The sequence below is a fragment of the Staurois parvus genome, unplaced genomic scaffold (genome assembly GCF_062004578.1).
Source record: "Staurois parvus isolate SC_StPar_1 unplaced genomic scaffold, SC_StPar_1.0 ptg000048l, whole genome shotgun sequence".
NCBI classification, from domain to species: domain Eukaryota; kingdom Metazoa; phylum Chordata; class Amphibia; order Anura; family Ranidae; genus Staurois; species Staurois parvus.
The window spans coordinates 588,765-660,853 of NW_028317844.1; the positions used below are offsets into that span (position 1 = coordinate 588,765).

General features: G+C 43.7%; 1 long non-coding RNA gene across 1 annotated transcript; it reads right to left on the reverse strand.

Annotated features, from left to right (window-relative positions):
* Positions 1 to 207: 207 nt before the first annotated feature.
* LOC149470283 (uncharacterized) lies at positions 208 to 10,309 on the reverse strand. The gene is made up of 2 exons (XR_016308855.1): positions 10,025 to 10,309; positions 208 to 4,179 (listed from the first exon to the last, which is right to left on the reverse strand). It is a non-coding gene; the product is annotated as an uncharacterized LOC149470283 (long non-coding RNA).
* Positions 10,310 to 72,089: the final 61,780 nt, after the last annotated feature.

Genomic DNA, 72,089 nt, shown 5'->3' on the forward strand with positions numbered 1-72,089 from the left:
GCTCCCTGATCGCATTTCTGAGTCCAAAGCAAGTTAAAATGAGTCCTTTCAGTTTTGTACTGCAGTGCGATTGCAAGCTGTTTAATTACTATGGGCATCAAGAAATGTTTTGTTAGCTCACTGTTTATAGATGAATCTCCTTAGTGATCAGTTATTGTTTCACTGATGATAATTACAACAAAAATTCCACCAATACTAGTGCACATATTGTTTTGCTGAAAATGTGCCTAAACAAAGCCATGCCTTTATTATATGAATGACAGTAATCTGTCATTGACACACAATGTGCTAAATTATTGGTTTTAAAAAAGCCTACAGTGCAATTTCTACTTTTAATGCAAGTGATCCGACAAAACAGATTCGGAATAGCTTGTGAGTCATCTTCAAATATAACAAGCATAGTATACATGAAAACTATTATTAACACTTAAGAATAATCTGTAAAAACAAGCGAGCGCTTATACAGAAATAAAGCTGCTAAACACCAAAAGGTACCATATAAAACCTCCAAATAAATAGTAAAAGCAGGGTGCAGTGCTATAAAACAATAAATAACGATACTTAAATAATAGAATCAAGTGACTGAATGGTGCAAAAACCGTGTCAATGGTAAATGCATGCATACATCATAAAAACACATGAAACCAGCTCATATAAATTGAAATAAAGTGCAGCATAAAGTGATAATCTTGTCACTGTTTAGTGACCAATCAAGTGCAAAGTGCAGGACTAGGAAATCAAACAATAGTCCACAATGAAAAGTGCACAGGAGATCCAGATGATCTTCAAAGTCCAGTGGTCTAGTCTGGTGCTATGGTGATAAGAATGATGAGATTGTGCACTCACCAGATACGCAATCCAAATGCGCATTAAGAAATATCAATTCCAGAATACTGGGGATCCCTCAATGGTCTGGTCTTGGTCAGGTGCCCCACACTGCCTGGTATCCACTGCCATATGTGATGCAGCCGCTCTGTGGGTATTAGTAGCTCACAAGGAGCTCCAAAAGAGGAGGTAGTGTGATATCTTCTAAACAGACGATGTTTATTCAAGTGAAGTACAAACAATGAGTATAGGCAAACAAAAAACACTGACCATCTGAAGATGGCCGCCGGGGCTCTCTTGGCGCCGCGGCGTGACGTCACAACTCCATAGCTCCCCGTTATTTGTTTTTTAGCACTATACCCTGCTTTTACTATTATTAACACTTACATTACACAGTGACAGCTACTGATTAAGGTCAATGATCTAGATATTATACACAAGATTTATCTCATATATTTGGATCACAAATGCTAAAAGCAGATTTAGTCAACCTTCAGCAGTTTATTCATTCAAAAATAATTTTTTGCTTCTCATACACAGAATAGACTATGAATCCTGATAAGGAAAAGTGCTGCCAAATAATGCTTTAAAGAAAACAATGATTCCTACCTTTATTGGAACATCTAATACAATTACAAGGCTTTAAAGGAAACCTGTATGGAAGAAAGTATATAGGTTGCCACTACTGACCTCATGTTCTCTAAAAATACTAGTTACCTGAATGTCATGCTAATGCTGGCATAGATGAGCTGAAATTCAACCGGTTCATCAGGGACCAGCCAAATGTCGTTCCATCTGCAGTCATCCCTATTTAACAGAAATTGATTGTTAGATCAACTTCTGTCTAACGGGAATGTTGGAAAACTTTTGTAGATCAATGGCTCTGGCTACTGGCCATCTAGGGCCAGCTTAAAGCTCCAATAATTTCCAACGTGCGTTCCAAACGACAGAAGTGACATCGCCAGAAGTTGCGTCATAAAACCTCAATGCGTTTCGACCAATAGATTGTCTTCAGGAAGTGCAAAATCCGCCATTTTGAAGATGGTAATTATACCCTTCAGTTACCAATCATTTGCTCAATCATAGTACAGCTGTGGCACTCATAGTTTTAACAATAACTGCAACATTGCTGAATAAAGTCAGCGCCCAATGGAATATGGTTAAGCCATTATATTGATGCTAATTACACATATTCAAAATCTATTTGAAAAGTTGGCACATAGTGGTGTTCTTAAGGGGGAAGGTTCCCTAATGCATGTCTATACACAGAAATAGGGTCAACGCATTTATAAAACGGCAGAATCAGTGGATAAATGAAAAAAAATTATCCCTGCAGTATGATTGAGCAATTGATTTGTGACTGAAGGGTATTAATACCATCTTCAAAATGGTGGATTTTGCACTTCCTAAAGACGATCTATTGGCCGAAACGCATCAAGGTTTGATGACGCAACTTCCGCCGACATCACTTCCGCCATTTGGAACGCACACTAGAACGCGGCGACCATTTTAACTTACATTCATATACAACAAGGCTGAATACACCTAGTGCCAGGAAAGTACTTTTTTTGTGAGTGGCATTTTTATTGTTTGACCCCATTATTAAAGCTCTTACGGTTTTACACTATGGGTTGTCTGATTTTGTTTTATTTTATGCTCATAATATGAATTACTGCCTGTGGAGGAGAGGAGCTTCTATTATTGATGCAGCCCTAGTGGAGGGTCACCGGTTACCACGGTTAAGAGTGTGAAGGAATACCGGCCAACGATATCATATTGCATACTGGGATAGTCCCAAAAGCGCATTTGACTAACCTAGAGATAGATGGTCATGGGATGATGGTGAATTTACATCCATGTGGGGCATCAGTGTGAGCACAGTGAAGCACTTGTTACCTCAGTACGGAGGTTCACCGTTAAGGATACAGCACTACTGCACTTAAATTCACATGTTGGGACTGAATACCAATATTTTATATGTTTTTGTCCATTGTTATCACTGTAATTTGTATATATGGTTACTTAGTTGATTGTATGACCTTAAGCGCGGTCTATATGAAATATATATGAAAATAAGGTCTTCACTTGTTGAATGCTTGTTTTGTATATTGGAAGCCACAGACAGTTAAGCAACTAGAATTTTCATAAGATCAGCCTACAAATATCTTTCAGTGTTTGTTTCCTTTGAACAACTCAAAGCTGATATTTCCTCCATTAATCCCAGATGCTTTGTAAATACTTAACATGCTGTCAAATTTGTTACTGTATCTGCAACTCCTACACACAAAGACCAAAAAATGTCCAACCCACAAAAACCCAACAAACCATTAATCACTAGATAAATAAAAAAAGACCTCTATGTATGTTTCTTACATACTGCGAATGTCTGGCTCAATATCACTCAACAAACTTACATAGTCAGTGCTACAAACTATAATAAAATAATATTGTGGACTGAAACAGAATTTATTTTAAAGCTGTTGCAAACCTCAGACGTGAAATATGAACAAAGCATATCCCTCTATAGTGTGTACTTTTCTCAATCCAAACCAGTGTCGTTCCTGTCTGCTGCTTTGTTCCTCTATCACTTCTGACAAGTTTTTCTGACTCGGGGGACAAAAATCCCCTGCGCTCAAGAGTGGTGCACTGGCAATAGATGGATCACAGGTCCTTAGCAATTCCAATACTGAAACAGGCTTTGCTGCCCCCTAAGGGTTGGGGGAGAACTCAGAAGATGCACTGTAAAACAAGGAAGAGAGGGCACATCAGCCTTGTGCATTACCTGAGTGGTAGTTTTATTGATTTAATAAAATAGATGTATACTCACAAACAACTTCAATGGCAAAAGCATATCAGGGTCCAAAGCAACCTAGTCACCAAGACCAGTCCCAAACGCAAGAGGACCCTCCAAATAAGGGACGCATTTCAAGGGGGCAATCCACCACTCTGAAGAAGAGTTAATGCAGAAGGCTAGTGCACCCTCTCTACCTTGTTTTACACTGCACTGGGTGTATGATAGGGTTTACAACCACTTTAAGTCAACAGGTTGGCACACTTGTATAGGAGGCCTTACAGTGAACTAAAGAAACTTGATAGATAATGCTGTATACCTGGTATAAGTTTGTTTTCTGTCATAGCTGCATTCTTCTCTAAAGCACAGTTTGATAAATCAGCCTTTTTTTTTAGTGACATCTGTAGACTCTGTGCATTGGCTTCCATCTTGTTTGGAATGAAGCAGTGGAGAGCATCCAATTGTGTCACTTATACAAAGACAGGTGTAAAAGGGACTTGGCTGAAAAGACTGTCCATTCTGATAAAGCACACCGTTGAGTTCACATCCAACAGCATATATATCTGTAAGTTCAAGGATAGAAGATATCAGGTATATTTATACTATGTGCTAATCAATACACGTCTTTGTTATAAGTTTGAATGTTCCATAGATCATATTTTTCCAAAAAAGGACACCATACTAAGCCATAAATTCACCTACTGTTGTATTACTGGCCATCAACATACTATGTTTAGCAAACGTTCACTTACAATCCTTCTACCTTGTACCTCATGGATATGATGCATTTTGTTACTGTCCCAAGTACTTATTATGATCGATAAACATACATTTATAAAAAAAAAGTGATAAGGCGTCCCCATGCCTTATACATGCACATGCCGTATATGACCAATTCCCCTCTTAATTATGGCATGCTGAAAATATTTTAACAACAAAAAAAAATTCAGGTCTCGGTGTGCTCAGGAGCTTAAAAGGGTAAGTAAACGTTCAGTAACAGTTGTTAGCTTTTTGCCCCCATCCCATTGAATTTTGACTGTGGAAGTCCACCACAATGTTTACATCTTTTCTGGTGGCTTCTTCATTCTGATGTCTGCACATGTACAGTAGAGGTCCATAAACTTCTATGGGCTGGGAGACAAACAGGCTTTGGTCTATATCTTGGTTCCATACAAGTCTATGGGGTTCAGTTGCTCATATGTGGACATCAGGATGAAGAAGCTGGGCCAATAGAATGTTAGCACTGTGGCAGGCCTAGTCATTCTAGACTCAGTAATTTAGCATGATTAGTCATTTAGCATGAGAGTTTTTGAGAAATGGTCACATGGAATAGTTTATGAAAAAGTAAAATGCTGAAGAAATGTTATTGACAAAAATTGCTGTGTAAAGTGTGAGATATATACAGTTGTGTTCAAAATAATAACAGTGTGTTGAAAAAAGTGAATAAAGCTCAAAATCCTAATAGCATTTATTTCCATACACACAAATGCATTGGGAACACTACACATTCTATTCCAAATCAAAACAAGAAGAAAAATATATCAAATTTGTGTTGTTCCTCTAAAAAAAATTGAAGAAAAGTGAATATTAGACTGTTCAAAAAAATAGCAGTGTTTGTATTCTTCTTTACAAACTCAAACATTCACTATATAAACTGAAAAATGTTTGAAGATTTTGCTTTCCTTTGAATCACTTAATGAATATTTAGTTGTATAAGCACTGTTTCTGAGAACTGCTGTACATCTGTGTTGCATGGAGTCAACCAACTTCTGGTACCTGTGAACAGGTATTCCAGCCCAGGACGATTGGACTACATTCCACAGTTCTTCTCTATTTCTTGGTTTTGCCTCAGAAACTGCATTTTTGATGTCACCCTACAAGTTTTCTATTGGATTAAGATCCGAGGATTGGGTTGGCCACTCCATAACGTCAATCTTGTTGGTCTGGAACCAAGATGTTGCACGTTTACTGGTGTGTTTGGGGTCATTGTCTTGTTGGAACACCCATTTCAAGGGCATTTCCTCTTCAGCATAAGGCAGCATGACCTCTTCAAGTATTCTGATGTATTCAAACTGATCCATGATCCCTGGTATGCGATAAATAGGCCCAACACCGTAGTATGAGAAACATCCCCATATCATGATGCTTGCGCAACCATGCTTCACTGTCTTCACAGTGTACTGTGGCTTGAATTCAGTGTTTGGGGGTCGTCTGACAAACTGTCTCCGACCACTAGACCCAAAAAGAACAATCTTACTTTCATCAGTCCACAAAATGTTGCGCCATTTCTCTTTAGGCCAGTCAATGTGCTCTTTGGCAAATAATAACCTCTTCAGTACATGTCTTATTTTCAACAGTGGGACTTTGCGGGGGCTTCTTGCAGATAGCTTGGCTTCACATAGGCGTCTTCTAATTGTAACAGTACTCACAGGTAACTTTAAACCTTCTTTGATCTTCCTGGAGCTGATTTTTGGCTGAGTCCTTGCCGTTTTGGCTATTCTTCTATCCATTCGAATGGTAGTTTTTCCCTTTCTTCCACGTCTTTCAGGTTTTGGTTGCCATTTTAAAGCATTTGCGATCACTTTAGCTGAGCAGCCTATCATTTTATGCACTTCTTTATATGTTTTCCCCTCTCCAATCAACTTTTTAATCAAGGTACGCTGTTCTTCTGAACAATGTCTGGAACAACCCATTTTCCTCAGAATTTCAGAGAGAAATGCACTGTAACCAGCATGTACAACATTTGCTGCCTTCCTTCCTTCAATAAGGGCAATAATTGCCACCTGTTTTTCAAAGAATGAATGACCTCACTAATAGAACTCCACACTGCTATTATTTTGAACATGCCCCTTTCAATTAGTGATTCAATTACACAGAATCAGGAGCATGCATGTCATGACTGTTGGGTCTGTTGGATTTCTATTACTCTATTACATTTGCTAGTAAATTACTTGCCATGTAAAAATATCATTTCTACCAAAAACAGTGATTGATCAGGTTAGTGATGTCTGACCGCTATTATTTTGAACACAACTGTATATACACAGCATATATACACACTATATTGCCCAAAGTATTGGATTCAGATGTTCCAATCACCTCCATGGGCACAGGTGTATAAAATCAAGCATCTAGGTATACAGACTGCTTCTACAAACATTTGTGAAAGAATAGGTTGCTCTCACAAGCTCAGTGAATTCAAGCGTGGCACTGCCACCTGTGGAAAAAGTCCATCCGTGAAATTTCCTTGCTACTAAATATTTCACGGTCAACTGTTTGGTATTATAACAAAGTGGAAGCAACTGGGAACAGCAGCAACTCAGCCATGTCGTGGTGGGCAACGTGACATGACAGAGTGGGAACAGCGCACAGAAGTCGCCAACTGTCTGCAGAGTCAATAGCTCCAAACTTAATTTGGCCTTCAGATTAGCACAACAGTGCATAGAGAGCTTCATGGAATGGGCTTCCATGGCCGAGCAGCTGCATCCAAGCCATCACCAAGTGCAATGCAAAGCGTCGGATGCAGTGGTGTAAAGCACGCCACCACTGGACTCTAGAGCAGTGGAGATGTGTTCTCTGGAGTGAAGAATCATGCCTTTCTGTCTGGCAATCCGATAGAAGTGTCTGAGTTTGGTGGTTACAAGGAGAACGGTACTTGCCTGACTGCATTGTGCCAAGTGTAAAGTTTGGTGAAAGGGGGGGGGGGGGAATTATGGTGTGGGATTGTTTTTCAGGGCTTGGGCTTGGCCCCTTAGTTCCAATGAAGGCATCAGCATACCAAGAAATTTTGGACAATTTCATACTCCCATCTTTGTGGGAACAGTTTGGGGATGGTCCTTTCCTGTTCCAACATGACTGCTCACTAGTGCACAAAGCAAGGTCTATAAAGACATGGATGATCAAAATTGGGGGGGGGGGGGTTTGAAGCTGTTATAGCTGCAAAGGGTGTGCAAACTCAGTATTGAACCCTACGGACTAATACTGAGATGCCATTAAAGTTCATGAGCATGTATGAGCAGGCGTCCAAATACTTCTGTCAATATAGTGTGTGTGTATATATATATATATATATATATATATATATATATATATATATATACACATATACATACATATATATATATATACATACATACACACACACACATATACATATATACACACATACAGTTGCAAGAAAAAGTATGTGAACCCCTTGGGATTACGTGGAGTTTTGCATGAATTGGGCATAAAATGTGCTCTGAACGTCATCCAAGTCACAACAATAGAAGAACACAGTCTGCTGAACATAATACTACACAATCATTGGATGTTGCCATGGTTTACTTGCACATAACATGTAAACATTCACAGTGCAGGGAGGAAAAAGTATGTGAACCTTTGGACTTAATAACTGGTTGACCCTCCTCTGGCAGCAATAACCTCAACCAAACAATTCCTGTAGTTGCAGATCAGACCTGCACAACGATCTGGAGTAATTTTGGAGCACTCCTCTTCACAAAATTGTTTCAGTGTAGCAATATTCTTGGGATGTCTGGTGTGAATCGCTCTCTTAAGGTCATGCCACAGCATTTCAATCAGGTTGAGGTCAGGACTCTGACTGGGCCACTCCAGAAGGCGTATTCTGTGCTGTTGCAGCCATTGTTTTGTTGAATTACTTGTATGCTTTGGTTCATTGTCCTGTTGCATCACCCATCCTCTGCGGAGCTTCAGTTGGCGGACAGATGGTTGTACGTTTTCCTGCAAAATGTCTTGATAAACTCTGGAATTCATTTTCCCATCACTGACAACAATCCGTCCAGGCCCTGAGGCAGCAAAGCAGCCCCAAACTATGATGCTCCCTCCGCCATGTTTTACAGCGGGGATGAGGTTTTGATGTTGGTGTGCTGTGCCTTTTTTTCTCCACACATAGTGTTGTGTGTTCTTCCCAAACAACTCAATCTTGGTTTCATCTGTCCACAGTATATTTTGCCAGTAGTGCTGTGGAACATCCAGGTGCTCTTTTGCAAACTTCAAACGTGCTGCAATATTCTTTATGGACAGCAATGGCTTCCTCCGTGGTGTCCTCCCATGTACTCCATTCTTGTTTAATGTTTTCCTTTTTGTAGATGTGTCAAGAAAAATGTTAGCATGTGCCAGAGATTTCTGTAGGTCTTTAGCTGACACTCGGGGATTCTTCCTTACCTCATGCAGCATTGTGCGCTGTGCTTTTGCAGTCATTTTTACAGGACGACCACGCCTAGGGAGAGTAGCAACAGTGCTAAACTTTCTCCATTTGTAGACAGTCTGTCTTACCGTGGACACATGAACATCAAGGGTTTTGGAGATACTTTTGTAACCCTTTCCAGCTTCATGCAAGTCAACAATTCTTGATCGTTGGTCTTCTGAGAGCTCTTTTCTGCGAGGCATGGTTCACATCAGACAGTGCTTCTTGAAACCAGTAAACCCAAAACAGGTGTGTGCTTTTTAAGGGCAGGACAGCTGTCAGCAACACATCCAATATCATCACACTGATTGGAGTCAAGGTTGGCTCACTCCTGGCTCCAATTAGCTCTGGGAGAAGTCATTAAGCTAGGACCTCACATACTTTTTCCTCCCTGCACTGTGAATGTTTACATGTTATGTGCAATTAAACCATGGCAACATCTAATGTTTGTGTAGTATTATGTTCAGCAGACTGTGTTCTTCTATTGTTGTGACTTAGATGACGTTCAGAGCACATTTTATGCCCAATTCATGCAAAACTCCACGTAATCCCAAGGGGTTCACATACTTTTTCTTGCAACTGTATATACACACACACACACAAAATGAATGCCTGCATTATGATTATAAAGATAAGATCATTCCACTGTTCACAGCATCATATTGCAAAATACAGCTGTCTCTGTATCATTCTGTTTGAAAGCCCAGAGCTTTAGATGCGTAAGTGATGCATGTGATGATCACAATCTCCTTGCTTCCAAGCCACATGATCTTGGTTGTCTGAATTCTGGCAAGACTTTAGAACCTCATCTGTATGCAGACTCAGGCCCCACAAATATGAGTGCTTAGAATTGCACTGCTTCTCAGGAAAACACAAAGGACTATCTGTAATACAGCAGCACTTGCAAATCGGTGTGGATAATATTTGAAGATGCTCTAAAATGTATATTTCATTGTGTTTTTTTAACTTTCTTGACAAACATAAAGCAGTAAATCAAATGCATAAGTAAAATTCATAGCATGGTAGTCACTGAACAATAATATTAAGTTCACCTTTACAAATCACCAAATGATGAAAGAACAGTTATCAAACCCCCAATACAGCCAACAATAAGAAAGCAAACTTACATTTACAAATCACCAAATGATGAAAGAACAGTTATCAAACCCCCAATACAGCCAACAATAAGAAAGCAAACTTACATTTACAAATCCCGACTTCAAACTTTGGGGCATCAGCTGAGTAGTCACAGTACAGACCTCTGTGGTGATCGCACACCTCTGCTTCATTGCAACTTTCCCCCAGTTGTTTAGCACAGATCCTACAGCATCCACAACCATCCCTCACCAGGCTTGTTCCCATGGGGCATGAACGTTTATTGGAGCATTTGCATGGCCAGTGACAAAACTCCTTTCGTTGGATGTTCTCTGAGTCTGTTGCTTTGTCCTTCGCCATCAAAGAGTTTACTTGCTCTTCTGCCCTGCAAAGAAACTATAGCAATGTGCACTTTATAAGTATGCCATCACTTTAGCAGAATATTTTCTTAGGTTGCAAGCCACGTGACCCTTTTCACTGATGCTAATAATGTAACATTAAAACATGAAAATGAACCCCCTTTCACTGCCGGAGCCTTACTTTTTAATTTTATGTGCTAGGAAGTATTAGAACTTGTTTGTTTTGGGTTTTTTTTACTCCTAAGTCCAGTGTGTCTGAAAATAGTTTTACCAGACAAGAAGTGAGGAAAAATCTGCACAGGGAGACAAACAACAATAAAAATCTGACAGAGGTTCTAGCCCTCTTCTATTCTACTAAAGAAAATGTTGGTATTTCTGTCTGTGTTGCTGTGTGGAGTAACCCTCATTTCCTGTCTAGTCAAACATTATCAGCAGGAAAAAGAAGTGAAGGTAAATCTTTCTAATGGAGACCTGGATAATTCTAACCATTCTCTGCTCAATCCAAAACTAAAAAAAAAAAGTTTGACTGTGCATACACTGTAAGAAAAATGACACATGACTCCAACTACAAATATGAAGAAAAAATGAAGCCCATTGAAGGGAAATGTATGTTTTTTAGGTCTGTCATTTTGTTTTCCCCACTCCATTTTGTACCAACATGTTGATTAATTGTTTTGTATTATAACCAGAATGAGTTAATGAAAATATGCTATGTCAGTTATGTATTACAGAACTATACTCACAAAATTTTTCTATCTTTTATCTTAGCTTAGCCTTGGTAGAGACGGTGATAGTATTCAATTATTTCTTTGTATTAACAAGCACCTGTTTCTGTTATGATACAATTAAATATCAAATATTTCTGTTCCATGAGAAAATAATTGTTTGTTACTTATAACTAATTACAAATGCCTGAGAAAGATCATGTTCACAGCCTTGAAAAGTATCTAGCGAGATTCTATTGTATGTAGCAGATAAGTTTTTATGAAATAGACATTCCTTATTCTTGGATAATTAAATTTTGCTTCTCATCATTATTCAGGATTGACGTAAATGTTTGTATTCTCACTTGCACGTTATATTGTACTATAAAAGAGAGCTTTCGTTGTGGAATAAATTAGAAGTTTTTGGTTACTGACAAGACGGTGTCATGTGTGATTACTTGTAACCAATGCTTCTCCAGGCCTGAGGAGACAGAACGAGTGACAGAGAATTTAGACCAGGGGTCTAAAGGGTCAACAGAACCAACAGTTTTGGGGGCTCGTCCGGGATATCGGTATCACCCGCTCAGTGACCATCCACTTGTCCGGTAAGTAGAATTATTTTCTATATAACCTGTACAAGTTGGATATAAGGAAACTGGGAGGCTCTGATTAGTCCGATATCCATTTAAGCCAAAATGTGTTCAGGGAACACAACACTCCGGGAGTGTTAGAAATAGTCTCAGGGAGACTAAGAAATCTCAGGGAGATTGCCAATAAAGTGTTCAGGGAACACAACACTCCGGGAGTGTTAGAAAAATAGTCTCAGGGAGACTAAACAATCTCAGGGAGATTGCCTATAGTCACTCATTCTGTGTCTAAAGTTTATTATTTTCCACATATAGAAGTATAAGATAATTTGTTTTGTATGAGTAATAAGTCTGAGGTGGTAAGTGTACAGACCGAAATCACTGAAGACCTATTGTCAGAAGGTGTAAGACGCACCACCCTCTCAGCTAGACCTTATTGGTTGTTGACCTGAGAAAGGTGAACGCATGGTGACACCAACTGGGAGGTCTATGTAATGACATGTACATTGTGTAAATGTGGGTTGCTGATACATTATAAAGGTCGTGATAGTAATAATCACGTTATTGTAGATGTTGTAAATAGACCTTATAATCAAGTTGAAGTATATACAAGAAGGGGTCATTTGTATAAAATTAATTGTCATATACCAGTGCCGCATATTTTTATAGGCCAAACGTTGGGACAATTAAGATACTTTGAAAGAAGGTATTATCTGTAAATGACTTGTAAATATTGTGTCTGTGGGGTGATTTTTCAGAAAGACAGTCAGGGAAAGGACTCTGATCTCATTTTGACAGTATCTCATAAGCCATTCGCAATTTTTAATTTCCCAACAGTAGATAAGTGTTTTAAAACAATTTAGAAACTCTACTTCTCATCACTTTTTGACGTCAATGTTGTTTTTTTTTGTATTCATCCAATCAATTACTGGCAACTCAGCTTTTTGATACTCTGTGCCCCCACCTTTCTTTTTTCTTTTATATTAATTTTCTTCCCACTAATAAACTTGAGAGATTGATTTTACCTATCACTGTGTGTATGTGTATGTCTGTTGTCTTTCTCTTCTGAGATGAAGTCAATCTCCCCGACGCGTCCTTACCTGAAACTGACTATAAAGACTGATAGCCAGGGGCTATGGACAACCTTTCATTGAGTCTCCGGGAGACTCAGATAAGGAAAGGTGATTTATGTAGACGGGGTCTACATTTGAAATACCTAGACAGGGTCTAGGTTAATTACAGAGTCTTAACTAGTCTGTTGGGGGTAATCAATTTTCTTTTCTTTGCTTCTACTATCAAATGTATAGAGTAATAAGATAATTTGTTTATGCAAATAAGTGAACCTGGTTGGTAAGTGAACGGGTCAAAGTAATTGAAATAGAGTCAATATTTAAGTTCTTATTGTCTATCTTTTGTTGAGAGTGATAAGTGGTTATGTGTTACTAGACCCGCTCTGTACTGTCAGCTCCGTACTGTCAGAATATATCCTTCCTTCTCCAAAGAGGATGTGAATTTTTCCTTGTAGCTATTGCAGCACAGCAGCAAATCCAATCCACAGCCTCATCCACTGTCCCAGTCCAGGACGCTGTGGAAGATCAATCTGAACCCCCACCCAAGGAATTCCTGATTCCACACAGGGAATTTTTTTTTTTCCTGCTGAAGGATTAAAAGAGATATCAGGGTCCCTATTAGTAGACTTGGCAAATAAAGCAGGAATAGATAAAATTTTCAGTCCTGGAAAGGCAGGTAGAACCAGATACAAGGTGGCGATATAAACCAAGCAATATCAATTTCTCACTGTAGGAGACACATTAATAATTAAATGTTTAGAAATAGAGGACATTGACTGTGTTATAAAACATTGTTCTGTTGGTGTTTGACATTCTTTTTTTTGCAGTCATACCGTCTGATGCTGAATGTTTTTCAATAATTGATTTAGCAAATGCATTTTTTAGCGTCCTTGTTGATGCAGAGACACAGCCCATTTTTGCTTTCTGTTTAATGCCTCAGGGTTTTTGTAGATTTTTCTGTAATCTACACAACTGTTCTCCAAGCCACTCTGAGGGAATGGACACCGGACTATGGGTCAGTCCTGCTGCAGTACGCAGATGTCATCTGCCTCTGCAGTCTCACTAAGGGGGCCGGCCTGAGGGATGGGGAGAGTTTGTTGAAATGTTTCTTTGAAAGTGAATAAGAAAAAAACTACAATGGTGTAAAATAAGTGTTGAATATCTGGGTTTTGTGTTTACAAAAGGAGGAAAGGAAAGTCAGTCCAAAGAGAGCTGTGGCTCTCCTGAAACTTGCCCGCCCACAAACCAAGAAAGACATGCTCACCTTTCTTGGAGCCATTGGTTACTGCCGCCAATGGATACCTGACTGTTCCTATTATGATAAGTCACAACCCAGCAAATGTCAGAAATTGTTAAGTGGTCAGATGACATGGTTGATGCATATGTGTATTTGAAAAATGCAATGGTAACTGCCCCAGGCCTTAGCCTTCCTGATTATGTAAAAAGGTTTCATGTGTATGCAAGGGACAATTGTAAGACCATGGCTGGTGTACTCGCCCAGGAGCATGGAGGCAGACTTTGCCCTGTAGTTTTTTTTTTCTCAAAAATGGTGCCAGTTCAGGTCCAAGGCATGCCTGCGTGTCTCAAGGTGTTGGCATTTTACATTATGACTGTGGAGATGTCTATGTCATTCACCTTAGGACACCCTATGATATTGCACACTACACATAATGTAGCTATTTTATTAAGAAATATACACACTCAGCACATGTCCTCCCAACAATTCAGCGGATATGAGGTTATTTTGATGAGCAACCCCATGTTGCATATCAAGTATAACAACTCAGGTCCAGCCATGATCCTAAATGCACTGTTGGGTCTCAAATTGTCAAACGATCTAGGACCCGAGGCTCATGACTTCCTCAAATCCATTAAGGCTAATATTTCATCCAGACTAGATTTATTAAAGATTCCAATCCCAAATGCTGATGTTGTTTTCATAGATGGCTCCTGCACTAGGCCAAATGACAAATCCCTTTTCAATCAGCCCAGGCTGCTGAATTGATTGTTTTCACTAAAGCATGTGAACTGTACAAAGATCAGTTTGTCACTATTTACATGGATTCTAATATGCCTATGGAACAGTATATGACCATGGTGTATTATGGTCTCTCAGAGGCTACATAGGAGCGGAAGGGAAAAAGATTGCCCATTCCCAACTATTAGCCAATTTGCTCAAGGTTCTCACACTTCCCAAGGAACTTGCTGTCATACACTGCAGAGCACATACCAAAGGGGACGATGATATAACAAAAGGTAACGCTCTAGCAGATTATGAAGCAAAAAAGGTAGCTCAGTAATAATTTGTTTTACTGCAGATACCCACTTTGTGCCCCATCCTCCCAGATGATTTTTAATTGATCACAACTTTGTAGCAGTCAGCTTTCACAAAGGAGTTCGAAGACTGGTGCTACCCTATTTTACAGAAGAATCCAAGGACTGGATTAATCTGCAAAGAGGGGAACCATGCATCCCACGGTGCACACCCTGATATACATTGCACACCCTGATATACATTGCACAATGCCATGGGATAGGACATATAGGATGGAAGATTTTTTATATCACAGAAGTGGTGGAGTTAGTACAAGATTTTGTGAAAAGATGCATCACATGTATCAGGAGTAACCCAAACAACCCAAATAAAGCCATGCATCAATACCTGCCTTACCCCACAACATTTTTTTACACATCTTCAAATTGACTTTACACACATACCCCAACAACAGGGAGGACAACAACCAGCTTGTATGGTCACAGATGTGTTTTCCCCGATGGCCAGAAATGTATTCCACAAAAAGAGAACGATATTATCCGCAAGTTTCCGTTTTTTTTACAGGAAAATACCTACACGTTCCAGGCCGGAGATCGTATTGTGGTGAAACAGCTGATGAGAAATAGCAGGATTTAGTCTATGGACCAGAAATTACAGTCGTAGCAGTAACTAGAACAGCAGTTCTCACTGAACATAGTTCCATCTGGATCCATGCTTCTAGAGCGAAGCTGGTCGAGAAAGGCCCAGGACCAGACCCAAGGAAAAAAGGAAAGGAGGTACTAACGGGGGCAGAAAGCCCTGACCTCGAACAGGACAATCAAGGAAAGAGGGTACTAACGGGGGTAGAAAACCCTGACCCTGAAGAAGATGAACTGCTTCCCCAATTTTGGACCATGGTTCTGCCACTTTCTCCTGATCATACTGATTTTGTTGGCATCTAGCCATGGTGAAGTGGTGATAATACAGGACTCAGGCCACACTATATTGTGGTATAATTCATCAAATACTGAGGTTGCTACCTTTATTATTGATTACTGTCAAAGTGTACAATGTCCCCATAACTCCCACTTACTCTGGTTGTGTAATATGTATCATACTGCACATGATGTTAGCCATGTATATATAGATGCCATAGTGGTACCAAGAGGGGTTCCAGACGAATTCAAGGCCAAAAAACCAAGCAGCAGCAGGATTTGAGTCTATATTTCTCATTGTCACCGTAAACAAGAATGTTGATTGGATAAATTATATATATTGCGATCAACGGAGGTTTGTCGACTGCACCGGGGATGCATTGAAGTGGATAGCGGAGCAGTTGCAGGCTGATTCCACCATGACATTTCAAAACCGCATGGCCCTAGACATGATTCTTGCTGAAAAGGGGGGTACATGTGTATACATTGGTAAAACCGAAGGATGTTGTACCTACATACCTGATAATACTGGGCCTAATGGGAAGATCACGTTGGCCATAAAAAGTTGGAGGACCTTTCTGAAGAGCTAAAAACAAACTCAGGCATTGATAACCCTTGGGACCAGTACTTTGGATGGTTTACTAGTTAGAAACAAGCATTAGTGCAATTTTTCATTATTATCGTTATTATCATGGTAATCATAGGTTTAGTTGTATGTTGTGTAATCCCTTGTTTCCGTAAAATGCTTAGCAAAGGCATTGAAAATGCCTCCATGCTCTCCATAAGTCTTGAACACACACGATTATTTGATAAAAAGCCCAATGACTATTCTGTTTATGTTGCGAAACACAAAGAGAGGAAGAAAGGTAGCCCAGTTATTTGACGGATGGGGGCGGCCCTTATGCCACCTGGGATTCCAAGGATGCTAGCATCGCCATACCCATTGTATGTAGCCAGAGAGTTGCCAAACCTCTGATGACGTCAAGGTAACTGTGGATTGAAGTAATAAAATCACCCAATTAGAAATAGTTGATTTTAAGAGGGGATTGAAGGGAAATGTATGTTTTTTAGGTCTGTCATTTTGTTTTCCCCACTCCATTTTGTACCAACATGTTGATTAATTGTTTTGTATTATAACCAGAATGAGTTAATGAAAATATGCTATGTCAGTTATGTATTACAGAACTATACTCACAAAATTTTTCTATCTTTTATCTTAGCTTAGCCTTGGTAGAGACGGTGATAGTATTCAATTATTTCTTTGTATTAACAAGCACCTGTTTCTGTTATGATACAATTAAATATCAAATATTTCTGTTCCATGAGAAAATAATTGTTTGTTACTTATAACTAATTACAAATGCCTGAGAAAGATCATGTTCACAGCCTTGAAAAGTATCTAGCGAGATTCTATTGTATGTAGCAGATAAGTTTTTATGAAATAGACATTCCTTATTCTTGGATAATTAAATTTTGCTTCTCATCATTATTCAGGATTGACGTAAATGTTTGTATTCTCACTTGCACGTTATATTGTACTATAAAAGAGAGCTTTCGTTGTGGAATAAATTAGAAGTTTTTGGTTACTGACAAGACGGTGTCATGTGTGATTACTTGTAACCAATGCTTCTCCAGGCCTGAGGAGACAGAACGAGTGACAGAGAATTTAGACCAGGGGTCTAAAGGGTCAACAGAACCAACACCCATTAAATGATGATAAAACAACAAAACCACCTATTGTTGTGTAGCACCCCTTACCCCTAGGTAGTAATGGAGGTAGCTCAGTGCACTAGCATTTCACCTCACTTCTCGACTCTTCATGGGGTGGAAGAAATTGGGTGTGAGTAACTTGAAGAAAGTTTACAGAGTTTATTAAATACCCAGTAAATTAAGGGAGAGAGGGGTTTCGGGACAGGACGCCCAAAAAGAACAAAGATAAAGACTCTGGATCTCCATCCACAGTCCAAACAAAAGAAGGCCCTTTAAGCCGGACTGTCACTCTGTATTCTCCGACTGTAAAGCAGCTGTAATGGAGCACCCATATCCCTAGAATGGGCCCCCAGAACTTTCTGCAATGTCTACAGCTTCTAGCCAGCACACCCAGGCATCGTTCAACTGACTAAGTTTTACCCTGGCACCCTGTTCCAGGCTTACACATTCCTACGCTTCCTCCCCCGGATATACCTTGCAGCAGGACACCAGGAAGCTTGAGGCTCCAGGCCTGGGAGACTATCTTGCACTGCACACCCTCACCAGGCAGCAGGCCTGGGAAGGAAAGGAAAGAGAGCAACAAAAACACACCTTGCAGGCCTGGAAGAGAAAAGCTCACACACATGCTTTGTATATTCTTATCCAGCACTGGCAATAAGCCTCCTAGTGGCTGGCTGTTGGGACATACACTACTCAAAAAAATGAAAGGAACCCTTTTTAATCATAGCATTACGTCATTTAAACTCCTAGGATATTGATCTGGTCAGTTAAGTAGCAGAGGGGGTTCTTAATCAGTTTCAGCTGCTTTTGGTGTTAATGAAATTAACAACAGGTGTACTAGAGGGACAACAATGAGAAGATCCCAAAAAAAAACTGGAATGGTTTTACAGTTGGAGGCCACTGACAATTTTTTCCCTAGTCATCTTTTCTGACTGTTTTTCACTAGGTTTGCATTTGGCTGGGGTCAGTGTCACTACTGGTAGCATGAGGAGATACCTGGACCCTACAGAGGTTGCACAGACAGTTCAACTCCTCCAGGATGGCAAATCAATACGTGCCATTGTCAGAAAGTTTGCTGTCTCTCCCAGCACAGTCTCAAGAGAATGGAGGAGATTCCAGGAGACAGGCAGTTATTCTAAGAGAGCTGGACAGGGTCATAGAAGGTCCTTAACCCATCAGCAGGACTGGTATCTGCTCCTTTTGTGCAAGGAGGAACAGGATGAGCACTGCCAGAGCCCTACAAAATGACCTCCAGCAGGCCACTGGTGTGAATGTCTCTGACCAAACAATCAGAAACAGACTTCACAAGGGTGGCCTGAGGGCCCGATATCCTCTAGTGGGCCCTGTGCCCATTGCCCGGCATCATAGAGCATTTGCCAATGAACACCAGAATTGACAGGTCTGCCACTGGCATCCTGTGCTTTTCACAGATGAGAGCAGGTTCACCCTGAGCACATGTGACAGACGTGAAAGGGTCCATTGAGGGACTCAAAGACCTCTACAGGCTAGACAATGGCACCCTGACTGCCATAAGGTATCTGGATGAAATCCTTGGACCCACTGTCAGACCCTATGCCAATGCAGTGGGTCTTGGTTTCCTCCTGGTGCATGACATTGCCCGGCCTGATGTGGTAAGAGTATGCAGGCAGTTCCTGGAGGATGAAGGAATTGATACCATTGAATGGCCCCCACGCTCGCCTGACCTAAATCCAATAGAACACCTTAGGGATATCATGTTTCGGTCCACCACCAGGTTGCACCTCAGACTTTCCAGGAGCTCAGTGATGCTCTGGTCCAGATCTGGGAGGAAATATCGTTGTCTCATTAGGAGCATGCCCCAATGTTGTCAGGCATGCATACAAGCATGTGGGGGTCATACAAACTACTGAGTACCTTTTTGAATTGCTGCAATGAAATTTCAGCAAGATGGACTAGCCTGCTGCATCATTTTTTCACTTTGATTTTCGGGGTGTCTTTGAATTCAGTCCTCTGTAGGTTGATAATGTTAATTTCCATCAAACGATGGGGCATCCTTACATTCCCAACACATTACTCAGTCCATATGAGTATAGATATCCAGCATGATATTTTTCCCCATTGAGATCTGATGTGTTTTCAAAGTATTCCTTTAATTTTTTTGAGCAGTGTATATATTCATCACTCAAATTGTTGTATTGTATCAACATTTTGCCAGGGACACTCCCCAACAGCAAGCAGAAGCAAACCATAACACTGAGCTTAGTGAAAACCTGAGAAAATCAAAACTGTCAATCCGTGCTCAGGCTGGCTATGGCCTAGCAGCACTATATTTAGTCTATGGAACTACTACCTAGGGCAGGGTATCTACAGTTGCAATGTTTAGCTTTGATCCAATGCTTTCCCCACAGTATTTTTTTTGCCACTAGATCCCTTATGACTAAACATAATTCAACCCACCTCATCTGAGCCCAGGTCATCCTGGACCCGCTACTCGTCAGCATATGAACTGATTGGCTTCACATGCTTCTTCCTTCCACACTTCACCTCTATTGTATGGCTGAAACTAGGTCAAAATCACGTACTTCCATATAAAATATGCATTTAACCACATGCCGCCCAGCCACTGTATAAATACGGTGGCAGGGCAGCACGGCTGGGCAAAACCACGTTTTAAAACGTGTGTTTTGTAAACAGGTAAGGGGCGCGCGCGAGGCACGCCGCTACCCTAACTGTCCCGCCGATCACAGCCGCAGATGTCAGTCGCCGGGTCACAGCCGGTCGTTACCAGCTATGTCCCGCGATCATCGCTGACAGAGAGCACAGCTGCAGTAGCTGTGCTTTATGTCAGTTCCCTGACAGCTCCAGGACAAGCTGATCGGGACAGAAGAGTTTCTCTCTCCCGATCAGCGGTGTCCCGTGCAGTACACATCCCCACCCCCTAGTAAAACACTCCCCTCACACAGTTAACCCTTTGCCTGAAAAATAAACTTAACCCCTTCCTCCCCAGTGCCATTAGTACAGTGTCAGTGTTTTTTTTTTTTGCACTGATCACTGTATTGGTGTCACTGTGGATGTCAGTGACCCCAAGTCAGTACCCCCCAATGTCAGAATGTCCGCGCAGTCCCGCCATAAGTCGCTGATTGCCGCCATTATTAGTATAAAAAAAAAAACTAAACATCCTAGTATCTTTCCCGCCATTTGTAAACGCTATAACTTTCATGTAAACCAATTAATTTACACGTATTGGGTTTTTTTTTTTAGCAAAGACATGTCGCAGAATGCATTTTGGCAGAAATTTATGACTAAATTTGATTTTTAAATTTTTTTTTACTGGACATGTTTTATAGCAAAAAGTCCAAAATATTGTTTTTTTCCTCAAAATTGTCAGCCTTTTTTTTATAGCGCAAAAAATAAAAACCGCACAGGTGATCAAATACCACCGAAAGAAAGCTCAATTTGTGGGGGAAAAAAAAGGATGATAAATTTCATTTATGTACCGTATTGCATGACCGCACAATTGTCCGTTAAACTAGCTCAGCGCTGTATAGCAAAAAAATGGCGTAAATTCCATTATCTATACCATAGTTTGTAGACGCTATAACTTTCACACAAAGCAATCAATATACACTTATTGGGATTTTTTTACCAAAAACATGTAGCAGAATACATTTTGGCCTAAATTTATAACCAACTTTGAGTTTACTATATATTTTTTATAGCTGAAAGTAAAAAATATTGTTTTTCTGCAAAATTTTGGGCCTTATTTTGTTTATAGCGTGAAAAATAAAAAGCGCACAGGTGATCAAATACCACTGAAAGAAAGCTCTATTTCTGTGAAAAAAGGACGTAAATTTCGTTTGGGTGCAGCATTGCATGACCACGTAATTATCAGTTGAATTACTGCAGCGCCGAGTTGCAAAAAGAGGCCTGGTCATTAAGGGGGGTAAATCCTCAGGAGGGCAAGTGGTTAATTATGTATTAATGGTGTCTCTTATATCCTCTTGGAGTACCGTCTTAAAGAAAACCAAACAGATGGATCGACTGATATTTACAAGTATCCACTAATCAGCTTGATCAAGGTCCACTCTTACCCTAGGTTCACATATGTGTGGGTGGTGCCGCTGCAGATCCGAACAAGAATCCATGCAGCCGCACCACCCGCACAGAGAATTGCGGACCCGCAGGCGGGTGCCATTAGTACTAATGGCACGCCGCCCGCACTAGAAAACACAACTGTACTGGGAACCAAAGTTCCCGTGCGGGCTGCATTTTCTAAAGAAGTGCAGGGACTTCTTCCCTGTGTGTCACGGGCATGGGAGTCCATTCAAAAGAATGGGCTCTCGTGCCCATGCAAAACGTGGCAAGCACAGCCGCAGAGATGAGAATTGGGGGGTTAATCCTAATATAATTGGGTCAAGATCCTGAGTAAAGTTAAATGATAGTGAAGCACAACCCGCCCTTTTTAGACTAACATGGGGTACACATGATAGTTTTTTTATCTTAACCCAATGGGCTCACCCGTTGTACTATCTAAGCGATATTAGTGTGGCAAAATCCCCCCCCCCCCCACCAGAACACACTGATCAGCGCTCACAGCCTTTTTTTTTGCAAGCACTGATAGATATGCTGGAAAACCAGCATCCTGTTTGATAAAAGCCGATGGTTAGACTGGCTTCTGTTGGACAGGCTGTTGTACACAATGGCTGAATGTCAGCCGGTTTCTGTTGAACCGGCCGATCTTTGGCCCGTGTGTACCAGTCATAAGGTGTACTGTGTCTTTTATAGGGGGAGTATAGTTAAATTCCTCTGAGCACCCAACATGTCTTTACTATTAACCCCTTCCTCCCCAGCGCCATTAGTACAGTGTCAGTGCTTTTTATTTGTACGGATTACTGTATTGGTGTCACTGGGGATGTCAGTGACACCAAGTCAGTTTCCCCCAGTGTCAGAATGTCCACCGCAACCCCGCTATAAGTCGCTGATTGCCGCCATTACTAGTAAAAAAAAAAATTCCAGTATCTATACCGCCATTTGTAAACGCTGTAACTTTCAAGTAAACTAATTAATTTACACGTATTGGAATTTTTTTTCAGCAAAGACATGTCACAGAATACATTTTGGCCTAAATTTATGATGAAATTAGATTTTTTACATTTTTTTACTGAACATGTTTAATAGCAAAAAGATATAGTTTTTTCTCAAAATGTTCATTTTTTTTGTTTATAGTGCTGAAAATAAAAACCGCGTAGGCAATCAACTACCACCAAAAGAAAGCTCTATTTGTGAGGAAAAAAGAACGTAAATTTAATTTGGGTGCAGTGTTGCATGACCACGCAATAGTCAGTTAAAGTAACACAGCGCCGTATGGCAAAATATGGCCTTGTCAGGAAGGGGTTAATATCAACTACCATAGACATAAGCACACAATCACAAACTGTTTTCTAGTTAATAAGCACATCATGATAATATTTCCATTGGTACAACAAGATAGAAATATTCATTCTGCCATAATTGTCCAACTTTGTACAGGCATGTCCAGTTTATACTGATTATTTGCTTGCATTGTTTATGTTTATGATTTGCTTTTCTTCTTTGTCCCTCTTCTTCTCCTCCCCCCCCCCCCAGGGGTTTCCCTCCTCCGGATGACCAGTTGACTCAGTATGATCCTTAGCATTGGAATGCCATGTGTGTTGTATTTCTACTGCTTGCCATAAGTTTGCCTGTTCTTATGTACCTTGCTTTGTTATACTTTTGTGCAATTTCAATAAACCAACTGTTAAAAAAAGAAATATTCATTCTGAGATAAATGTCAAAGCTATGTCCAGGTGCATTTGCAATAATATTTTGTGAACACAACTGGACACAATTTCAACATCTATTTCGGAATCTTTGTCTCTCTGCCACTGCCATGCAGTGCTTATGGTTACATTATACGAGATACTGAAGCTAATGATGGTCAAATGGATACAAAAAGTATATATATATATATATATATATATATATATATATATATATATATATATATATGTATTTTTCAATGTAAATCAAAGAAATACAGAGTGGTATTGTTGTAGGAAATGTATCCAAGAAAATAAATGTATTACTAGGCAAATATAAATTAAACAAAATAAATTCTTATTGTTGCAGTGGTTGCAGATGGCTGGTACGTGTAAATTAAAATGTCAAGTCATTGTGTAACAAATCTGCAGTATATAATAACGCATACCAGATGTGACAGTAACTTGTCTGAACCACTGTTGATACCACTGAGGAAGCAGAGCTAGACTCTTGTACTTTGCCACTTCAGATTTGCTTTAATTTAGGACAAAAACAATTGAGTAATGTTAATGATACATCTTTAATTTGCATTAACCCTTTGAGCACCAAGGGACGTATTTGTCCCATGTTTTTAATTGCGTGTATCATCTGATTAAGAACTTAAAACTCTTCTTTTTTTTTTTGGTTTGAGTCAAAATATTAGTTCTTATCAACAACAAATGGATCTAGCTTTTTGCCAATTATTTCATGAAATGGCTTAGTTACAGCAACTGAAGTGTACGAACTTTAAAAACAAAACAATTGATTCTTTTGGCGTTCCAAAATCTTACGATCCTCAAAGGGTTAACAGGCTAGGTACACACTAATGTGGTGTGGTACATCGCATGTGATTCACACAGGAACTGCACCACATTCCTCTGCAAATCACATGCGATTTGTGTACATTTTGTATGGCTCAAATCGCACCGCACCAGAAAGGTGCAGGACCCATGCAGGGGCGGACTGACCATTTGGAAACTCGGGCACTGCCCGAGGGCCCAGGGTCAGTAGGGGGCCCCATGAGATGCCCCTGGTACCTTTTTCATAGGCTTTTTTGAGTTTGGGCAAGGACACAGGGGCCCCATGATCCCCTATTGCCCGGGGGCCCCATGAGTTGTCAGTCCGCCCCTGGTCGCATGGGTAGTCACACCTATGCAATTCGATTCTGCACATCACACCACATTTTGCATATACATCCGCATCGGTTCGCATGAACAGGGTCCAATTCGGTGCATAATTTGCACAGAAAACGCTGAAATTCCTCACCGCATCAGTGTGAACCCAGGTTCAAACTTGAACACTGCTTGGACCTTGAAGAAAGGGGTAAACCCTGAAAGAGATGTTAGGGCAAATAAAAAAATTCACAGACAATACTTAATTGTTTCTGTTGCAAGTGCACTAATATGGCTATAATCATCTTTAACCTAGGAAGAAATAAAATATGTGTCATGTGATTTAATGTTTAGAGACACTACTGTCTATGGCAGAGAAATGATCATTTTAAAATCTATGCCGATAAAATAATGACAATAAATTGGTGCTAATTGCCTAAAAATCAGCTGAATAGAAACCGTGAATATATGATGAATCGTAAGTAAATCTTGGATAGTTCTACACAGTGTAAGTCAAAAATATACACAAAATCCTCCTGCGCTTAAGGAAGTGGCCTAAACAATAGCAGCCAACACTTTAAACTGATACCTCGACAGTGTAAAATAAATTTCTTAAAAGTAGCGCAGCGCTTAACCTAAATAAACCTCAAAATCAAAAAATGACAAACACACTGAATAAACATAAATATATATATAAAAGTGCATCAAGTGCCCAAACAAAAGTGACCAATGGTCACCCTCATGCCCTTTTAACAGTGAGCTATAATAATGAAATATATAAGTGAAATGTATTAACAAAATATGTGAAATCATTCATATAAATAAACAGCCTATAATATATCAAATGACCCCTATATACAGGGGATATAAAGAATGTGACAGATGTGACCACACAACAAATCACAATAATTGTCCATAAATAAGTGCTTCAAACAACACAAAAAACATGCAGCGTGAAGATAGTGATGGTATCGGTGAAAGTGTCAGCACACTTTTATCCTCAGTGGCTAGATTGCCTCCTCACCTCCTTTAGGCGACCCGATGGGCCATTTCACTTTCAGGATCACACCTGGATCCTATTCCAATCCTGGCAGGTAATTATTTGACCTGTAGTTCCTCTCCCAAGTATTCAGATACTCCAGGCCTCTCAGGAAGGGATGTGTCTGTCAAAAACGTTTCTCACCAATACAGCATGGAGAATTCCTATTCCATTTAGCATGAAATACGTCTTGCTGCAGTCCTGTTCCTGATCCCTAATCATGTGTTTGTCTGATGAGCACAGACAAACACATGACTAGGGACAAGGGTGGACTGACCATTTAGAAACTCGGGCACTGCCCGGGGTCAGTAGGGGGCCCCATGAGATGCCAGTGGTACTTTTTTCATAGACTTTATTGAGTTTGGGCAAGGACACAGGGGCCCCATGATCCCCTATTGCCGGGGGCCCCATGAGTTGTCAGTCCGCCCCTGATTAGAGATCAGGAACAGGACTGCAGCAAGAAGTATTTCAGTGTCCTTTCTGAAGTCTTTCACTACCTATACCCTTGAAAATGCTAAATGGAATAGGAATTCTCCATGCTGTATTGGTGAGAAACGTTTTTGACAGACACATCCCTTCCTGAGAGGCCTGGAGTATCTGACTGAATACTTGGGAGAGGAACTACAGGTCAAATAATTACCTGCCAGGATTGGAGTAGGATCCAGGTGTGATCCTGAAAGTGAAATGGCCCATTGAGTCGCCTAAAGGAGGTGAGGAGGCAATCTAGCCACTGAGGATAAAAGTGTGCTGACACTTTCACCGATACCATCACTATCTTCACGCTGCATGATTTTTGTGTTGTTTGAAGCACTTATTTATGGACAATTTTATATTTGTTTTGAGTTTTTTAAGTGATTTGTTGTGTGGTCACATCTGTCACATTCTTTATATCTCCTGTATATAGGGGTCATTTTGATATATTATAGGTTGTTTATTTATATGAGTGATTTCACATATTTCGTTAATACATTTCACTTATATATTTCATTATTATAGCTCACTGTTAATAGACCACGAGGGTGACCATTAGTCACTTTTGTTTGGGCACTTGATGCACTTTTATATATATATTTGTTTATTCAGTATGTTTGTCATTTTTTGATTTTGAGGTTTATTTAGGTTAAGCGCTGCGCTACTTTTAAGAAATTATTCTACACACTGTAACCTTTACAAACAGGCCAATGCCAAATCTTTCACCATTACCCATATGACAGCACATTTTCAATTTTATACACAACCAAAGATTTAAGGGATTAGCTCAACAGGAAATACTTTACTATCAAAAGCATGTACAGATTTGAGTGCCTGAGTTAAAGTGATCCTTTTATTTAGAAAGTAAAGCAGGGAGCTGGAATGCTCACAAGAGCAAAGGAGAGGACTGCGGCAGGCAAGCACAAGCTTAACCACTTCATGACCACATGTAGCATCAGCGTGTCTGACAGTAAGCTGCTCATAACACCAATAGAAGAGCAAACACTGGCAGGTCCTAATCTGCTTGGGCTCAAAACAGCTTTTCAGTAACAGGCTCCAGTTCCAGGGATGTATGACACACAACCTTTTCTGATATCAGGATTTCAATATTTGGACTGATTATATTGCTGGTTCCATTAGTTTGGGGAAATTTTGTCAATGCAGATCATAAGTAATCCAGTTTAGGCTTTAGCCCTAATTTTTTTAATTAATTATATTATTTTGTATTGCTTTGAGACATTTACTAACATTTTTTGGATGAGGTGCCTTAAGATCTGTAACCTTTTAGTATCATTGTTTCCACCAAGAATCTAAGAAAAATGTATTAAACTAGACAGTAAAGATTTATCTTCCCCAGCCCTTGCAGTGATACTGCTATTACTGTAGTTTCTCAAGATGATCTAATACTTCTAATATAGAACACATGTAAGCAAACAGAGGGGGACATGTAATTATGTACAAAGTGGATAATCCGTTCCATGAACAGCAAACTCTGCACTCTCAACAGTTTTTATCCTGAAAGTGACGCTAAGCCAAGCCATAGATTATTCAATTTTCCTTCCTTCCACCAAGGGTTGAAGGAAAGAAAATTGCTTGGTTCCCCCATCAACGCAGCCAGTGTTGATCGGGGAATCCCTCCCACAGTGCTATTATGGTCCGTCGTCGGGGAGCCTTCAGAACACAATGATCACTGCTGGCAGCTATAGCAGCTAGCAATGATCTCATGCAAAAAATATGACAGGCTGGTTATACGGAAATCAATTGATGGATTAACCTCAGTACAACCAGCCTGCCCATAGATGGATCAAATCTTGGCTGAACCAGCTGAGATTTGATCCATATATGGTTGGCCTAAGGCTGCATTCAGACCTGAGCAGAGTAATTTTCAGAAGTCTTTATATGAGAGTTTTACAAGTGTATACAAGCGTTGTACATGTGTGTTCAAGTTTCAGGTATTTTTATTTTAGCCAATGGAAAGTACTAGGGGGAGGAAATAAGGAGTGGATAGCTGCTGTTTGGCTGGTAAATGAGCGAAAAAACACTAGAAAAAAACACGTTACTCGTTTTTCAGGTGGCGAGTTGCTGTTTGGCCTGAAAGGGAGTGACAAAATGCTCATAAAACGCCCATGTTGTATGTTTTTCCTTTGTTGTAAGGTGTTTCCTTTAAAGCCAGTGGGGCCAAAAACACTCCAATCTGCCTAAAAGAATCTCATGTACTTTCTTGAGGTAACAAAATGATCAGCTGTGAACAGAGGCCATTGAAATTAATGGATTTGTGGTTGTTAAGAGTCCTGGAGCTTTAAGTTTCGAGCTACAAAACTCTCAAGTGTGAATGGGGCCTTACGTTTGTGGATATAAATGGGATCATTATCCTAAAAGACACTGTAGCGTGATAATTCTATGCAATTCATAAAGGTAAAAGCATTGAGTATATGAATTTTTATTTTGCACACCTTTATTTATATTTGTCTCAATGTCTACATGCTAAGGTGTTCAATACAATGATATGAAAGAGGTTGGGACAAGCAATACACTGCCAGCGGTGCCTACAACAGTCACTTTTTATCCTAAAAGTTGAAATTTTCTATTTATAAATAGCCAGATCTTCATGTAGATATGGAGAAAATAAAAACAAAACTGCATGCAAAATAGAAAAAAATGGAATTTATATAAAACCATAATAAAATTAGATGAGTAAAATGAGTATTACTCATATACAGAATATAATAGTTTTTTGCCATGGTGGTCCATTAATGACTGTAAATGTGTGTGCCCGTTATCATGCTACTCAGTTTGATTCTAAATTAAATCCTCCAGATTTTCTTTTCTATTTTCCCCATGAACATTTATGGCAAATCCAAAAATAAGCTAGTATTTCTACATTATACTTACAAATTATTTTAATAATGGTTATTATACATGATTTATAGAGCACCAACAGTTTGCACAGCTCTTCTCAAAATAAAGGGAGACAGAATAGTAAAGGCCCATATACACGATAAGAACATTTACGAAAATTTCAGTGCAAGGAACGATCAGTCAGTTAACTGTCCTTTAGTGTAGTGCTTTCGACAGCCAATTCTAACTATTCAGGTGAAAAACAACAAAGGTGCAAGCTCGAAAATTTTTAGCGTAAGTGAATACAACGTTCGATTTTTATCCAATGTGTACAGTAATCGTATGGAAGTAACTGAATGGAGAAAAAAAAATGCACATGTGGTCAGGAGCAGGTAACAACTCTTCTACGCTGGTAAGCAGTTATGTTTGCCTACATTTGCCTTTGTCAGTCAAGAATGTTTGTACAAGTTGAAGGATAAGTTCACCTTGGGGAACATGTTACATGTTCCACCCGTTTTTAGGGTGGACCATGTGACATGCTCCTAATGCTGCAGCTCCGGCCTGCTGCTTCCCCCCCCCCCCCTCCCTATGACAGAAGTACGAAGAGAAGTTCCCCGTACTAGTTGTCACTGTTTAAAAACAGCATGGCCATGCAGGGCTCTGTCCACACGGCCACATCATTCGTTCACTGTTTTCTGTGAATGAATGAACTACAAGTCCCAACAGCCTTAGCGGCTGTCAGCTTGTAGCACTCAATGAACTACCACGGCACTCCACATGCATTGATTCTTCCTGTCAGTATATCTATTTGCCCGTACATCCCGTACAGGCAAGTAGATACTGTATACTGACAGGTCTGCAGGAGACCAGTATGGCACTAGCAATGATCACTGGTGTGATGCTTTCCAGGATCCTGCAACCAAGAATGATAAATGTGCATTTACTTACAGAAAGATTACTTGCAGAAAATGTGCATTTATTATTTTTGGTCGAAAGGCGAACTTATCCTTGACCCTAGGTTCACACCTATCCATTTCTGCATTGAGGTTTGTGGTGCATTTTGCATTTTTGTACATGCGTTTTTGATGCATTTTTTTATTCTTGTTGCAACGCATCAAAAACGTGGAAAAACCACAACAAAAACACACTACATGCTTTTCTGCAGCATTTCCATTGAAGTCTATAGAACAAAAAAAATGCCCTGACCTTTTCCAAAACACGCACCTGGTGAAAATGTGGAGATGTGAACCTGTCCCATAGGAAATCATGTTAAATGGACTGTAGTGCATTTCTGCAAAACTGAAAACGCTTAGGTGTGAACCTAAGGTAAACACCATTGTCAGTACATCACGATACACACCTTTGTGGAAAATTGGATGATCGTTCATCCAATTTTCTCATAGTGTGTACTAGGCAGGGGCGGACTGACAACTAATGGGGCCCCCGGGCAGTAGGGGATCATGGGGCCCCTGTGTCCTTGCCCAAACTCAAAAAAGCCTATGGAAAAGGTACCAGGGGCATCTCATGGGGCCCCCTACTGACCCCGGGCCCTCGGGCAGTGCCTGAGTTTCCAAATGGTCAGTCCCCCCCTGGTACTAGGCATTAAATACAAATCCATAAAAGAAGGTTAGGAGGGCCCTGTTTGTGAGAGTTTACAGTCTAAATGATTCCATATTGTTAAAAGGTGTCAAACAATATCAAGAACACAATAAAATACAATATTATAATTTATACACATGTATTAAAATATCATTTTAAAGGAAATAAGGGCTCATGTCAGTAGGTGTTGTTTTTCTGTGCTTGACATGCATTTGGAACACATCAAACACAGGTCATCAAAATTCCATTGATTTTAAGGGAGCACTACTCATGACAGTGCAGAGGCTGGGTTTGACCTGCTGTGCGTTGCACAGTGTTCCTTGCAGTTGGATGCAGTATGTCCTAATGAAGTGTGTCTGCACTGTAGGCAAAGTAGGTCATAGGCAGCCTTTACTTGCCAAACGCTGCATTTTAAATTGGATTGGGATGCAGCTGCAGGGGAATAGAAAATACCACATGACAACACCCTTTGACTTGAGCACTAACAATAATTGAGTGTCTTCTGACATTTGCAGTGCATGCCAAATGGGATAAAAATTTGAAGTTATAAACTATTAAATAGTGTTGGAACCTGAGGGTTTAACTTGCCTAACTGACACTCCAATGACTTCCCTCACCCCCACCTAAAACAAAGTCCAACACATGGGATGACTCTTAGCATACAGGCTTGAGAAGTCTATGCAGTAAACTGATGTCGTGTCACTGTTTGCCATGTCTTCATGCTGTGTCACATGAAAAATAATAATTTTAATGTATAGAGACTTGCAAATAAAGTCTAGTTTAAAATGTGTTTCCCTAACACCATAACTAATTTAGAGAATGAAGCTGAGTTTGGTTGTATTTGATGGTTAAGTAGTGACAATGTTTTGTGAATTAGTTAGATTGGTTCGGAAACTGCTGTTAGATTCTTGAGAGCGAGCTCCCACCTCGAACTATGTGATCTGGGCAAGTCTGCAAGCCTGAAATGCAGCTTTAACATCATAGCTTCAGAGCAGCAGCTTATGTTTGCTCCTACCATAGGCCTCTCCATTTTTTCTTTTTCGGCAGCATAAACTCTGTAAAGTTAAACACATAGCTAAAGAAAAATATATGAATGCAGCACAACTTACCTGATGATAGTAAGTAGTGAAGAGAGTCAAAAGGAGCCACTGCATGTTTATGATGCCTGAAATCTAACTGAGAGATAGAAAGTAAGCGGAGCTGGATATGAGAAAGCACACAAAGCTCCCTTCTGTCGTCTGTGCTAGTCTTACCTTTCTCTATGCACACATACACTCACATACACAACCATCTGCGTCATGTACCCACAGGCTCAGGAGGCTTCACACTCAGCTCTTTACCTTATTCTGTTTTTCTGCTTTGCTGTGCCATGTGTGCCCAAAGGATAGGAATTAAATCAACAAATAAATAAGCAGGCTATGGCAATATCAGCTAGAGTGCCTTAGAAGACTCAGGAGATATTTGTGGTCTCTCTTGTAAAGCATTTAATTCAATGTTAACTTGATTGTATGAACTGACTTCTCATTATTGGCTGAATAGCTAAGCATTTAAAGCTTGTATTGTAAACTGATCGATGTAAAATGCTCAACTAATACAATTGTTTTAAAAGATGATTGATTAAAATGATTAAACTAATAAAAGCAAAACAATATTTGAAGTATTTCCCTTCAATGGAAGATCAGCTAATTTGCATACCAGAACTTGTCAGTTATCAAATATTTTGTCTGTGTCCACCCTTTCCTTTCCCTGCATCACAGTGATTGACAGCACAGTTTTCATGGAGCTGTGAAACTCCCCTCCTAAATCATATTGTCTATCTGTGTCATATTTGCTTCTTTGATGATACTGTAAAGGTCCCATAAAACCATGTTGTCACGTACCTTGGTGGAGGCCAAAGTGGTGACAGGGCTTCCCATGCGACTTTAGTCCAAACACACCTAAATGTGGGACTAGACGTGTGAGGCTCAGGTTAGTACTGGTGCTGGGACCTGGACAGCAGGTAGCGATCAGTAGAGATGGTCTGTAGGGATGATGGTTGATGCAGATAAGGGTCCACCTAACAATCAGCAGTGGTACACAGTCCATGTACTGATTGTGTGGAATGCCAGACAGGGCCTGGAAGGCAGATCTGGTAACCAGGCTCTGAAGGAGCAGGCAGCTGGAACCACGGTCATACAAGTTCAGACGACTGGAGAAGAGGATGTATTCAACAGTCAGACCAGGGTCATACACAGATGAGCAGAGGTAGAAAGAACAGTGTCTGGAGACAAGCTGGATCAAGCATAGGAGATCAAGCAGGAGCAAGGTCAAGCAGAAAGCCAAGCTCACGATCATCAGAGAGTAAGGGAAATCCATTAACAGATCAAGTCGGTAATAGAAAATCAGGCAGCAGGGTAACCAGGAAGCACAGGAACAAGGATCACAGAGAGCTAAGAATATTCAGCAATCAGCACGTTAGGACTTCCTTTAAATAGGTAGCTTGGTGCCATTCTGGGAACTGAAAGTACGTGGACGTGCGCCAATGTGCAGGTCCATGCCATTCATGTGCCGACATGTCTACAATCACCTAAGGGCCTCACTGACTACAACCTCCTCGATCCACTACAGTCTGGCTTCCGTCCCCTACACTCCACCAAAATCGCCGTACTCAAAATCACTAATGACCTGCTAACCGCCAAAGCTAATGGCCACTACTCAGTCCTTTTACTACTTGACCTCTCCGCGGCCTTCGACACAGTTGACCACCCCCTCCTCCTTAATAAACTACACTCCATCGGCATCAGAGACTCCGCACTCTCCTGGCTCTCCTCCTACCTATCCCAACGCTCCTTCAGCATTACCTATAATGCTACCACCTCCCCCTCCCTCCCCCTCTCTGTTGGGGTCCCCCAAGGCTCTGTCCTCAGGCCCCTTTTCTTCTCTATCTACACCTCCTCCCTCGGCAAACTGATACACTCCCACGGCTTCAACTATCACCTCTACGCTGATGACACGTAAATTTACCTCTCCACCCCTCACCTCACCCCTTCAGTCTCCGCCCGTATCACCCACCTGCTGAACGACATATTAGACTGGATGTCGCTCCATTTCCTCAAACTGAACCTTTCCAAAACCGAGCTCCTAATCTTCCCCCCAGTCCGCGCCCCCCCCCTTTCCATCATGACCAACAACGCCACCATCAGTCAAGCCAAAATCCTAGGTGTCACTCTAGACTCAAACCTGTCCTTCCAACCCCATGTCCATTCGTTGGCAAACTCATGCAGACTCCACCTCCTCAACATCTTCAGAATACGTATGTTCCTAACCCCAGACACTACTAAACTACTCGTTCACTGCCTCATTATTTCACGTTTGGACTACTGCAACTCCCTTCTCACCAGCCTTCTTCATCACAGACTATCCCCACTTCAGTCTATCCTGAACTCAGCGGCCAGACTCATCCACCTTACCAACCACTCCTCTTCTGCCACCCCCTCTGTCACTCTTTAAAGGAAATTTCAAATCCATTCAGGAAAGAAAAACTTTTGAACTAAGAATTCTATTTGACACAAGAGCTAACGGCCTGAATTTGGACATGGGATTCCTCAATCATTATCCAACAGTTTTATGACTATCAGCTCAAGCATGACTGCCTCTGCTAGTGTTGTCTCCCCCCTCCCCCAGAATTTGCTTTTGCTGTGTCTTATCTCTGTTTTTTGTTTTTTGTTTTTGTTCTTTCCCATCTCATCTAACATTCTGCTAAATCTTTGTTTCAGTACTGCTTAGACCTGAAGAAGGGGACATTCCCCGAAAGCTTGTCCTCAATATTGTACTTTAGTGCAAGTAAAAAAAGTATCACGGACAGTACTCAATTGTTCCTGTCGCAAATGCACTAATACGGCTACAATCACCTCAAGCATGTTATAGACATAAACCCTTCAGAAAGTAATTGTTAAGTGGATTGTCAACAATAAAGGTAACAATTTACTCACAGCAGAATTGTTCAACAATACAATGAGATTAGTAGGACTGTGGTTCATTCTATTTACCATTAGTGAATGCTCTTGACCTAAATGCACTTGGTGGATAGAGAACGACACTGTGAACATCAATAAAACAATCTGTTCAACCAATATGCTTGATACAGTGCCTTGAAAAAGTATTCATACCCCTTGAAATTTTCCACATTTTGTCATGTTACAACTAAAAACGCAACTGTATTTTATTGGGATTTTATGTGATAGACCAACACAAAGTGGCACATAATTGTGAAGTGGAAGGAAAATGATAAATGGTTTTCAAAATTTTTTTACAAATAAATATCTGAAAAGTGCAGCGTACATTTCTATTCAGCCCCCTTTGCTCTGATGCCCCTAACTAAAATCTAATGGAACCAATTGCCTTTAGAAGTCATGTAATTAGTAAATAGAGCCCTCCTGTGTGCAATTTAATCTCAGTATAAATATAGCTGTTCTGTGAAGCTCTAAGAGGTTTGTTAGAGTACATTAGTGAACAAACAGTATCATGAAGACCAAGGAACACACCAGACAAGTCAGGGATGAAAGAAAGCCATAAGAAGTCCTGTTTGCAGTTTGCGAGAAGCCATGTGGGGGACACAGCAAACATATGGAAGATGGTGCTCTGGTCAGATGAGACCAAAATTTAACTTTTTGGCCTAAAATCAAAACGCTATGTGTGGCAGAAAACTAACACTGCACATTACCCTGAACACACCATTCCTACCGTGAAACATGGTGGTTGCAGCATCATGTTGTGGGGATGCTTTTCTTCAGCGGGAACAGGGAAGCTGGTTAGAATTGATGGGAAGATGGATGGAGCCAAATACAGGGCGGATACTGGGGTGGAGGTTCGCCTTCCAGCAGGACAACAACCCTAAACATACAGCCAGAGCTACAATGGAATTGTTTAGAGTAAAGCATATTCATGTGTTAGAATGGTCCACTCAAAGTCCAGACCTAAATCCAATTGAGAATCTGTGGCAGGACTTGAAAATTGCTGTTCACAGATGCTTTCATCTAATCTGATAGAGCTTGAACTATTTTGCAAAGAAGATTGGGCAAAAATGTCCCTCTCTAGATGTGCAAAGCTGGTAGAGACCCAAAAAGACTTGGAGCTGTAATTGTAGCGAAAGGTGGTTCTACAAACTATTGACTCGGGGACTAAATACAAATGCATGCCACACTTTTCACATTTATTTGTAAAAAATATTGAAAACCATTTATTATTTTCCTTCCACTTCACATTTATGTGCTACTTTGTGTTGGTCTATCACATAAAATCCCAATAAAATATATTTACGTTTTTGGTTGTAACATGACAAACTGTGGAAAATTTCAGAGGGTATGAATACTTTTTCAAGGCACTGTAAGTCTTGTTGGCAAAGAGCATACTTTATATGTGTGCATGTGTGTGCCACAAGCCTCAGGTACTCCTCTGTTCCTGCCACCTGATGTCCAGTGGTGACCTGTGAAACCATGTCCAACAGTGATTCACAAGTTGTCAGGTCAGTATACAGCCTGCAGCACAGCCTGTGTCCCACCAAGACCAAATCACATAACTTGTCACAGTCTCTTAGCAAACAAGTGCTACTAGCTTGCTTAACCCATCCAGGGCAGCAGGCTAGTAGTAGCAGAACTTGTTTGGTAAAAGACTGTGGCCTGCTGCTCTGGATTAAGCACTTCAATATCGGACACTTTCACCCCATTTCTGCGCAATCCAATTTTCAGCTTTCAGCGCTGTCGCACTGTGAATGACAATTGCTCGGTCATGCAAAACTGTACCCAAATGAGATTTGTATCATTTTTTTCCCACAAATAGAGCTTTCTTTTGGTGGTATTTAATCCCTACTGGGTTTTTTATTTTTTGCTAAACAAATTAAAAAAAACTGAAAATGTAGAAAAAAAAATGTTTTTCTTTGTTTCTGTTATAACATTTTGCAAATAAGTAATTTTTCTTGTTCACGGATTTGCACTGATAGGCTGCAAAGATGGGTACTGGCGAGGCTGTACTGATGGGCACTGATAGGTATCACTGATTGGAACTGATGGTACTGCAGTGATCATCAGGGCACTGATTATCAGTGCTCTGATTATCAGTGTAAATGTGTCTAATCAGACTTGCCGGTTTCCGGCTCTCCTTTCTTCACTCTGAGTAAAGGAATGCCGATAACCAGCAAGTTTGATGTGCACTGATGAAGCTACACTGATGGGCACTAGTGGGGCTGCACTGATGGGCACCGGTGGGACGGCACTGATGGGTACTGATAGACGGCACTGATGAGGCATTTGTGAGGCTGCACTACTGGGTATTGATGGGGCTGCACTGTTGGGCTCTGATGAGGCTGCAGTGATAGGTGGCACTGATTGGAAGTGGTTAAGCAAGCTAGCAGAATAAGCACTGTTTGATAAGAAGAGACTGTGGTCTGCTGTCCTAGATTAAGCAAGCTAGTAGTCTACTATCTTGTTTAAGACAGGGCAGAAGACCACAGTGCTGCTACTACTAGTTTGCTTAGCAAAGGGCACAGTGACAGTCTCTTCTCTTGCTGAATCCAAGGCAGGGCACCAGGCGTCTGTATGTCACACCGTGTCGGCTTGAGTCCCACCATTCCAGGCAGCTGACACAACCAGACAGACTCCAGGAGGTTCCAGTCCTCAGCAGCGTGGCCACTCTTCACAGCCTCACCCTCCACCCTTATGATTTATCCAGAAGAGACCAAGGCACAACAAGATGAAAAGGCATGTCACTCCTCCTGGCACTTCCAGATCTATAGGCTAAGAATTGGCAAATAGGCGGCCACCACCGCCCCTGTGTGTCAAAATGAAAAAAAATGGAAAAAAAAGGCAGCCTGCTAATAAATATCCCACTGCTTCTGGGACCCAAAAATGCACATTACATTTGGCATGTTTCTTTGCTCTATGTGGGTAAAGTATGACAGGGCACAGTGGGCCCCCTGCCCTTGTGGGCCCGTGTGCATTGCACACTCTGCACACATGGATGATACACCACTGGGCTGGATGCATTCAGTTCCCTGAAGGCTGGATGTAGCAAATGCAATGTGGGCCACACTGTTCCTGCCTAGATGTAGGCAAATGAAAGGCAGACCACACTGTCACTGTGGCACAATTGATGGTTAGTGTCCAGCTTTACACCAGGTCAGCCTGCTGTGTCAAAGGCTAGAATTTTGTATTGCAGTAATGGGGCTCATTGGTCACCAGTGCAGTCAATAACTCATAATTTAGCATCAAACATGCTTTGCCAGCCCTGGGGGTTGAACATACTGTCCCCCTGCTAGCTCTCCCATTTTGCTCTCTCTCTTTTTCCTGTGGATCTCCCTGGTGCCTAGTGGGTCTCTTTTTGCTGCACAACTATCCCCAGCTTTCAGTCCCTGGTCACTGTTATCCCCTCAGTGCCAGACTGCACCTTCTTCTTGGCTTTTGTACTCGGAGATTCCCTGCCACCATCACATTGACTCTCCACTTCCTGTGGGTGTGGTGGGTGGGGCCAAAGTCTGAGGCCACAGATCTGGGAGCTGGTCAGTTAATGGAGAAGGGAATGTAATGGGGCACTACTCGAATGGGGCTTCCATCCAGAGCTACACATAGTACTGCCTTCTAAAAACAGGAAATACTAAACAGAAAGAGAAAAACAGAAAATACTTACATGTCATTACTTTCATCATGAATTCAAAAATGGTGTTTAACTCATTAGTTTATATTTGACTTCTTTTCATTAAACAACATATTTCTCAGAACAAAGACTTTCTCATCAGCCCTGATTCCACTTTGCAATCTATTACTTCTAGCACAACCATACATTAAGATAAATACAAACTGATTCTTCTACAATAATATTTTGGGATTGGGAGATTATACCAGAATACCTGAAGGAAAATAGAAATAACATGAAAACTCTGTAGACATGTAAGAACTCTGAAGTAAAACCTTGTCAAGATTTCCCTTTAGGATTTCAAGTCTGAAGGGCTTCTTTAGGCTAGGTTCACACTTGTGCAGCCATGCAGGCTGCGATTTGCATGAGAGCCCATTCATTTGACATGCTGGAAAGAAGTTCCTGCACTATTTTTTAAAACACAGCCCTCACGGGAACCGAAGTTCCAAGTACAGTTGCGATTTCCAGTTATTGTTGTGGAGCCAAAAGCAGCTGCCCCATACATGCCAACAGTACTGCTTTACACTCCCTTGTCCCTGGAAGTCTTTGTCCAGGCTGTGTCCGATATCTCACTGTGAAGTGCTGTCACTTATGCTGCCCAGCTCTGTCCTATTGCCATGTAACCATGTCACTATTCACATGTAAATAACGGCAGCATTCATATGTAAATAGTGACAGCAATGTGGCATTCATATGTAAATAGCGACAGCAATGTGGCATTCATATGTAAATAGCAGCAGCATTTATAGTTATACTATGCCTCAGGAGGCTCCAGCCACCAACAACTTTGCAGTACAAATGTACTGGCGTTGATGTAAAATCCTCTATTACATTGGATGTCAATGTAAATTCTTCATTACATTGGTGGTCAGTGCAAATTCACCATTACATTGGTGGTCAGTGCAAATTGCCCATTACATTGGTGGTCAGTGCAAATTCCTCATTACATTGGTGGTCAGTGCAAATTTACCATTACATTGGTGGTCAGTGCAAATTCCCCATTACATTGGTGGCTAGTGTACAAATGTACTGGTCATTGATGTAAAATCCTCTATGACATTGGATGTCAGTGTAAATTCTTCATTACAGTAGTGGTCAGTGCAAACTCCCCTTTACATTGGTCATCAGTTTTAACCCCCCCTTACATTGCTTCTAGGACTTCTAGTTAGGACTACAGAAAATACATGGGTGCTGTGAAGTGGCTCTGTAGCTTACACATGTATTTGCAAATGTGTGCAAACAAAACCCCTGTTTTTATGTGAACTGATAAACAAGACAATTTGGCTGGTTGCAGGCTGTTTGGTAAGTTAACCTGGGAATTTTACTTTGTTGTTGTTTGACATGCATCGCCCTTCCATGTGCTCATTCTGCAAAGGCCAGTTATTCAGTAGATTGGGGCAGTTGCCGTTTGTTTGTACCTCAGGGGGCAGCAGCTCCATAAGCTTCGGAACCCTCACTGATGAGGAAAGAACATTCTCTCCAGGGTTCCAGACTAGTTATCACCTTCCCAGACACCTGGACACTCCTCTCCAGAGATTGGCTAGGGCATGATAAATATTCAGGTTGGTCATTAGCCTCTCCCAGCCCCATATTCTGGAAACTTCTTCCAGAAACAGGGGGAAACAGTCAAACTCTCAGCTTGTGAAACCCTGAACAGACCAGAGCAAACAATAACTGCTCCCTTGACTAAAGAAGTAGGCAAAAACTTAATTTGCTTAGCATCCTACACTGGGAGGGTGCTACATGTAGTTCACCTTTACCAGAAAGCTGCCTATATACTGTGTGTGTGTGTGTGTGTGTGTATATATATATATATATATATATATATATATATATACATATTGTGGGAACTCGCATCAAAATGGTAGAGTTTTTTAAAGCACACAGCAACTCGCTTCTTGTTATTTAAAGGCCTTTTAGCCCAATTTTATTCAAAAAAGAAAGTTCAATAACATGCTTCACACGCAGGGGTATCCACCATCAAACAAATGCAACGAATATTCACACAGAATACACAGATTTACATCTGTCTCCTGCAGACTCTTTCCAAAATATGGATTTTTTTTGCACACAGCTAACCACTAGCACACAGCTACTCTGACTTCCACCTCTCCTAGGTGAAGCCCACCTGACTCCAAGGGAGTGACCTCCTGTTTGCCAGGGTGGAGCCCTCCTGACTCCTGTCTGCCGGGGTGGAGCCCAGAATCATGGTTTGGGCCCCTACAAAAAGGCCAGCACACACCTGCGCAATAATGTGCTGGCTGCTCTCAAAACTTGGACCCAGGATTTGGAGATTTCATCCCTTCCAAATCTCTTAGAAATCTCCAGGCCACAGGTCCCATAACAGGCTTTACAAACCAAAGAGGAAACCGATAAACCAGTTTCCTCTGCATTACGAGAACTGCCTGGAGCCCCTCAACCTGTATAGTTGAGAATCCTGGGTCACCACTGTGATTTCCAATGTGGCAGGATACCGCACTGCCACAATATATATACACACACACAAACATTTTGCCTTGCATTTTTATTTTAAAATGAATAAAACTGTTACCAAACAATAGGCTATACAGACGAGGAGCGTCTGGAGATTAAAACAAACTGTAGGTTGACCAAAGTTGAATAATGCCCTTGCTATAGATGTAGGCAATTTATGTACCACATGAAGCCTGACTGGAGAACTTCTAGGACATTGCTAAGAGATGCCCAGCTGTTACTGTTCACCTTCACCATCATGGGAGTGAACTCTTTTTCTGCTTTAAACCTCTTCGTATATGCTTTCTCTCCCCTGATGCAGCAGCTCTGAGCTCAGCATTTAAGGGGTCACGCCTGTAACGACAAAGGTGAATAGTAACAGCTAGGTGTCTCTTAGAATCATCCCAGAGATTTTCCAGTCAGGCTTCATGAGGGATGTAAATGGGCTACACCTATAGCAGGGGCATTATTCAACTGTTGTCAAAGTTGTATAGTTTGTTTTTACCTACAGATGCTCCTTATCTGCATAGACTATTCTTTGGTAACAGTTTTATTCATTTTAAAATAGAAATACACACAAGTCTGACCACAGGAATACAGGCAGGCTATGCTCCTACTGTAAGTAGAATGCAAAGAAGAAAACTGACCACACTGGAATGGCTGTGCTTCCATGCCTAGCATGGTCAGTTTGAAATAGAAAGCAAGGGGACTGGCAGAATACACAGTATTTCACACAAAGTAAACAATGCAAATAGAAAAGGATACTTGTTCATACAAGCACATGGTACAGCAGGCACCTACCAGGAATATGAAATGTTGGGGTAACATACACTTTAAACAAACAGAGGTTTGTTAATTCAGTGAGGGTTGTATCATAAATATCTGCTGCTGGTAGAGTATAGAAAATATGCTGTCCTTTGCTCCCAGAAATTAAGGTATATATGAACCTTCACCTTGTAAAACAACCCATTCAGTTGAAAATTGAATTGAAAGGCAAAACATTTGTGTATAGATACAAAAAACATTATGAAAACCTTCTTTGCTGATTGCAAGTGCAGTGCTTTACAGGCTGCAGAGTAAAAAAAAAAATAATTTTACAAAAGGTGAGTCCTTTAGGCCTGGTTCATACTTTTGCGGGCCATGTGGGCCACATCTGCGCGGGCACGGTAGCCCATTCATCTGAATGGTCTGCCCTGCCTGCAGTTCCCACACCCGCAAACATGCTGCAGGCTGAGATACATGGGAGTGCCATTCAGAGTGGCAGACCCACTCTTCCCGTAAACGCAGCATGATTTGACAGTGGGTGGTTGCAGGTGCAGGAACAGATGCAATTCCCACTCCCACACAACCAGTCCACGCAGCGTGAAGCAGGGCTTAAGCCAGAATTTCTAATCCTCAGTTGCCTCTGATACTTCTGGCAACAATGGCATTCCTTTGCAGCATCAGCTGCTTGGTACTACTGTGACTCCTTATGAATGTGACAAACCTGTTATTCTTCTACCTATTAAGCAGAGCCACAGGTTACAGAGAGAATAAACTTGGGTGTCATGAGTCAAGCCAAACCACTACCACCTCATCAGGTTAGTGATCTCCTTCCTGACAGCAACAGAGTCTCATTCTGTCATAGCATTGGTTGTATACCTTTTCCTGGTTTAACCATGTAGCACCCTCATAGGTAGGTAGGGGGAGCTAGACTCCAATGGATAGATGGGGCTGAGCAGCAGCAGCCTAGGTGTAATAGCCCAAGTGGGGTCAAATTTTGGTCAGGGCTAAGAGGCTCTGCAGGCCAGCCCCTCTGGAATTTCCCCCTGCTATAGAGCTTTGGAGGAAGGTGTAGAGGCAGTGGGTGGATCTGAGGAGTGGCTGGCTTGTACTTTTGAGGGAACCTGGCCACTCCCCAACAGGAGGCTTGAAAGGGGCAAGGACAACCCTTAAAAGTAAGAGAGCCTGCTCAGTGGTAGGAGTGGGAGGAGGAGGAAGAGTGAGGCTGGGGTGCAGGAGCCTGGGAAGGATCCTAGGCAGAAAGGGGCTCCCCTCTAGAAGTGATGCTGGAGAGGAGGAAAGCTTTGGACTTCACTGGCCCCCTGAGAGAGGACCACCTGGCGGCAGGGAAGGAGCTGACCAGCCAAAAGGCCACCAACCCAACAGCAGCACAAGAGAAGGACTCAGTGAGTACACCTACACCCCCTGGGCCAGAGAGAGGAGAGAGCACTTGGGTGGGAAACCTAACTCGCTCTAAAGCTGAGAACATTGCCCTTCTGGTAGTTACTACTGTATCCTCTGTCCAGGGATTCCTCCATACAGCCGGACTGAGGAGCATCTGGGATTGGAGAGGTACATTGGGAGATGCGGCTAGCTCTCCAGGAGAGGATTTCTGTGTAAAGGCTTGTAATATAGTTCAGGAAGTTTGTTCTTAGGTGCCATTCCCTTGGGTATCCCATATACCCCTTAGCCTATCCCCTAATAAAACTTCAAAAACAAAGCTCAAGGACTGGTTTCTGTCTCCTGGTACAAGTCTGAATGGAAAATACGTATTGCCTAGCTGTGAAGGACTGTAGGGGAGACCCAAAAACTCAGCAACTCCTAAGGGGGTAGTGCTACAACCATCATTGCTACTCTATATTACACTACATCACCCAAATCTGACATGGCAGACTTTGCCAGATACATGGTATGCCGTCAATTTATAAGCAGTGGGCTCACAAGGTTCAACCTTGTGGAGGTCTACCTTAAGGCTGCCATTAGCACCCTGGGTATCCTACCTGGTGAAGAATGTGACATGTAATAAAGTGGTTAGGCCCACAATTTTCAGAGCATTTTATGAGACTAAGAGCTGTTCATTCTGGCAGCCCAGCCATACTGTAGGTCCCCACACAGCTTGGGAACAGCTAGATCTGAACTAACGCAGTCTAGAAGCTATAGAAGTTGCTCTGTACCTCAAAAGGTGAAAGCAGTAGCAAAGGAGAGCCTACTTAAACCCATGCACATATAAACATGTGAATATCATACCAGAAAATATACAAAACATCCATCATAAATAAAGTATAGTCCATCTATAAAGCCACGATTAAACACAAGATAAAAATGAAGATCTTCCTTCCCACAGGAGAGCAGCTCACTGTTAAAATCAACCCCCAATAGGTCTGAAATGGTTTGTTATAATTCAGGCCAGACTTTTTCCCCTTATTAATGAATCCAGATCACAGGTGGATTCATCAAAATGGAAACCCCACATGCATGGAACAAGAGGCTAACAAGTATCGCTTATAAACATTTTATTAAAAATTAAAAGGTGCACTCATATAGGCAGAAATAGTGTCAGTGTGTCATAAATTTCACAGAAAGCTATGGGCTCACACTCCAGCACCACTAACCAGACAATCCCAAAGCTCAAACATGTCCAAAAGTGATGACATCACTGTTAACCCGCCCTACATTGAATGAGTCCCTCAGGGGCCCTCTCTGACTTCATGAGTTTCCCATCCAGGAGAATGCCAGCACCCAAGAACATAAGTTTCTTTTTAACATTTTTTGGAGGATGGGAGGGGGGCTTACATAACAACACATCAGTAAAATTTGGAGTGTCTGTGCTCTCCAAGTAATATATAAGGGTGAGCACTGAGCAAAACCAAGTAGAAAAGTGAAGTCAAAATTGTATGGCTGCTATATATATGAATCATGCAAATGTCATTCCAAAGATCTATTGTGCAGAAATATAAACTTGAGTAACAAAAAAGTGAAATAAGAGAATTATGCCTGTACCAGAAGGGCAAAACCAGTGTCCTCATAAGCATGCATTGGAACTATGTACACAGAAAGGTGCTCTTTTGCCTGGATGCCACCAGGAGACCGGGACAACTTACACCGCGTTCCAAATTATTATGCAAATTCTATTTAAGTGTCACAAAGATGAAATATTTTGTTTTTCAGTTTAACTCATGGATGGCATTGTGTGTCAGGGCTCTTTTTATCACTGAAAACAATCTCGGACACCTGTGATAATTAGATTGGCCGGTGAGCCCAATTTAAGGAAAAACTACTAAAGGAGGGCGTTCCACATTATTAAGCAGAGCACCATTTTCAAGCAATATGGGGAAGAAAAAGGATCTCTCTGCTGCCGAAAAGAGTGAAATAGTTCAATGCCTTGGAGGAGGTATGAAAACATTAGATATTTCACGAAAACTTAAGCATGATCTTCGCACTATTAAGAGATTTGTGGCTGATTCAGAGCACAGACGGGTTGGTGCAGATAAAGGCATATTGAGGAAGATTTCTGCCAGATCCATGCATCGGATCAAGAGAGCAGCTGCTAAAATACCATTACATAGCAGCAAACAGATATTTGAAGCTGCTGGTGCCTCTGGAATCCCACAGACATCAAGGTGTAGAGTCCTCCAGAGTCCTGCAACTGTGCATAAACCTTCTATTCGGCCACCACTAACCAATGCTCACAAGCAGAAATGGCTGCATCGGGCAGAACAATACATGAAGACTAATTTTCAAACAGTGCTATTCACTGATGAGTGCCGTGCAACTCTGGATAGTCCAGATGGATAGAGTAGTGGATGGTTGGTGGACAGCCACCCTGTTCCAACAAGGCTGCGACGTCAGCAAGGCAGTGGTGGAGTCATGTTTTGGGCCGGAATCATGAGAACAGAGCGGGTCAGCCCCTTTAGAGCCCCCAAAGGTGTAAAGATGACCTCTGCAAAGTATGTGGAGTTTATGACTGACCACTTTCTTCCCTGGTACAGAAGGAAGAACTATGCTTTCCATAATAAAATCATCTTCATGCATGACAATGCACTATCTCATGCTGCAAAGAATACCTCTGCATCAATGGCTGTTATGGGGATAAAAGGAGAGAAAGTCATGGTGTGGCCTCCATCCTCCCCTGACCTCAATCCTATTGAGAACCTTTGGAGCATCCTCAAGCAAAAGATCTATGAGGGTGGGAGGCAGTTTACATCCAAACAGCAGCTCTGGGAGGCTATTCTGCCATCTTGCAAACAAATTCAAGCAGAAACTGTCCAAAAACTCACAAGTTCAATGGATGCAAGACTTGTGAAGCTGCTATCAAATAAGGGGCCCTATGTTAAAATGTAACGTGACCTGTTAAAATATTTAAAAAGTTAAAATGCTGTTAAAAGTTTGATTGAAATAGCTTTTGATTTCAGTAAATATGCTGCAAACACAACAAATGACAATTTTCAGTTCTTTACAACCTATAAAGTGTTTTAAAACTTACTGTGCGTAATAATTTGGAACAGTGCATTGTAAGTTTTTTATGTTTAAAAAAAATCCTGTTATCATTAGGAGGTTTGTTCAATAAAATGTGAATTGTACTCTTAATAGTTGATAACATGAGAATTATGCTGACTGTTATTTACATCAATTATTTAGGTAAATGAGAAAAATATCATTTGCATAATAATTTGGAACACGGTGTAGAAAAGACTGGAAACAAATAAAACTGCTCCCACCTAACAACTGTATTTCCACTTTATCTGCTCATCCCCCACAGTTATTACCTTTTTGTATCTCTTGATCCTCCCTCTTAGGTTGTAAGCTCCAACGAGCAGGGTCCTCTGATTTCTCCTGTAATAAATTATATTGTAATTGTACTGTCTGCCCATATAGTTTCTGAAAAAATAAATACGATTCAATTAAATCATGACAAGTGAGAGAACAGAAAACAATCAAACAGACAAAAGTTTTTCTGTCCTTGTTACTTACTCGGTCATCCATATTGTTTCAATAATCCACCCCAGAGACTGTTTCAGGCAAATTAATTGGAAACACTATCTGTTCCTACTCACTGCAGGGACTTAGGTGAATATTCACCTTGCTTTACAGTCTCTGGGCTCAGGATGGTATCTTGCAGCCCTGAAGGAGGCACTGCAAGAAAGATTTTGTTACCAGAAGCAGCCACCTTCAGGTAATAGGATACACACCATTACACTTAACTAATGTATACGGTGCTATATCTAAAAAATATGGTAAACATCAGCTTTAATTAGTTAATTTCCTTTGTGTGTTAATTGTCTGTGTTTAATCACTTGAGAAGAGAACAAGTTACGTAGCTAGGCTTGTGGAAAAATTAAACAATTACCAAATATTAATTTAAAAAAATGATGTAGCATTATGCAACTGAACGGGTGAAAACAATGTTTGGACAAATTAAGTAGATGTAATTTTGTTATTTGTTATGATTGAAAAGCAATTTTTCTTTTGAAGATGGAATGCATGTATTAGAACATTTTGCACCAGCTGGGTGGAGAGGTGCTGTAAGGAACACTCGTGTGGCTCACAATGGCTGAAGAAATTTTGGTAAATGTTCTAGTAGTAGGTTTAGCAGCAGCTGGTGCTGCTATGGTTGTGTTTTTGCCTCATGTACATATTTGGATACCATGCGGGATATCCGTTTCTGGCACAGATACCGGCTGCACAGAGATCCTACTGTACAGCCTCATAGAGGACATTTCAGCCCAATCACTGCATGCAGCCAGGCAGTTCCTGGGATGATGATGTTGCCAGTGACCCTTTATAGTTTGAGACTCAGATCCACTCAAACTACCTCTAGAATAGTATGTGGACTAAGTCAACCAACAGTATCAGGGGTGTTTTTGCAGGTCATTTATGCTATTATTGACCTTATGTCCAATTACATCCATATTCCACTGACAGATCATGAGCAGATGGATGTCAAGATGGTCAAATTGTCATCAGCTGCACACATATACTTTTCCAGGCACCTGGCAGAGGAAAGTCCACTTCAGAAACCGCAAGAATGCCACACCCTCAATTAGTATGTGATGCCTGCATTAAGGTTTCCCAGGCTCATGGCATCATTCATACATCCTTTGCCACATGGTTGTATGTGAAGAAGAGTTCTATGTGAAGAATTTGAAGAGGGCTTGTTGGTAAAGTTCTCTTGTTCCCTCTCTCTCTACATACACTATATTGTCAAAAGTATTGGTATGCCCCTCCAAATCATTGAATTCAGGTGTTACCATCACCTCAATGGGCACAGGTGTATAAAATCAAGCACCTAGGCATACAGACTGCTTCTACAAACATTTGTGAAAGAATGGGATGCTCTCAGGAGCTCAGTGAATTCAAGCGTGGTACCGTGATAGGTTACCACCTGTGCAGAAGTCCATCCGTGACATTTCCTTGCTACTAAATATTCCACGCTCAACTGTTAGTGGTATTATAACAAAGTGGAAGCAACTGGGAACAACAGCAACTCAGCCACCAAGTGGTAGGCCACGTAAAATGACAGATCTGGGTCAGCACATGCTGAAACGCACAGTGCGCAGAGGTAGCCAACTGTCTGCAGAGTCAATAGCTAAAGACCTCCAAATTCAGGTGGCCTTCAGATTAGCACAACATCAGTGCATAGAGAGCTTCATTGAATGGGTTTCCATGGCCGAGCAGCTGCATCCAAGCCTTGTCATCACCAAGTGCAATGCAAAGCTTCGGATGCAGTGGTGTAAAGCACACCGCCACTGGACTCTAGAGCAGTGGAGATGTGTTCTCTGGAGTGAGCAATCACACTTTTCTGTTTGGCAATCCAATGGACGTGTCTGGGTTTTGCAGTTGCCAGGAGAATGGTACTTGCCTGACAGCATTGTTCCAAGTGTAAAGTTTGGTGGAGAGGGGATTATGGTGTGGGGTTGTTTTTTAGGGTCAGGCTTGGCCCTTTAGTTCCAATGAAGGGAACTCTAAAGCGTCAACATACTAAGACATTTTGGACAATTTCATGCTCCCAACTTTGTGGAAAGAGTTTGGGGATGGCCCCTTCCTGTTCCAACATGGCTGCACACCAGTGCACAAAGCAAGGTCCATAAAGACATGGATGAGCAAGTTTGGGGGGGAAGAACTTGGCTGGCCTGCACAGAGTCCTGACTTCAACCCAGTAGAATGCCTTTGAGATGTACTAGAGAGGAGAATCTAGTCCGACATCAGTGCCTGACCTCACAAATGCGCTTCTGGCAGAATGGTCAAACATTTCCATAGACACACTCCTGTGGACAGCCTTCCCAGAAGATTTGAAGCTGTTATAGCTGCAAAGGATGGGCCAACTCAATATTGAACCCTATGGAATAAGAGTGGGATGCCATTAAAGTTCATGTGTGCGTAAAAGCAGGCGTCCCAATACTTTTGGCAATATAGTGTATATACATACTGTAGATTATATGTACTGTTTTGTAATTGCATTTCTATTTTTATAATTTATACTTATGGTCCCTTTTAGATTGGATAACCTCTTAGTGTGTTGAAGTCATGGCATGTACTCTGCAAAGCCTGTTAGCACAGTGTAGAAGCGATCTTCACAGATCAGCTGTCTATTTAGGATTTGGCATTGCTTCTGGTTCCTGGAGGAAGCCACCTTGTTATCCTCTGCAAGATCTATTTCCATAAAGTGGACAACTTGAGGGTGCAAATGGCATTAAGTATTATTTTCATAAACACACTACCATGTTAGAGGTAATTTGAAACTGAAGCAGCAACCTCCCCATCCCTTTTCTTCAATGTGAGTGGTGCATAACAGTTTCTGTGTTAGTCCAGAGTCTTCTATGGATATTGAAATTTCTCATGATATATATATGTGGAAAAAAACGTGCCTGGTCAGCATCAAGAGCCAGTTAGATTTTTTTTTTTTTGCTTTTTATGTCTAACTGTAAACTCAAATTTATTTAAAAGCTTGTTTTATTTTATGTTGCTATAGGTGTTCCTACGTTTTATCTTTCCTTGCCATTCTTACTTGCTAACCACATTTAAGATAATGTGCTCGAAACCCCAAATTTAAGCTCGGCAAACCCAAGCTTAGTGCACTTTGAGGTTTTCTGACCTGAATTTTTCAAGTTTACAGTTCATCAAACTTATTAGGGGCCTCATTGTGGTCTATAATAGGTTAAGTTTATTTAATTTTGAATTTCAAGGACAATTGCAAACTATTGTAAAATTTATTTAAAAGCTTGTTTTATTTTATGTCGCTATAGGTGTTCCTACGTTTTATGTTTCCTTGCAATTCTTACTTGCTAAGGAATGGGGATGAACCCCATTTGGGATAATCAGCCTGAACCCAAAATTTAAGCTTGGCAAACCCAAGCTTAGTGCACTTTGAGGTTTGCTGACCTGAATTTGTCAAGTTTGCAGTCCATCAAACTTATCAGGAGCCTCATTGAGGTCTCTAGTAGGTGAATTTTATTTAATTTTGAATTTTAAGGACAATTGCAAACTATTAGGGCATAATAAGCCAGGTACTGCCAAGGGGCTCATGTACATCTACATGCCAAACAAATATTTAACAAATCAGGGAGAGGGCATTTTCAGGCAGCTTCAAGGTAAACAATTGAAATAACACAAATCCTATAAATAACATGCTTAAGAGATGCTACAAAATGCACATGCTGTTATGAAACAGTACAACATAGTCATTTTAAAGTCACATTAAAAAAGAAAAAATGGAGAAAGAATTGCATGTAGATCCCCTTACAATTCATATATATTTGCATTTGTCTGGATTTCAGTTGTAATATAGTCAAGCTGTTCTTTCAAAATCCGTACACACCTACAGTAAGCAATTGTACACATGGCAATATATATTAAAAGGTAAAGCTACACCACAGGTTATACATGTACTTTTCCTATTCTTGAATTTTCAGCCAAACCAAAAATATGGCTGGCCAAAGTTTTGCTGTGCCCTTGCTGTTTATTGGTTCTCTGGGCAAACTCCTAAATCCTTCCAACTTAAGAACTGACCTCATTTTATTTTAACATTATGTTGCTGTATATAATATAATAATAGGTATATAAATTAAAAATAATGAGCATGAAAGTGATTTGCTGGTCAACTAAATAATAGTTTAAAGGCTTTCATACTTAGCAGTAAAATTCTTGTTTTATATAACATATTGTAAAGTGTTGTGCAAACTGTTGGCGCTATATAAATCCTGTATTATAATAATAATATACTGTTTTCCATTATCCACTCTTTTTTCTAGTCATGTTTGGGCTTACTTGTCCAACTAAAATAAGATTAAAGGCCCGATCACACTTAAGTGATCCCTTGTGGTGCATTAATGCGTGTTAACATGTGCTGCATTAGGGCACCCCTTTCATTATGAATGAGCTGCCAACACGCCACAATAGATAAAAAACACACATGACTCTTTTTTAAGCAGCACTGTGCACCACAACGCATAGTAAGTACATTGTGGCATGTTGAAGTGTGTCATGCATTGCACTCTACTGTACAGTGTGTAGTGAGTTGGAGTGAATTACACCACAATGCACATACAGCAGTTGCATTTCCATGCATTATGGCAACACACATTGATTCACACATTGGCACAACATAAAAAGTGTAAATGGACCCTCAAGGAAAATAGACATCATCTGAAACTAAAGAATTTCTAGTGTCACTTGAGATCTGACAGGCATTTGTATAACCTTTCTAAAAGTTCCTAGTTTGCACAAAGCTTAAAGAGGAAGGTTGTATATGAATATGCTTTGAAACTACCCTCTAACAGAAAGATGTACACAGGGACCCAACAGTTGCATTTACCGTATTTTCCGGCGTATAAGACGACCCCCTACTTTTCCTGTTAAAATATAGGGTTTGAGCTATACTCGCCGTATAAGACTACCCCTCTTCCAACGCACACCAAATAAAAAAACATCAGATTTGATTTCAATATGGTATGCTATTTCAGTATGGTATTCCAATGATGGGGTGCTATTCCTCCCACTGACACCAATGATGAGGCACTACTCCTCCCACTGACACCAATGATGGGGCACTATTTCATCCACTGACACCAATGATGTGGCACTATTCCTCCCACTGACACCAACGATGGGGCACTATTCCTCCCACTGATACCAATGATGAGGCACTACTCCTCCCACTGACACCAAGGATGGGGCACTATTTCATCCACTGACACCAATGATGGGGCACTATTCCTCCCACTGACACCGATGGGGAACTATTCCTCCCACTGATACCAATGATGGGACACTATTCCTCCCACTGACACCAATGATGGGGCACTATTTCATCCACTGACACCAATGATGGGGCACTATTTCATCCACTGACACCAATGATGGGGCACTACTCCTCCCACTGACACCAACGATGGGGCACTATTCCTCCCACTGATACCAATGATGGGACACTATTCCTCCCACTGACACCAATGATGGGGCACTATTTCATCCACTGACACCAATGATGGGGCACTATTCCTCCCACTGACACCAATGATGGGGCACTATTCCTCCCACTGACACCAATGATGGGGCACTATTCCTCCCACTGATACCAATGATGGGACACTATTCCTCTCACTGACACCAATGATGGGGCACTATTCCTCACACAGATACCAATGATGGGGCACTATTCCTCACACAGATACCAATGATGGGACACTATTTCTCCCACTGACACCAATGATGGTGCCCCATCATTAGTGTCAGTGTGTGAGGAATAGTGCCCCATCATTGGTATCAGTGGGAGGAATAGTGCCCCATCATTGGTATCAGTGGGAGGAATAGTGCTCCATCATTAGTCAGTGGGAGGAATAGTGCCCCATCATTAGTCAGTGGGAGGAATAGTGCCCCATCATTGGTGTCAGTGGGAAGAATCGTGCCCCATCATTGGTGTCAGTGGGAGGAATTGCGCCCCATCATTGGTATCAGTGGGGAGAATAGTGCCCCATCATTGGTGTCAGTGGGGAGAATAATGCCCCATCATTGGTGTCAGTGGGGAGGAGGAATAGTGCCCCATCATTGGTGTCAGTGGGGAGGAGAAGTAGTGCCCCATCATTGGTGTCAGTGGGAGGAATAGTGCCCCATCGTTGGTATCAGTGGGGAGAACAGTGCCTCATCGTTGGTGTCAGTGGGGGAGGAACAGTGCCTCATTGTTGTTGTCAGTGGGGGAGGAACAGTGCCTCATTGTTGTTGTCAGTGGGGGAGGAACAGTGCCTCATTGTTGGTGTCAGTGGAGGAGGAATAGTGCCTCATCGTTGATGTCAGTGGGAAGAATAGTGCCCCATCATTGGTATCAGTGGGAGGAATAGTGCCCCATCGTTGGTGTCAGTGGGAGGAATTGCGCCCCATCATTGGTATCAGTGGGGAGAATAGTGCCCCATCATTGGTGTCAGTGGGGAGAATAGTGCCCCATCATTGGTGTCAGTGGGAGGAATAGTGCCCCATCATTGGTATCAGTTGGAGGAATAGTGCCCCATCGTTGGTGTCAGTGGGAGGAATTGCGCCCCATCATTCGTATCAGTGGGGAGAATAGTGCCCCATCATTGGTGTCAGTGGGGAGAATAATGCCCCATCATTGGTGTCAGTGTGGAGGAGGAATAGTGCCCCATCGTTGGTGTCAGTGGGGAGGAGAAGTAGTGCCCCATCATTGGTGTCAGTGGGAGGAATAGTGCCCCATCATTGGTGTCAGTGGGGGAGGAATAGTGCCCCATCGTTGGTATCAGTGGGGAGAACAGTGCCTCATCGTTGGTGTCAGTGGGGGAGGAACAGTGCCTCATTGTTGTTGTCAGTGGGGGAGGAACAGTGCCTCATTGTTGGTGTCAGTGGAGGAGGAATAGTGCCTCATCGTTGATGTCAGTGTGGAGGAGGAATAGTGCCCCATCGTTAGTGACAGTTGGGGAGAGGAGCGGCTGCTCCTTATTCCAGTTCGGCCGCTCGATTTTCACTGGGCCGCTCGGCTCCGCCTCCTCGCCGGTGATTGGTCGCCTGTGTGCTGGCGCCCAATCACCGGTGAGGAGGCGGAGCCGAGCGGGCGCGTGACCATAGAGCGGCCGAACTGAAAGAAGGAGCAGTCGCGCTTCTTGGACCGGAGCGTCGTGGGACCGGAGCCAGGTAAGGTACAGCAACCCCTTTGCCCACCCCTGTATTTAGTGTCTGCTGGAGGAGGAGGGGGGGCGGCGCCGCGCCGCCCCTCGAAAAAGTGCCGCCCTGACACTCGCACCGGCGTATAAACCGACTTTTCAGAAGATTTTCAGGGGTTGAAAAGTCGTTTTATACGCCGGAAAATACGGTACATGGTATTAATTGGAATTATGACCCCCATACCTGTATATGTATATAGACTGTATTTTTATATGATATTCTTTGAATCATGAACATAATAACTGCAGTAGGATCTAATGATAGCCATGTTGATGGGAGAGGCAGTAGAAGGCTGACTTTGTCATGGTGCTGCTTTGCCATTACTGTCCAATCAGCAATCAGGGAGTGTGCTCAGACCCTATTTAGTGCTGTGGCTGTAGTAGGACTTTCAGACCTTATTATTTTGACTGGCAGGAGACCCTAGATCCCAGAACTGGCTACAGAAAATGACACATTTTTCAGTGTATATTTATATTTTGAATATTGGTGGGTTTTGTATTGCTCTGTTATGTTAATTCTCCAATATATGTTTTCATTTTCATCAAAAGCACTACAAATAGCCAGAGACACTTTTTGTATAACTATTGATCTCAGCAGTCAAGTGATTCTGATTCTACAACATAAATCAATTATGAACCTTTTACTGGGATAAATGCCAAAATATTCATGAACTGCTTGGTGTTATGCTTTCTATCTGAAATGTCAAGACGAAAATATAAAATGTGCCACTTAGGGTCATTACAATGCGTTATGATTAAAAGTAAAAATACAACCAAAATAAATACACTCTGGTTATTATAATAAACGTGTTCTTGTTAGGTTGTTAGCTTTCTGAAAGCTTGTCCCAGCCTGGGATTAAGAAAGTGTAAATGTGTACCATGATATGCTTGAAGTTCCTCTTTTATGCTGGACAACATTTTTTGAAATAGATAGAAGGGAAAAGTAAATACAATGCGCATGGCAACAAACCCCAAGGATCTGGGCGGGAGAGATCAGAAAAGAATATTCCATATGGAAGGCAATGGTTTATTGGGAACAGGATATAGAAGAGGTAGAATAGTGGGGGGAGCTGGGCTCAAACTAGACGGGAGAAAAATCACCTAAGTCAATATAAAAAGTGTAGTGGCCAGGGGCGAACTGACCATTTGGAAACCCGGGCACTTCCCGAGGGCCCGAGGTCAGTAGGGGGCACCATGAGATGCCCCTGGTACCTTTTTCATAGCCTTTTTTGAGTTTGGGCAAGGACACAGGGGCCCCATGATCCCCTTTTTCCCGGGGGCCCCATGAGTTGTCAGTCCGCCCCTCATAGTGGCATCAAATTATTACTCAAAAATGAGTAATAATAATGTATTAAACGTTAATACAAAATTAGAAGATATGTTTACAAATGCAAGAAGCCTGGCAAATAAAATGGATAAACTAACACTTCTGTTATTGGAGGAGCAATTTGACTTTGGAATGCTCACACAAATGGGCTGCAGATATTGAGGGGTACACTTTATTTCAGAGGAATAGAACTGGTAGAAGAGGTGGAGGGTATGTATGTACATGAGGAGTGATCTGAAAGTGAGTTTGAGAGATTATATCACTAAGAACTGCAATGGTGTAGAATCATGAAGGCTGGAGATCCATAAGAGTTCAACAAATATTAAATTACTTGTGGAAGTATGTTATAGCCCCCCTTACATAGGATGGAGAAGAGTTTCAGCTCCTTTCACAGGTAGAAATGGCTGGGAAGCCATACAATGTTATCATTATGGATAATCTGAACTATCCTGATATTGATAGGGCAAATGGAACTGTACAGTCAATAAAGGCATGTCATTTCTTAAACATATTGCAGGACAATTTAATTGAACAGATGGTGACAGCCCCAGCAAGGAAAGATGCTTTGCTGGATCTGTTCATTTCAAACAACATGGAGTTCATTACAAATGTGCACATTAAGCTGGCCATACATGGATAAAAAAAAAAGAACGAAAGTTCATACAAAAATTTAAACGTTCTTTTGATCTAACATTCGGTGGGCCCAGCCATCGTATCAGATATTTTCCTGTGAATTTCAACATTTTACTGATTGTTTTCAACATTAAACATAATTTTTTCCAATTGACTAAAAATGCTACCCTACTGCTCATGAGCATATCGCTCCCATTTTTTAAAATCACTCAATCAAAAAAAAATTAAAACATGTTCATTCATTAATTTTCAATATTGGAATGGAAGTTGACTTTGCAGTAAGCACAGTAAACATATGAAATACAAAAGATTTACGTATGGCCAGCTTTAGAGGCAACCTGGATAATAGCGATTATGGTATAATCATACTTGGTATACGTTACAGGAAAGACAAGCATGTTGGTATGACAAGAACTCCACATTTCAAAACAGCTAACTATGTACAATAAGCTGAGACCCTAAATTCTAATGTAAAAAAGAAAACAAATATATAAAAAAAAGGCCATAAAAATACAAAATAGGAGGGACACCCTCAGCATTCCAGATTTACAAGGAATGCAATGAAAGATGCAAAGGAGCAATCAGGGTGGCTAAATAGAACACGAGAAACACATTTCTACCGCAATTAAAGAAATCATTAAACATTTTTCAAATATAGTAATAGTAAAAACACCTACCCCCAATGTCTGACTCCAACCTACCCCCCACCACTGATACCCCAGACTGACACCCATCACCCCAAACCACTGACACCAACCTACCACCCCAGGACAAAGAGCAATAAACACTTTACAAAGGAGCGTTCACTAGGTAACTGGTGTCGCTCGCGCTCTCCTCCTCCTGCCTGGGATTTACACTCTTCACAATGCCTCTATGTGCGATGGGAGGGCGCCTCTGATTGCATATAAACGCAGGTGATGATGACGAATATTTTTTATTATTAATATTCTAGTGTAAATCCCACCCTGCTATCTGGTCTGTGTGCGCAGTCACAACTGTGATGAAGGGGAGGAAGATAAGACCCCTCTATTACGAAGGAAGGATAGTTGGGGCAACCAGGGGCAGAGAGGGCTGGTTTTTTTTCTCTCACGTGACATAATCTGTGTGTCAATGTGTCAGAAAAGAGGCAGTATTGTGTGTTGTTTCCAGACATCGCCTCTCACCCATACCCGACCTGTGACACCTACCTATCCCCAACCATTGACACCCCAGACTGACACCCATCACCCCCAACCATTGACACCCCAGACTGACACCCATCACCCCCAACCACTGACACCCCAGACTGACACCTACCTACCCCCAACCACTGATACCCCAGACTGACACCCATCACCCCCAACCACTGACACCTACCTACCCCCAACCACTGACACCCCAGACTGACACCCATCACACCCAACCACTGACACCCTAGACTGACACCTACCTACCCCCAACCACTGATACCCCAGACTGACACCCATCACCCCCAACCACTGACACCTACCTACCCCAAACCACTGATACCCCAGACTGACACCCATCACCCCCAACCACTGACACCCCAGACAGAAACCCATCTACACCCAACCACTGACACCCCAGTCTGACACCTAAATACTCCCAACCACTGACATCTACCCCCAACATCTGACTCCCACCTACCCCCAACCACTGACACCCCGGACTGAAATCCATCTACACCCAAACCACTGACACTCCAAACTGACACCCACCTACCCCAAACCACTGAAACCCCAGCCTAACACCCAAATACTCCCAACCACTGACACCTACCCCCAACGTCTGACTCCCACCTACCACCCACCACTGATACCCCAGACTAACACCCATCACCCCCAACCTACCACCCCAGGACAAACAGCAATAAACACTATACAAAGGAGCGTTCACTAGGTAACTGGTGTCGCTCGCGCTCTCCTCCTCCTGCCTGGGATTTACCTTTACACTCTTCACAATGCCTCTATGTGCGATGGGAGGGCGCCTCTGATTGCATATAAACGCAGGTGATGATGACGAATATTTTTTATTATTAATATTCTAGTATAAATCCCACCCTGCTATCTGGTCTGTTTGCGCAGTCACAACTGTGATGAAGGGGAGGAAGATAAGACCCCTCTATTACGAAGGAAGGATAGTTGGGGCAACCAGGGGCAGAGAGGGCTGGTTTTTTTTCTCTCACGTGACATAATCTGTGTGTCAATGTGTCAGAAAAGAGGCAGTATTGTGTGTTGTTTCCAGCCATCGCCTCTCACCCATACCTGACCATTGACACCTACCTATCCCCAACCACTGACACCCCAGACTGACACCCATCACCCCCAGCCACTGACACCCCAGACTGACACCTACCTACCCCCAACCACTGATACCCCAGACTGACACCCATCACCCCCAACCACTGACACCTACCTACCCCCAACCACTGATACCCCAGACTGACACCCATCACCCCCAACCACTGACACCCCAGACAGAAACCCATCTACACCTAACCACAGACACCCCAGTCTGACACCTAAATACTCCCAACCACTGACACCTACCCCCAACATCTGACTCCCACCTACCCCCCACCACTGATACCCCAGACTTACACCCATCACCCCCAACCTACCACCCCAGGACAAACAGCAATAAACACTATACAAAGGAGCGTTCACTAGGTAACTGGTGTCGCTCGCGCTCTCCTCCTCCTGCCTGGGATTTACCTTTACACTCTTCACAATGCCTCTATGTGCGATGGGAGGGCGCCTCTGATTGCATATAAACGCAGGTGATGATGACGAATATTTTTTATTATTAATATTCTAGTGTAAATCCCACCCTGCTATCTGGTCTGTGTGCGCAGTCACAACTGTGATGAAGGGGAGGAAGATAAGACCCCTCTATTACGAAGGAAGGATAGTTGGGGCAACCAGGGGCAGAGAGGGCTGGTTTTTTTTCTCTCACGTGACATAATCTGTGTGTCAATGTGTCAGAAAAGAGGCAGTATTGTGTGTTGTTTCCAGCCATCGCCTCTCACCCATACCCGACCACTGACACCTACCTACCCCCAACCACTGACACCCCAGACTGACACCCATCACCCCCAACCACTGACACCCCAGACTGACACCTACCTATCCCCAACCACTGATACCCCAGACTGACACCCATCACCCCCAACCACTGACACCTACCTACCCCCAACCACTGATACCCCAGACTGACACCCATCACCCCCAACCACTGACACCCCAGACAGAAACCCATCTACACCCAACCACTGATACCCCAGTCTGACACCTAAATACTCCCAACCACTGACATCTACCCCCAACATCTGACTCCCACCTACCCCCAACCACTGACACCCCAGACTGAAACCCATATACACCCAAACCACTGACACTCCAAACTGACACCCACCTACCCCAAACCACTGAAACCCCAGCCTAACACCCAAATACTCCCAACCACTGACACCTACCCCCAACGTCTGACTCCCACCTACCACCCACCACTGATACCCCAGACTAACACCCATCACCCCCAACCTACCACCCCAGGACAAACAGCAATAAACACTATACAAAGGAGCGTTCACTAGGTAACTGGTGTCGCTCGCGCTCTCCTCCTCCTGCCTGGGATTTACACTCTTCACAATGCCTCTATGTGCGATGGGAGGGCGCCTCTGATTGCATATAAACGCAGGTGATGATGACGAATATTTTTTATTATTAATATTCTAGTGTAAATCCCACCCTGCTATCTGGTCTGTGTGCGCAGTCACAACTGTGATGAAGGGGAGGAAGATAAGACCCCTCTATTACGAAGGAAGGATAGTTGGGGCAACCAGGGGCAGAGAGGGCTGGTTTTTTTTCTCTCACGTGACATAATCTGTGTGTCAATGTGTCAGAAAAGAGGCAGTATTGTGTGTTGTTTCCAGCCATCGCCTCTCACCCATACCCGACCTGTGACACCTACCTATCCCCAACCATTGACACCCCAGACTGACACCTACCCCCAACCACTAATACCCAAGACTGACACCTACCTACCCCAAACCACTGATACCCCAGACTGACACCCATCACCCCCAACCACTGACACCTACCTACCCCCAACCACTGATACCCCAGACTTACACCCATCACCCCCAACCACTGACACCCCAGACAGAAACCCATCTACACCCAACCACAGACACCCCAGTCTGACACCTAAATACTCCCAACCACTGACACCTACCCCCAACGTCTGACTCCCACCTACCCTCCACCACTGATACCCCAGACTTACACCCATCTCCCCCAACCTACCACCCCAGGACAAAGAGCAATAAACACTATACAAAGGAGCGTTCACTAGGTAACTGGTGTCGCTCGCGCTCTCCTCCTCCTGCCTGGGATTTACTTTTACACTCTTCACAATGCCTCTATGTGCGATGGGAGGGCGCCTCTGATTGCATATAAACGCAGGTGATGATGACGAATATTTTTTATTATTAATATTCTATTGTAAATCCCACCCTGCTATCTGGTCTGTGTGCGCAGTCACAACTGTGATGAAGGGGAGGAAGATAAGACCCCTCTATTACGAAGGAAGGATAGTTGGGGCAACCAGGGGCAGAGAGGGCTGGTTTTTTTTCTCTCACGTGACATAATCTGTGTGTCAATGTGTCAGAAAAGAGGCAGTATTGTGTGTTGTTTCCAGCCATCGCCTCTCACCCATACCCGACCACTGACACCTACCTACCCCCAACCACTGACACCCCAGACTGACACCCATCACCCCCAACCACTGACACCCCAGACTGACACCTACCTATCCCCAACCACTGATACCCCAGACTGACACCCATCACCCCGAACCACTGACACCTACCTACCCCCAACCACTGATACCCCAGACTGACACCCATCACCCCCAACCACTGACACCTACCTACCCCCAACCACTGATACCCCAGACTTACACCCATCACCCCCAACCACTGACACCCCAGACAGAAACCCATCTACACCCAACCACAGACACCCCAGTCTGACACCTAAATACTCCCAACCACTGACACCTACCCCCAACGTCTGACTCCCACCTACCCCCCACCACTGATACCCCAGACTTACACCCATCACCCCCAACCTACCACCCCAGGACAAAGAGCAATAAACACTATACAAAGGAGCGTTCACTAGGTAACTGGTGTCGCTCGCGCTCTCCTCCTCCTGCCTGGGATTTACCTTTACACTCTTCACAATGCCTCTATGTGCGATGGGAGGGCGCCTCTGATTGCATATAAACGCAGGTGATGATGACGAATATTTTTTATTATTAATATTCTAGTGTAAATCCCACCCTGCTATCTGGTCTGTGTGCGCAGTCACAACTGTGATGAAGGGGAGGAAGATAAGACCCCTCTATTACGAAGGAAGGATAGTTGGGGCAACCAGGGGCAGAGAGGGCTGGTTTTTTTTCTCTCACGTGACATAATCTGTGTGTCAATGTGTCAGAAAAGAGGCAGTATTGTGTGTTGTTTCCAGACACCGCCTCTCACCCATACCCGACCTGTGACACCTACCTATCCCCAACCATTGACACCCCAGACTGACACCCATCACCCCCAACCATTGACACCCCAGACTGACACCTACCTACCCCCAACCACTGATACCCCAGACTGACACCCATCACCCCCAACCACTGACACCTACCTACACCCAACCACTGATACCCCAGACTGACACCCATCACCCCCAACCACTGACACCCCAGACAGAAACCCATCTACACCCAACCACTGACACCCCAGTCTGACACCTAAATACTCCCAACCACTGACATCTACCCCCAACATCTGACTCCCACCTACCCCCAACCACTGACACCCCAGACTGAAACCCATCTACACCCAAACCACTGACACTCCAAACTGACACCCACCTACCCCAAACCACTGAAACCCCAGCCTAACACCCAAATACTCCCAACCACTGACACCTACCCCCAACGTCTGACTCCCACCTACCACCCACCACTGATACCCCAGACTAACACCCATCACCCCCAACCTACCACCCCAGGACAAAGAGCAATAAACACTATACAAAGGAGCGTTCACTAGGTAACTGGTGTCGCTCGCGCTCTCCTCCTCCTGCCTGGGATTTACCTTTACACTCTTCACAATGCCTCTATGTGCGATGGGAGGGCGCCTCTGATTGCATATAAACGCAGGTGATGATGACGAATATTTTTTATTAATATTCTAGTGTAAATCCCACCCTGCTATCTGGTCTGTGTGCGCAGTCACAACTGTGATGAAGGGGAGGAAGATAAGACCCCTCTATTACGAAGGAAGGATAGTTGGGGCAACCAGGGGCAGAGAGGGCTGGTTTTTTTTCTCTCACGTGACATAATCTGTGTGTCAATGTGTCAGAAAAGAGGCAGTATTGTGTGTTGTTTCCAGCCATCGCCTCTCACCCATACCCGACCACTGACACCTACCTACCCCCAACCACTGACACCCCAGACTGACACCCATCACACCCAACCACTGACACCCCAGACTGACACCTACCTACCCCCAACCACTGATACCCCAGACTGACACCCATCACCCCCAACCACTGACACCTACCTACCCCCAACCACTGATACCCCAGACTGACACCCATCACCCCCAACCACTGACACCCCAGACAGAAACCCGTCTACACCCAACCACTGACACCCCAGTCTGACACCTAAATACTCCCAACCACTGACATCTACCCCCAACATCTGACTCCCACCTACCCCCAACCACTGACACCCCAGACTGAAACCCATCTACACCCAAACCACTGACACTCCAAACTGACACCCACCTACCCCAAACCACTGAAACCCCAGCCTAACACCCAAATACTCCCAACCACTGACACCTACCCCCAACGTCTGACTCCCACCTACCACCCACCACTGATACCCCAGACTTACACCCATCACCCCCAACCTACCACCCCAGGACAAACAGCAATAAACACTATACAAAGGAGCGTTCACTAGGTAACTGGTGTCGCTCGAGCTCTCCTCCTCCTGCCTGGGATTTACCTTTACACTCTTCACAATGCCTCTATGTGCGATGGGAGGGCGCCTCTGATTGCATATAAACGCAGGTGATGATGACGAATATTTTTTATTATTAATATTCTAGTGTAAATCCCACCCTGCTATCTGGTCTGTGTGCGCAGTCACAACTGTGATGAAGGGGAGGAAGATAAGACCCCTCTATTACGAAGGAAGGATAGTTGGGGCAACCAGGGGCAGAGAGGGCTGGTTTTTTTTCTCTCACGTGACATAATCTGTGTGTCAATGTGTCAGAAAAGAGGCAGTATTGTGTGTTGTTTCCAGACACCGCCTCTCACCCATACCCGACCTGTGACACCTACCTATCCCCAACCATTGACACCCCAGACTGACACCCATCACCCCCAACCATTGACACCCCAGACTGACACCTACCTACCCCCAACCACTGATACCCCAGACTGACACCCATCACCCCCAACCACTGACACCTACCTACACCCAACCACTGATACCCCAGACTGACACCCATCACCCCCAACCACTGACACCCCAGACAGAAACCCATCTACACCCAACCACTGACACCCCAGTCTGACACCTAAATACTCCCAACCACTGACATCTACCCCCAACATCTGACTCCCACCTACCCCCAACCACTGACACCCCAGCCTGAAACCCATCTACACCCAAACCACTGACACTCCAAACTGACACCCACCTACCCCAAACCACTGAAACCCCAGCCTAACACCCAAATACTCCCAACCACTGACACCTACCCCCAACGTCTGACTCCCACCTACCACCCACCACTGATACCCCAGACTAACACCCATCACCCCCAACCTACCACCCCAGGACAAAGAGCAATAAACACTATACAAAGGAGCGTTCACTAGGTAACTGGTGTCGCTCGCGCTCTCCTCCTCCTGCCTGGGATTTACCTTTACACTCTTCACAATGCCTCTATGTGCGATGGGAGGGCGCCTCTGATTGCATATAAACGCAGGTGATGATGACGAATATTTTTTATTAATATTCTAGTGTAAATCCCACCCTGCTATCTGGTCTGTGTGCGCAGTCACAACTGTGATGAAGGGGAGGAAGATAAGACCCCTCTATTACGAAGGAAGGATAGTTGGGGCAACCAGGGGCAGAGAGGGCTGGTTTTTTTTCTCTCACGTGACATAATCTGTGTGTCAATGTGTCAGAAAAGAGGCAGTATTGTGTGTTGTTTCCAGCCATCGCCTCTCACCCATACCCGACCACTGACACCTACCTACCCCCAACCACTGACACCCCAGACTGACACCCATCACACCCAACCACTGACACCCCAGACTGACACCTACCTACCCCCAACCACTGATACCCCAGACTGACACCCATCACCCCCAACCACTGACACCTACCTACCCCCAACCACTGATACCCCAGACTGACACCCATCACCCCCAACCACTGACACCCCAGACAGAAACCCGTCTACACCCAACCACTGACACCCCAGTCTGACACCTAAATACTCCCAACCACTGACATCTACCCCCAACATCTGACTCCCACCTACCCCCAACCACTGACACCCCAGACTGAAACCCATCTACACCCAAACCACTGACACTCCAAACTGACACCCACCTACCCCAAACCACTGAAACCCCAGCCTAACACCCAAATACTCCCAACCACTGACACCTACCCCCAACGTCTGACTCCCACCTACCACCCACCACTGATACCCCAGACTTACACCCATCACCCCCAACCTACCACCCCAGGACAAACAGCAATAAACACTATACAAAGGAGCGTTCACTAGGTAACTGGTGTCGCTCGAGCTCTCCTCCTCCTGCCTGGGATTTACCTTTACACTCTTCACAATGCCTCTATGTGCGATGGGAGGGCGCCTCTGATTGCATATAAACGCAGGTGATGATGACGAATATTTTTTATTATTAATATTCTAGTGTAAATCCCACCCTGCTATCTGGTCTGTGTGCGCAGTCACAACTGTGATGAAGGGGAGGAAGATAAGACCCCTCTATTACGAAGGAAGGATAGTTGGGGCAACCAGGGGCAGAGAGGGCTGGTTTTTTTTCTCTCACGTGACATTATCTGTGTGTCAATGTGTCAGAAAAGAGGCAGTATTGTGTGTTGTTTCCAGCCATCGCCTCTCACCCATACCCGACCACTGACACCTACCTACCCCCAACCACTGACACCCCAGACTGACACCTATCACCCCCAACCACTGACACCCCAGACTGACACCTACCTACCCCCAACCACTGACACCCCAGACTGACACCCATCACCCCCAACCACTGACACCCCAGACTGACACCTACCTACCCCCAACCACTGATACCCCAGACTGAAACCCATCACCCCCAACCACTGACACCTACCTACCCCCAACCACTGATACCCCAGACTGACACCCATCACCCCCAACCACTGACACCTACCTACCCCCAACCACTGATACCCCAGACTTACACCCATCACCCCCAACCACTGACACCCCAGACAGAAACCCATCTACACCCAACCACAGACACCCCAGTCTGACACCTAAATACTCCCAACCACTGACACCTACCCCCAACGTCTGACTCCCACCTACCCCCCACCACTGATACCCCAGACTTACACCCATCACCCCCAACCTACCACCCCAGGACAAACAGCAATAAACACTATACAAAGGAGCGTTCACTAGGTAACTGGTGTCGCTCGCGCTCTCCTCCTCCTGCCTGGGATTTACCTTTACACTCTTCACAATGCCTCTATGTGCGATGGGAGGGCGCCTCTGATTGCATATAAACGCAGGTGATGATGACGACGAATATTTTTTATTATTAATATTCTAGTGTAAATCCCACCCTGCTATCTGGTCTGTGTGCGCAGTCACAACTGTGATGAAGGGGAGGAAGATAAGACCCCTCTATTACGAAGGAAGGATAGTTGGGGCAACCAGGGGCAGAGAGGGCTGGTTTTTTTTCTCTCACGTGACATAATCTGTGTGTCAATGTGTCAGAAAAGAGGCAGTATTGTGTGTTGTTTCCAGACATCGCCTCTCACCCATACCCGACCTGTGACACCTACCTATCCCCAACCATTGACACCCCAGACTGACACCTACCCCCAACCACTGACACCCCAGACTGACACCTACCTACCCCCAACCACTGATACCCCAGACTGACACCCATCACCCCCAACCACTGACACCTACCTACCCCCAACCACTGATACCCCAGACTGACACCCATCACCCCCAACCACTGACACCCCAGACAGAAACCCATCTACACCCAACCACTGACACCCCAGTCTGACACCTAAATACTCCCAACCACTGACACCTACCCCCAACATCTGACTCCCACCTACCCCCCACCACTGATACCCCAGACTTACACCCATCACCCCCAACCTACCACCCCAGGACAAAGAGCAATAAACACTATACAAAGGAGCGTTCACTAGGTAACTGGTGTCGCTCGCGCTCTCCTCCTCCTGCCTGGGATTTACCTTTACACTCTTCACAATGCCTCTATGTGCGATGGGAGGGCGCCTCTGATTGCATATAAACGCAGGTGATGATGACGAATATTTTTTATTATTAATATTCTAGTGTAAATCCCACCCTGCTATCTGGTCTGTGTGCGCAGTCACAACTGTGATGAAGGGGAGGAAGATAAGACCCCTCTATTACGAAGGAAGGATAGTTGGGGCAACCAGGGGCAGAGAGGGCTGGTTTTTTTTTCTCTCACGTGACATAATCTGTGTGTCAATGTGTCAGAAAAGAGGCAGTATTGTGTGTTGTTTCCAGCCATCGCCTCTCACCCATACCCGACCACTGACACCTACCTACCCCCAACCACTGACACCCCAGACTGACACCCATCACCCCCAACCACTGACACCCCAGACTGACACCTACCTATCCCCAACCACTGATACCCCAGACTGACACCCATCACCCCCAACCACTGACACCTACCTACCCCCAACCACTGATACCCCAGACTGACACCCATCACCCCCAACCACTGACACCCCAGACAGAAACCCATCTACACCCAACCACTGACACCCCAGTCTGACACCTAAATACTCCCAACCACTGACATCTACCCCCAACATCTGACTCCCACCTACCCCCAACCACTGACACCCCAGACTGAAATCCATCTACACCCAAACCACTGACACTCCAAACTGACACCCACCTACCCCAAACCACTGAAACCCCAGCCTAACACCCAAATACTCCCAACCACTGACACCTACCCCCAACGTCTGACTCCCACCTACCACCCACCACTGATACCCCAGACTAACACCCATCACCCCCAACCTACCACCCCAGGACAAACAGCAATAAACACTATACAAAGGAGCGTTCACTAGGTAACTGGTGTCGCTCGCGCTCTCCTCCTCCTGCCTGGGATTTACACTCTTCACAATGCCTCTATGTGCGATGGGAGGGCGCCTCTGATTGCATATAAACGCAGGTGATGATGACGAATATTTTTTATTATTAATATTCTAGTGTAAATCCCACCCTGCTATCTGGTCTGTGTGCGCAGTCACAACTGTGATGAAGGGGAGGAAGATAAGACCCCTCTATTACGAAGGAAGGATAGTTGGGGCAACCAGGGGCAGAGAGGGCTGGTTTTTTTTCTCTCACGTGACATAATCTGTGTGTCAATGTGTCAGAAAAGAGGCAGTATTGTGTGTTGTTTCCAGACATCGCCTCTCACCCATACCCGACCTGTGACACCTACCTATCCCCAACCATTGACACCCCAGACTGACACCTACCCCCAACCACTAATACCCAAGACTGACACCTACCTACCCCAAACCACTGATACCCCAGACTGACACCCATCACCCCCAACCACTGACACCTACCTACCCCCAACCACTGATACCCCAGACTTACACCCATCACCCCCAACCACTGACACCCCAGACAGAAACCCATCTACACCCAACCACAGACACCCCAGTCTGACACCTAAATACTCCCAACCACTGACACCTACCCCCAACATCTGACTCCCACCTACCCCCAACCACTGACACCCCAGACTGAAACCCATCTACACCCAAACCACTGACACTCCAAACTGACACCCACCTACCCCAAACCACTGAAACCCCAGCCTAACACCCAAATACTCCCAACCACTGACACCTACCCCCAACGTCTGACTCCCACCTACCACCCACCACTGATACCCCAGACTAACACCCATCACCCCCAACCTACCACCCCAGGACAAAGAGCAATAAACACTATACAAAGGAGCGTTCACTAGGTAACTGGTGTCGCTCGCGCTCTCCTCCTCCTGCCTGGGATTTACCTTTACACTCTTCACAATGCCTCTATGTGCGATGGGAGGGCGCCTCTGATTGCATATAAACGCAGGTGATGATGACGAATATTTTTTATTAATATTCTAGTGTAAATCCCACCCTGCTATCTGGTCTGTGTGCGCAGTCACAACTGTGATGAAGGGGAGGAAGATAAGACCCCTCTATTACGAAGGAAGGATAGTTGGGGCAACCAGGGGCAGAGAGGGCTGGTTTTTTTCTCTCACGTGACATAATCTGTGTGTCAATGTGTCAGAAAAGAGGCAGTATTGTGTGTTGATTCCAGCCATCGCCTCTCACCCATACCCGACCACTGACACCTACCTACCCCCAACCACTGACACCCCAGACTGACACCCATCACACCCAACCACTGACACCCCAGACTGACACCTACCTACCCCCAACCACTGATACCCCAGACTGACACCCATCACCCCCAACCACTGACACCTACCTACCCCCAACCACTGATACCCCAGATTGACACCCATCACCCCCAACCACTGACACCCCAGACAGAAACCCGTCTACACCCAACCACTGACACCCCAGTCTGACACCTAAATACTCCCAACCACTGACATCTACCCCCAACATCTGACTCCCACCTACCCCCAACCACTGACACCCCAGACTGAAACCCATCTACACCCAAACCACTGACACTCCAAACTGACACCCACCTACCCCAAACCACTGAAACCCCAGCCTAACACCCAAATACTCCCAACCACTGACACCTACCCCCAACGTCTGACTCCCACCTACCACCCACCACTGATACCCCAGACTTACACCCATCACCCCCAACCTACCACCCCAGGACAAACAGCAATAAACACTATACAAAGGAGCGTTCACTAGGTAACTGGTGTCGCTCGAGCTCTCCTCCTCCTGCCTGGGATTTACCTTTACACTCTTCACAATGCCTCTATGTGCGATGGGAGGGCGCCTCTGATTGCATATAAACGCAGGTGATGATGACGAATATTTTTTATTATTAATATTCTAGTGTAAATCCCACCCTGCTATCTGGTCTGTGTGCGCAGTCACAACTGTGATGAAGGGGAGGAAGATAAGACCCCTCTATTACGAAGGAAGGATAGTTGGGGCAACCAGGGGCAGAGAGGGCTGGTTTTTTTTCTCTCACGTGACATTATCTGTGTGTCAATGTGTCAGAAAAGAGGCAGTATTGTGTGTTGTTTCCAGCCATCGCCTCTCACCCATACCCGACCTGTGACACCTACCTACCCCCAACCACTGACACCCCAGACTGACACCTATCACCCCCAACCACTGACACCCCAGACTGACACCTACCTACCCCCAACCACTGACACCCCAGACTGACACCCATCACCCCCAACCACTGACACCCCAGACAGAAACCCATCTACACCCAACCACTGACACCCCAGTCTGACACCTAAATACTCCCAACCACTGACACCTACCCCCAACATCTGACTCCCACCTACCCCCCACCACTGATACCCCAGACTTACACCCATCACCCCCAACCTACCACCCCAGGACAAAGAGCAATAAACACTATACAAAGGAGCGTTCACTAGGTAACTGGTGTCGCTCGCGCTCTCCTCCTCCTGCCTGGGATTTACCTTTACACTCTTCACAATGCCTCTATGTGCGATGGGAGGGCGCCTCTGATTGCATATAAACGCAGGTGATGATGACGAATATTTTTTATTATTAATATTCTAGTGTAAATCCCACCCTGCTATCTGGTCTGTGTGCGCAGTCACAACTGTGATGAAGGGGAGGAAGATAAGACCCCTCTATTACGAAGGAAGGATAGTTGGGGCAACCAGGGGCAGAGAGGGCTGGTTTTTTTTTCTCTCACGTGACATAATCTGTGTGTCAATGTGTCAGAAAAGAGGCAGTATTGTGTGTTGTTTCCAGCCATCGCCTCTCACCCATACCCGACCACTGACACCTACCTACCCCCAACCACTGACACCCCAGACTGACACCCATCACCCCCAACCACTGACACCCCAGACTGACACCTACCTATCCCCAACCACTGATACCCCAGACTGACACCCATCACCCCCAACCACTGACACCTACCTACCCCCAACCACTGATACCCCAGACTGACACCCATCACCCCCAACCACTGACACCCCAGACAGAAACCCATCTACACCCAACCACTGACACCCCAGTCTGACACCTAAATACTCCCAACCACTGACATCTACCCCCAACATCTGACTCCCACCTACCCCCAACCACTGACACCCCAGACTGAAATCCATCTACACCCAAACCACTGACACTCCAAACTGACACCCACCTACCCCAAACCACTGAAACCCCAGCCTAACACCCAAATACTCCCAACCACTGACACCTACCCCCAACGTCTGACTCCCACCTACCACCCACCACTGATACCCCAGACTAACACCCATCACCCCCAACCTACCACCCCAGGACAAACAGCAATAAACACTATACAAAGGAGCGTTCACTAGGTAACTGGTGTCGCTCGCGCTCTCCTCCTCCTGCCTGGGATTTACACTCTTCACAATGCCTCTATGTGCGATGGGAGGGCGCCTCTGATTGCATATAAACGCAGGTGATGATGACGAATATTTTTTATTATTAATATTCTAGTGTAAATCCCACCCTGCTATCTGGTCTGTGTGCGCAGTCACAACTGTGATGAAGGGGAGGAAGATAAGACCCCTCTATTACGAAGGAAGGATAGTTGGGGCAACCAGGGGCAGAGAGGGCTGGTTTTTTTTCTCTCACGTGACATAATCTGTGTGTCAATGTGTCAGAAAAGAGGCAGTATTGTGTGTTGTTTCCAGCCATCGCCTCTCACCCATACCCGACCACTGACACCTACCTACCCCCAACCACTGACACCCCAGACTGACACCCATCACACCCAACCACTGACACCCCAGACTGACACCTACCTACCCCCAACCACTGATACCCCAGACTGACACCCATCACCCCCAACCACTGACACCTACCTACCCCCAACCACTGATACCCCAGACTGACACCCATCACCCCCAACCACTGACACCCCAGACAGAAACCCATCTACACCCAACCACTGACACCCCAGTCTGACACCTAAATACTCCCAACCACTGACACCTACCCCCAACGTCTGACTCCCACCTACCCTCCACCACTGATACCCCAGACTTACACCCATCACCCCCAACCTACCACCCCAGGACAAAGAGCAATAAACACTATACAAAGGAGCGTTCACTAGGTAACTGGTGTCGCTCGCGCACTCCTCCTCCTGCCTGGGATTTACCTTTACACTCTTCACAATGCTTCTATGTGCGATGGGAGGGCGCCTCTGATTGCATATAAACGCAGGTGATGATGACGAATATTTTTTATTATTAATATTCTAGTGTAAATCCCACCCTGCTATCTGGTCTGTGTGCACAGTCACAACTGTGATGAAGGGGAGGAAGATAAGACCCCTCTATTACGAAGGAAGGATAGTTGGGGCAACCAGGGGCAGAGAGGGCTGGTTTTTTTTCTCTCACGTGACATAATCTGTGTGTCAATGTGTCAGAAAAGAGGCAGTATTGTGTGTTGTTTCCAGCCATCGCCTCTCACCCATACCCGACCACTGACACCTACCTACCCCCAACCACTGACACCCCAGACTGACACCCATCACCCCCAACCACTGACACCCCAGACTGACACCTACCTATCCCCAACCACTGATACCCCAGACTGACACCCATCACCCCGAACCACTGACACCTACCTACCCCCAACCACTGATACCCCAGACTGACACCCATCACCCCCAACCACTGACACCTACCTACCCCCAACCACTGATACCCCAGACTTACACCCATCACCCCCAACCACTGACACCCCAGACAGAAACCCATCTACACCCAACCACAGACACCCCAGTCTGACACCTAAATACTCCCAACCACTGACACCTACCCCCAACGTCTGACTCCCACCTACCCCCCACCACTGATACCCCAGACTTACACCCATCACCCCCAACCTACCACCCCAGGACAAAGAGCAATAAACACTATACAAAGGAGCGTTCACTAGGTAACTGGTGTCGCTCGCGCTCTCCTCCTCCTGCCTGGGATTTACCTTTACACTCTTCACAATGCCTCTATGTTCGATGGGAGGGCGCCTCTGATTGCATATAAACGCAGGTGATGATGAC